A 72,089-nucleotide genomic window follows, 5' to 3' on the forward strand; every position below is an offset into this window, starting at 1 on the left:
GATTCGATATCACTGTATATTCATATTGGTCATGTATACCTCAATGGTCATTCTAGCAGTCACCGTATTCTCAGGTAAGTGACCTATATCATTCATAGCATACAAACATACCCTGTCCCCTGCATACACACACGCAAGCACGCATACACTACACACATGGAGGCACGTCATTAAATGACCTTAGCTGTTAATAGGACGTTAAAACAAAATTAAACCAAACCATACGGCTTACACTGTAACATGTATAAGGTATTATGCTTATGAAAGGCATTGTTTACTGCTTCTGTCCGGTATTTGGATTGTCGAATTGAAGTTTTAATATCTTCAATAAGATTCATCAGTTTGGAAATATGTAAAATCAAAGTTTTACTCTATAAACGAACAATATACGTATTAAACGTGTAGCAACATTGCAGGGCCGACTGGTCCATTTGCCAAGCTATGGCTGAGTGAGCGATTTGTATAAGTTACCTTGACAACAATGTCACTCGAATGTTTTGCCTATCGACAGGAAATGTATACACACTGTATGTACCCGTTTTATCTGTGCACTGACTGAATAAAGTGCACATTTTTAATTGTAAGTTTGTATGTTACTCGGCCAGTCTCGAGTGCAAATGTAAATTTCGATCAATAACTAATTCTTATGACCATACATGTACGGTAATATACCACGATAAGTTGTAAGATATATAAATAATATACATGTGTACCGGCTAAAAATAGTTGTAACTCTGAGTAAATGCTATCCGATGTTAACCGACTAGCTAGGGATAAGTTCTCATTAGCTAACTGAGTAGAGCATCAAACTAGTTAACCAAAGGTTCCGGATGTGACCTCCATCGGCGGCGTGAAGCACTATTAAAATTACCTCTGTTACATTGTTTTGAGGTTAACCGAACAATGCATGAATTAATATTACATCGATACACTCGTTAAATAAATAAAAAGTGTTAAGGATATGATGAGGAACAGAACAAAATACATTATATACCGAAGTAAATTTAATGAAACATACCTGAAATTTAAAGTTTGATTGTTATTCCTTCTTTATTCTGGTTCATACTTCGAAGCATGTGAAAATATAGACATGTTTTGGTTTGCTGCTAAGTTACGTCTCGTTTCCAGAATTCAAGCTCCTGTAAATAGAAATTTTGCACCTCAGTGCCGCCAACAATTTCAAGTCAGCCGGGCATGGATAGTCTGCTCTTTTTTTAGGTCACCTGAGCTTTCCTCAAGTGACCTTTTCTGATCGCTTTCCGTCCGTCGTCGTCCGTCCGTGCCTAAACTTTTTACATTTTCGACTTCTTCTCAAGAACCGGTAGATTTTTTTTTTTTCAAACTTGGTGAGAATCATCCTTGCCTTAGTAGATGAGGCTACAGAATTGTAAAATTGGGATACCTACCCCAAAGCCAGGGGCCATGGCGGGGCCCCGAAAGGAAAGTTAACCAATATTTCAAAAATCTTCTTCTCCAGACTCAGTTGTACTACAGTCTATTTTCCTGCATGGGTGGAAAGATCATCAGGGGGTTTATTTAAATGGTTAATTTCAGTACCCCCGGGCCATACGTTCTCCTTTGGGGAGGGGGTAAACGTTTACTATAGTTTATGGAGGGAAATAACACTTTTGGTTATATTTTGTTCATTTTCAGTAGGAAATTCTTCCTTGGTGAGAATCATCCTTGGAGGAAGATGATATAAAATTAAATAAAAACTGGGATTCCTGCCCCAACCCCAGGGGCCAGGGCGGGGCCCCGAATTGAAAATTAACCAATATTTAAAAAGTCTTCTTCTCCAGACTCAGAGGTTCTACAGTCATTTTTTTCTGCATGAACTGGAAGATCAGCAGGGGCTGTAAATAAATTGTAAATTTCAGTACCCCCGGGTCATCCTTTCTCCTTTTGGGAGGGGGTAAAGTTTACTATAGTTTATATTGAGAAATAACACTTTTTGGTATAGTTTGTTCATTTTCAGCCGGAAATTAATCTTACTTGGTGAGAATCATCCTTGGTAGAAGATTGTATCAAATAAATAAAATTGGGATTCCTGTCCCAACCTAAGGGGCCAGGGCGGGGCGCCGAAGGGTAAAATTAACAATATTTCAAAATCTTCTTCTTCAGACTCAGAAACACTACAGTCAATTTTTCTGTTTGAATGAGAAGTTCATCAGGTGCTTTATTTCAGTTGTAAATTTCAATACCCCTGGGCCATCCGTTCTCTTTTGGGGAGGGGGTAAAGTTTATTAAAGTTCATATAGGTAAATACCACTTATTCTTACTTGATGAGAATCATTTTTGGAGGAAGATGGTGTGAAATTTAAAAAAAATGTGATTCCTGCCCCAACCCCAGGGGCTGGATGGGGCCCAAATGGGGAATATGGTTAAAAGTTTAAATATCTTCATCAGACTAAGATTTTTACGAATACTCTTTATGAATCGAAAGGTACTTAGGTACATTACCTAAATTGTAAATTTCATTATCCCCCAGGTCATCTGCTCTCCCTTGGGGAAAGTGGTAACGTTTACTATAGTTTATATTATGTTTATAACACTTTTGGTATATTTTGTCTACTTTCGGCAAGACATTAATCAAACTTGGCTGGAATAATTGTGATGAGATGGCAATTAGATGGCATGAACAAATAATATCTGACCTTGCCCCAGGGGTTGGAGTGGTGGGGCAAAAAAGGGGGAAATGGCTGATATTTAAAATATCTCTGCACTCAGATGTACAAGATTATTTTTTTTTTATGGGTGGAAATGCCTTTAGGTGCATTATATAATCCCTTTGGTCATCTGTTCTCTTTGCAATTGGTTTATATAGATAAAAACCACTTCTGACTAAATCTTGTCTATTTCAGCAAGACATAATTCAAACTTGGGGAAAATGATTATAATGAAATTGAAATCAAATAATATCAGAAAGTAAGATCCTGACCTATCCAATGGGTTGGCCAAAGAGGAAAATTGGCTAAATAATAATATATGCTATATTTATCTATAGCAAAATAATTCATTTTTTAGGTTTTGTTTTGTTTGATTAGTATTGTTTAACGTATTTGAATAGTTTTTAAAGTTCTTATCCTTTGGTAACATGATAGGTATTGTATTTCACATTGTTTACTTCTTGATTTCCACATTTTGTACATCTCAACAATGAAATAGAGCTACCAGTACCTATAATATATAAATCAGGTTAACGCTTAGGCCCTTGGGCCTCTTGTTCTTTTATCTGATCATCCAACCTTCCTTTTCTGATCATATCGTTGATTAGGCTAACCAATCTTTCATTCTTAATTTCTGTCCCTGTCGCCTCGTCTGCAGCGATTTCCTTTGCCGTTTCTTAATGTATCCAGGCAGGTTATCGTCATTTGAATTATGAACATGGTGTTAGTTCACGCAGATTCGTTCGATCTAAGATCCATATTTCCGAGAATTTCGCCTTCATAATCGAATATTCTGACAATTTTTGGGGAATTTTGGATGGCGGTCATACGACCCGCCGAATGAGTCAAGACTGAACAATCCCGTTGGGCAAAGTCTTTTGAATAGTGTGCCTCTATGGGAACGCATCTGGTCAGAATTACGATTAATTTTAAGTTCGTGTTAAACACAATGAACAAAATCGTACAATTGATCACAAATAATCAGTCGTATAAGAATAGGATGGAATAAGAGGAAACGGAGCCCATTCTAAATTTTCTCAAATGAAGGCACGTTAGGAATAATGAAGCTGCACACGCATTTCCCGATGTTTCGATATTAACTGAATGGAGAGATAATTGTAATTCTATTGACATTTAAGTTATATTATTATATTGACATATCTATTACTCGAATACGGACCAGTATTAACATTTTAAAACAAGGAATGATACTTGTGCATGGTCTTTCTTCGTATGTATAGGAAGTACCCGTAATAAACATGTAGGAACTCGTTTTATCACTGCTGTATTCAGTTAAACAGTTTGTCTTGTAGCCCTGCTCTATACTAGGCGAGTGGTGACTGTGACTTCTCATAAAAATCGCATGAAAAGCTCGAGTTAACGTTCAATTTCCATCCCAAAAACTCCAAAATAAACAATCAACATTAGCGGACAAAACGATGTCAATGACAGATAAATGACATCTTATTATCATAGCGTAAAAATGGCGTTCAAACACTAGAAAAATATATCTATTTGCCGATTTAAACAGACGATGAGTTGTTTAATACGAGGTCTGGTCTGTTTCGTTTGTTATCTGTTTGTAGGATTCTTGTACAGACGACTATAACAATGCATGTTGGTGAACCGCCATATTTTTAATAACAACACTGTAAACACGTAGATTCCATAGTAGGTTAGTGAACCACGGTACGCATGGTACCTAAAACGAACCACATACGACACATGGTCGAGTTTAGTAATTCAACATTCTGTATCACACGCGAATTTATACAAAGTGTAGTACAATATAATCTGAATATTGAGACTAGAGGTTTTTGGACGCCTACAAATCATAGGGGTATTAACAAGATTGTTAACTTACCATCATTACACGATATTATAGTAACTATCATGTTGGTTCCGCCATTGGAATGGCTCAAATGATCCATTGTCGAAGGGCCATAAAACACTTCAAAACAATCGCCGTTTGAATGGCCCTAAATGCTCTACATTGTCCCTAAACATGTCATGCAAATTCGGCCAGGTAGTCTGTGTAACAGTAATGAACAACGTTGATCACATTCTTGATCTCTGAACTCGGAACCACATATCAGCCGAGCTATACTGGTATCTCAGATCATGTTTTGGTGTGTTTCAGTTTCTGGTCTGTCCATCACCATAACAGGAACAAGTACTTTGGTAACGCCGACATCAGAACTTAGAATCATGTGTCAGCCAAGCTCAGTTGTTGGTATCAGTGATGTCAGTACTATTAGTGTTCGAAAAAACACTAGCAGTACTTATTATACATCAATAGTGACTGTAACCTATAATAAAGCCAGTTCATCATCAGTAATCAGCTGGGGTAACACAGCTTACCAGAACAGACAGGGTGTGTCAGCGACAGGAAATGTGGATAGTGTCGGTGGTGCTCGGCTTGTGTTAACGATCTCCACAAACAACACACGATGTGAGGATGGAGGAGCCTACAAGTGTAATATGGGAGTAATTCTGACAGCAGGTGGTGGTGTCGTGGTTTCTGCTGCTAAATATATTACTGCTACAGGTACGTATCTCACATTTTTATAACAGAAATATTCTAGAATGAAAGAAAAAAAGGTAAAGAAGAAAGGACTGGTATATTACTATGAAATACCCGCAGTTACTGGTAAATGGTGAAAAACCAGTTTTTACCTTGCTGTCCTTGTGTCAAGAGTTGATTTCATCTTTCCCATGTAGCAGTAAATGATCGCGAGTGCATGCATTTGTCACTAATTAATGTCTTATAAAAGGGCTTTTTAAAACCTTTCTATCAAACAGTATTTGGAAAGTTTTGGAGCATGTGGCTGATTTCCTTAAGATTTCTTCATCTTTCACCACACATCCAGTATATAGACTCGCTGCGACTGAAAAATTGTTTAATATGTAAAATATATATTTGTATATAAAAGTAGTAATAGACAGACAAACAAAGGATTGTTACAACTCGTTAAATAATATTCATTAAGACATTATTATTAATTCTTATATATATATATATATATGAGCCGACCTACACTAACTCCCTGTTTGTTACGCTATCTCCCAATGTTAAACATATCCAATACATCTGTTACAGTTCTGCCGACCTACATCAACACCCGGATGTTGACGCCTTCTTCTTATGTGAATACAGTCAATTTTAATATGTTACAGCTCTGCCGACCTACACTAAATCCCTGTTTGTTACTCCATCTCCCAATGTTAAACATAGCTAATATATATATATATATATGAGCCGACCTACACTAACTCCCTGTTTGTCACGCCATCTCCCAATGTTAAACATACCCAATATATCTGTTACAGTTCTGCCGACCTACATCAACACCCGGATGTTGACGCCTTCTTCTTATGTGAATACAGTCAATTTTAATATGTTACAGCTCTGCCGACCTACACTAAATCCCTGTTTGTTACTCCATCTCCCAATGTTAAACATAGCCAATATATCTGTTACAGTTCTGCCGACCTACACTTACTCCCTGTTTGTTACGCTATCTCCCAATGTTAAACATATGCAATACATCTGTTACAGTTCTGCCGACCTACACTTACTCCCTGTTTGTTACGCCATCTCCCAATGTTAAACATAACCAATATGTCTGTTACAATTCTGCCGACCTACACTAACTCCCTGTTTGTTTCGCCATCTCCCAATGTTAAACATAGCCAATATATCTGTTACAGTTCTGCCCACCAACACTAACTCCCTGTTTGTAACGCAAACTCCTAATGTTAAACATAGCCAATATATCTGTTACAGTTCTGCCCACCAACACTAACTCCCTGTTTGTTACGCCATCTTCCAATGTAAAACATAGCCAATATATCTGTTACAGTTCTGCCGACCTACACTAACTCCCTGTTTGTTTCGCCATCTCCCAATGTTAAACATAGCTAATATATCTGTTACAGTTCTGCCGACCTACACTTACTCCCTGTTTGTTACGCCATCTCCCAATGTAAAACATAGCCAATATATCTGTTACAGTTCTGCCGACCAACACTAACTCCCTGTTTGTAACGCAAACTCCTAATGTTAAACATAGCCAATATATCTGTTACAGTTCTGCCGACCTACACTAACGCCCTGTTTGTTACGCGATTTCCCAATTTTAAACATAGCCAATATATCTGTTACAGTTCTGCCGACCTACACTAACTCCCTGTTTGTTACGCGATTTCCCAATGTTAAACATAGCCAATATATCTGTTACAGTTCTGCCGACCTACACTAACTCCCTGTTTGTTACGCCATCTTCCAATATTAAACATAGCCAATATATCTGTTACAGTTCTGCCGACCAACACTAACTCCCTGTTTGTTACGCCATCTCCCAATGTTAAACATAGCCAATATATCTGTTACAGTTCTGCCGACCTACACTAACTCCCTGTTTGTTACGCCATCTCCCAATGTTAAACATAGCCAATATATCTGTTACAGTTCTGCCGACCTACACTAACTCTCTGTTTGTTACGCCATCTCCCAATGTTAAACATAGCCAATATATCTGTTACAGTTCTGCCGACCAACACTAACTCCCTGTTTGTTACGCTATCTCCCAATGTTAAACATAGCTAATATATCTGTTACAGTTCTGCCGACCTACACCAACGCCCTGTATGTTACGCCATCTCCCAATGTGAATGGTCAGTATTACTCTGTGGGTACCACACTAACGTTCAGCTGTTCCGGTACTGTAGGCAGTGACAAGAAGATCCACACGTGGTGTTACAAACAAGCAGGCAGCAATACCGGATTTACGGTACAGTTTACGTCATGTGTTACTCTTGTGCGGTACACAGTCCACTTACTACATATTGTTATGTCACGTTTGATTAGCTCTAATATTTACACCAAAATTCCCTGTCTACGGCACACACACACACATGCACGCTTACACAACACACATTGAGGAACGTCCTTAAATGACCTTAGCTATAAATAGGACGTTAAACAATATTAACCAAACCTAACTATAATATTGGAAAATCACTAAAACGTGGTACAGGACGACCGTGCTTACTTTCTTATTAGCTTTACCATAACCGGTAGCAAACACTCAACTAGCTGATGAAGATGTTTGGTATTAAGTTAGAATGAGTTTTGCTATTATGTCGATAAGACTTTGGTATTATTGTGTAGATTTCTGCTTTATAGGATTACCCTACTGCAGCGGACATTAATCAGAATGAAAATGGTTTGGTCCAGGACGGGTGTAACTACAGACGCAGCAGTACACTTACCTACAATGTAACGGCAGCAGATACAGAAACCTCATATATGTGTGAACCATTCACTGGCAGCTTGTGTGGTACAAGTGCAGCAGGCCTGAAAACCAACTTTACCATCAGAAACTGTAAGTATGAAAGCTTATCATCCTTGATTAAATTCAAAGGACAATTATACATAAACGAAAAACGGGCACAAGAACTAGCAACTTACGTATGTTTCACTCTTATCCTGGCGAAGGTTAGAAATAGGTTACTTAACTATAGTTATTTTAAAGGTATTCCAGATAATCTGTTTATCCGATAGGTCAGTAACTAAGGACAGAACATCAGGAAAAGATAAGAGAAAAGCGGACAGTCAACAAATCCTTGATTAGAACTCCGAATAAACTTATCGAAACTGGGCAAAATATGGACAACAAATGAAACAGCACAATCAGACGGGAATAAGACCAGGTTTTCTGGAAGAATAAGCGTGTTCCGATTTATCAACAACATCCGCCATGTTAGGCAAGATAATTTTAAGGTGATGTCACGTTTACATAGGTAGAAAGGGAAAATTGTCAACGCCATCAACGTTATTCAATCCCCAACGGTTGCCGTGGGGGAGATACTATTTCACCTGGAGTACCAGATTTGGGATGGCGGAGTGAAAGTGCAAGCAAGAGGAACGTCACTATTAAAGAACTATGTCACTGTGCTTTGGCCTTTACTTTGCAAATGTTTGTTCGGGGCATATTTTCTATACTTTTTCAACTGGAGTAACCATATTTGATTTACAAGAACATTTTGGGATTACAGAGTGCAAGAAGTAGGTAACTGTGACCTGATTGTGACCTATGCTTCCTGACATAAGTGTACTGCTTGTTAAATATAGAAAACAACCGGTGCGGGACTATATATTTTCTTACAATATATTGCCGTGTTATTTATGTAGCATTTTATTTGAAGCATCACATAATATGCCAACTCCAATTACAATATGTATCTCAGACACTAATCAACATAATTTCTCTTTAAATTAAAACATATATTATTTCGCAGCAATGTCATGTTTACCTGATTATATTTAAATTCTGTGTTGCATTTGCCTATATGTCGTTAGTAAACCAAATTGCAGTATATGAGGTTGTATACTACAATTTACAGTGATACGACGAATGTAAGAATACAGCTGGTACAAGATAAACAAACATGGCCTCCCGATACTTTCGGTTTCAATAGGCCTATAGTCGGAAAACATTATGGTTTCGTTAGCATTTAGCAATATAGGTAATCGCAAAAAAAAAAGCAACTTGACAAATATGACAATATAAATCTATTATAAGATGTGTAGGTACCACAAAATTATTGTAAGCGCCCATCTAGATATGAAATTACCAAGTTTGTCAACGTCATCACACAGTGGATCGGTTTCGAGATTTTTAGTTATGCATAACATCAGTGAATAACCACAACGCTAAAATTCAGCATTTCTAAAACCTTGTAAAAGTCGAGGGTATCGACAAGGCTTTAAAATGTGTATAAATACCTTTTTAAGTGTTGTGGTTTTTCAGTGATGTCATCCATTACTCAAAATCGCAAAACCGAGCCCCTGTGAACGTCGTCTGCTAGCGATGCTAATCTGACCGATTAGACATGGAATCTATTTTAAACGAAATGTCCTTGGAATCGTTATCACCTTCTGAAAGGACCACTTTAATTAAACGTTTCCGAGTATATATGCTTCTGTAAATAACGTAATATTCCAGTCGAAGGAAAAATAAGCATTTCCGAGGAAACAATCAAGTCCGTTCAGCGCCGCATCACTTCAAAATACATGTTATCTATCAATGCGCGGAAAACAGCTTTAATTTTAAATTTTTAAGCAGAAGTTAGGCAATTATTAACAATTTTTCAACATAAACACTCATATGAAATAAATAATAAAGTTAAGTTTGTGTTCAAACCATTTTATGTGCGTGTGGTTTTCAATGACACGAGGGACTATATTATTTCTTCTGGAAATATCGGCTGTTCTGGGATTTGAATTTACTGACGTCACTGATATGATAAGCGGGAAATTCAAACGTATTTTTGCTTCAGTTACTATACAAAACAAACTAACTATATACATATAAATGTAAATATAAGCATTGAACTGTTACCAGATGCAGTATACAGTCGATATGAATGCATACTGCATCTGCTAACAGTTAAATGCTTAAATATACCCATTTACACATATAGGTCTATGAAAAGTCTACCGTAGGGATTAAGGGATTTTATCCCAATATGGTCTGGAGCATCCTCTGGCCAATGGTACTTTTGTATAAACGGTGAGGTCGGCCCCCCTGGGGTAGAAAAGCGGGCCCAATAGGGAAAATAGAGGTAAAACCTTTCAAATTCTTTTTCCCCCGTAAGGATTGAGGATTATCGTAATTAAGTCTGGAGCATCCTTGGACCAAGGGGACTCAATTTTGTAAAAGCATTCGGTTTGGACCCTCTGGGGGCAGAGGAGCGGGGCCCAATGGGGAAATTATATTATATGTTATAAGATTTTTTGTCCATGCTTACTGAGCTTTTCTCAATTGACCTATTCTGATCAGTTTCCGTCCGTTGTCGTCCGTTATGCGTATTTGTTTTTTACATTATTGACTTCATCTCATGAACCAGTGAATGGATTTATTTTTCAAACTTGGTCAGAATCATCCTTGATAGATGAGGCTACGCAATTGTAAAATTGGGATTCCTGTCCCAACCTCAGGGGTAAGGGCAGGGCCCCAAAGGGAAAATTTACCAATATTACCAAATTCTTCTTCTCAAGACTCAGAAGTACTACAGTCCTCCCGGGCCATCTGTTTTTCCTTCGGGAAGGGACACATTTGGGTATATTTAGCCGATTTTCAATTGGAATTTAGTCTTACTTGGTCAGAAGCATCCTTGAAAGAAGTTGGTTCAAATTGTAAAATTGGAATTAATCCCTCAACTACAGGGGCCCGGGTGGGGCTCCAACGGGAAAATAAACCAAAATTTCAAAAATCTACTTTTCAAAACTCAGAGGTACTTCAGTCAATGTCTTTGCATGGTTGGAAAAATCATCAGGGGCTTTATTTAAATTGTAAAAAAAAACCGGGCCATTCGTTTTTAACAACAGTTTATATAGAGAACTAACACTTTTGGGTATATTTTGTTCATTTTCAGCAGGAAATTGTTCAAACTAAGTCAGAATCATCTTTAATTGAGAGGGTATTGCATTGTAAAATTGGGATTCCTGTCCCATCCCAAAGGGCTAGGGCGGGGACACAAAGGGAAAATTACCAATAATATATTAATACACAATAATTTAAATCATGAATATTTACAAACATTCGCAACTATTTAAGTGTTCAATGTAGTTGCTTCTTATACAGCAACACATACAAGTAGGCGTAACAAGTCGTACATGTTTCGTCAGTAAATTGAAGTAGTTATCATGATTTGCTTGCATAACACACAGTGTTGACTTTGAATATCTGAGATTTAAACAGATTTTTTATTATTCGGCAAGAAGTCTACTTCTTCAGACTCCGAGGTACTACAATCAAATTCTGTGCATGGATGACAATTCCATCAGGGGCATTTTCTATTTTTCAATTTCATTACCCCCGGACCATCCATTTTCGCTTGGGTAAGTGGTAACGTTTACTTTAGATTATACAAGGAAATAACACTTATGGGTACATTTTGTCCGTTTTGAGCAGTTCAATCTTGATTGGAATGATTATGGTGCCAGATGGCAAATAGATTGCATGAGAAAATAATACCCTGCTTCATCCCCAGGGGCTGGGTGGTGGGGTCTAAATGGGGGAAATGGTTTAAAAATAAAATCTTATTCATCAGACTCTGATGTTTTACAAAGAAATACTCTTCATGGAAAGAAAGGTCATTAGGTGCATTATCTAAATTGTAAATTTCAGTATCCGCCAGGTCATCTGCTCTGCTTTGGAGGGGGTAAAGTTAACTGGTTTATATAGGGAAGTAACACTTTTGACTATATCTTGTCCATTTTCGGCAAGAAATTATTCAAACATGATTAGAATAGTTATAATGAAATTGAAATCAAATAGAATCAGAAAGTAAAATCCTGACCTATCCAAGGGGTTGGCGAAAGAGGAATATTGGATAAATAACATTACCAAAATAATATATTAGAATAGTTTTTAAATTTCTTATCCTTTGGTGATATGACAAGTTTTATATTTTACTTCGTTTACATGTTGATTTCAATATCACATCTCAACAATGACATTGAATTTCCAGTACCTATAATATGACTCAGGTGACCGCTAAGGCCCTTTGACCTCTTGTTTATGGTGTTGGCGGCATCTCTGTCAATATTTACGATATAGGACAAAAGCAACACCAACTTATAAGCCTGAACATGAACATATGGGGCATTGCCTAAAAAGTAATCATACATGAATATTTATAATACCTGTTTGCATGATAGAGCTACATGTTTCTCTTATAAGAAAGAAGTCTCATGGCATCTCTCATATTACATGAACAGGAGTATTGTGATATATATACACTTTATTGGGGCGTTATTGGTCATGTATGGCCTCATAAGAAGTTAACTTGAATTTATTTACCAATTTCTTTTATAAACATCAGATTGGTTATTGAGGCTTTCTTTTTTGGTGCAGCCTTTTCCCAATGCGTATACTTAGTTGCCCAACCATAGCAACGAAATCGCGTTGCTACACAAAAATATGATGTGTTTGGATAGTTAGCATGCAGAAATGAAAAACTCCGCGTGTGACAAACAAATTTAAAATCCCCGTTGAGGCTGGAAATGACCCTAAACGCCCCTAGTCCTTTCCGACTATTCGGATATTTATTTTTGTTACCTGTTTGTTGTCTTCCGACCGAGTAACCGGCTAACCGTTGACAACCCTAGTTTTAACCACATTGTGTGCAGAGCCTGCTTTTGCAGTGGGACTCATATTTTTGTAAAGTGTGGAGTGTGGCCTCCCGAGGGGACAAAGGGGTGGTTGCTTATTATCCAGATGAGCGATACAGGCCCTCGGGGCCTCTTGTTAGAAATAAACGTAAATGTCCGTATGAAGACGTCCGTGTGTTTCAGTGTATGTTTCATAAATTTATGTTTCGTTATCCGGGAATTTTAATGAAGCTGATACTAAAAATATTTTGAATACTTTTATTTAGATGTGCCTGTAACAACGAAATATGTTCAAGATTCAGTTGAAAGCACAGGTATGTTGTCCTCTTTTTAACTGTAAATGGGTTTTTTCTGTGTTGGGGAGGATCGAGTAAAACGTTCAGTGTTTGGGAGCTTCTTCCTTCTTAGTGAAAAATATTTCATGAAATAGCGTGAATAATACAATTACTGATAAAGGCACCAACGTCTTCGAATTCGACAACAAATATAGTATGACTTATAAATATGTGGTTTTAACATACATATGTGCTGTTTTAACAAATCACTGAGTAAGATTAACTTAAAAAAAAATTACAACGCCATTCGTTCCGCCGAAATTATCCACCCCACATGGAAAAAGTTGCATTGTTATATTTAATGAGAAATTTCCCATGGTTACTTATTATCCAGATGAGCGATACAGGCCCTCTGGGCCTCCTGTAAGAAATAAAAGTAAACGTCCGTATGAAGACGTCCGTGTGTTTCAGTTTATGTTTTATAAATTTCTGTCTCGTTATCCGGGATGTTTTATGAAGCTGATACTTATAANCGTACTACAGTCTTCCCGGGCCATCTGTTTTCCCTTCGGGAGGGGATACATTTTGGTATATTTAGTCGATTTTCAATTGGAAATTACTCTTACTTGGTCAGAAGCATCCTTGTAAGAAGTTGGGAAAATAAACCAATATTTTAAAAATCTTCTTTTCAAAACTCAGAGGTACTTCAGTCAATTTCTTTGCATGGTTGGAAAAATCATCATGGGTTTATTTAAATTGTAAAAAAAAACGGGCCATTCGTTTTTCCTTCGGAAACTTGACAACAGTTTATATAGAGAACTAACACTTTTGGGTATATTTTGTTCATTTTCAGCAGGAAATTGTTCAAACTAAGTCAGAATCATCTATAATTGAGGAGGGTATTGCATTGTAAAATTGGGATTCCTGTCCAATCCCCAAGGTCTAGTGCGGGGACACAAAGGGAAAATTTACCAATAATATATTAATACACAATAATTTCAATCATGAATATTTACAAACATTCGCAACTATTTAAGTGTTCAATATAGTTGCTTCTTATACAGCAATACATACAAGTAGGCGTAACAAGTCACATGTTTCGTCAGTAAATTGAAGTAGTTATCAGGGTTTGCTTGCATAACACACAGTGTTGACTTTGAATATCTGAGATTTAAACAGTTTTTTTTTTATTTTTCGGCAAGAAAGTCTACTTCTTCAGACTCAGAGGTACTACAATCAACTTCTGTGCATGGATGACAATTCCATCAGGGGGTTTATCTATTTTTCAATTTCATTACCCCCGGACCATCCATTTTCGCTTGGGTAAGTGGTAACGTTTACTTTAGATTATACAAGGAAATAACACTTATGGGTATATTTTGTCCATTTTGAGCAGTTCAATCTTGATTGGAATGATTATGGTGCCAGATGGCAAATAGATTGTATGAGAAAATTATATCCTGCTTCATCCCCAGGGGCTAGGTGGTGGGGCCAAAATGGGGAAAATGGTTTTAAAATAAAAATCTTATTTATCAGACTCTGAGGTTTTACAAACAAATACTCTTCATGGAAAGAAAGGTCCTAAGGTGCATTATCTAATTTGTAAATTTCATTTTCCGCCATGTCATCTGCTCTCCTTTGGAGAGGGTAAAATTAACTGGTTTATATAGGGAAATAACACTTCTGACTATATCTTGTCCATTTTCGGCAAGAAATTATTCAAACATGATTAGAATAGTTATAATGAATTGAAATAAAATAGAATCAGAAAGTAAAATCCTGACATATCCTAGGGGTTGGCCAAAGGGGAAAATTTGCTAAATAACATTACCAAAATAATATATTAGAATAGTTTTTAAAGTTCTTATCCTTTGGTGATATGACAAGTTTTATTTTTTACTTCGTTTACATGTTGATTTCAATATCACAACTTAACAATGACATTGAATTTCCAGTACTTATAATATGACTCAGGTGACCGCTATGACCCTTTGACCTCTTGTTTATGGTGTTGGCGGCATCTCTGTCAATATTTACAATATAGAACAAAAGCAACACCAACTTATAAGCCTGAACATGAACATATTGGGCATTGCCTAAAAAGTAATCATACATGAATATTTATAATACCTGTTTGCATGATAGAGCTACACGTATCTCTTGTAAGTAAGAAGTTTCATGGTATCTCTCATATTACATGAACAGGAGTATTGTGATATATATACACTTTATTGGGGCGTTATTGGTCATAGATGATCTCATAAGAAGTTAACTTGATTTTTTTTACCAATTTCTTTTATAAACATCAGATTGGTTATTGGGGCTTTCTTTTTTGGTGCAGATTTATTCCAATGCGCATACTTAGTTGTCCAACCATAGCAACGAAATCGCGTTGCTATACAAAAATATGTGTTTGGATAGTTAGCATGCAGAAATGAAAACCTCCGCATGTGACAAACAAATTCAAAATCCCCAATGAGGCTGGAAATGACCATTAACGCCCCTAGTCCTTTCCGACTATTCGGATATTTATTTGTGTTACCTGTTCGTTGTCTTCCGACCGAGTAACCGGCTAACCGTTGACAACCCTAGTTTTAACCATATTGTGTGCAGAGTCTGCTTTTGCAGTGGGACTCATGTTTTTGTATAGTGTGGAGTGTGGTCTCTCGAGGGGACAAAGGGGTGGTTACTTATTATCCAGATGAGCGATACAGGCCCGCGGGGCCTCTTGCTAGAAATAAAAATTAAACGTCCGTATGAAGACGTCCGTGTGTTTCAGTGTATGTTTTATAAGTTTATGTGTCGTTATCCGGGAATTTTAATGAAGCTGATACTTATAATATTTTGAATACTTTTATTTAGATGTGCCTTTAACAACGAAACCTGTTCAAGATTCAGTGGAAAGCACAGGTATGTTGTCCTCTTTTAAATTGTATTTTTTTTCGTTTTTCGGTGTTGGGGAGGATCAAATAAAACGTTCAGTGTTTGGGAGCGTCTTCCTACTTAGTGAAAAATATATCATAATATAATTACTGATAAAGGCACCAACCCCTATAATGTGACTTATAAATATGTGGTTTTAATTATCTACGCAGGTGACGTCATACCTTGGATCGTTGTCGCTGTTGTATTTATCGTTATCACCATCGCCCTCATTTTTGCTGTTGTTTATCTCTGTCTACACGTAGGAAAATACAAAGGTAACGACGGCTTTCATTATTTATTTTGTAAACTAAAAATTATGGGTTATGCATAATAACAAATCTGATTTAATCTCAGATATTCAAAGTCAACCATGTGTGTTATGCAAGCAAACCTAGATAACTACATCAATTTATTGACCAAACATGTACGACTGGTTACGCCTACTTGTAAGTGTTGCTGCATAAGAAGCAACTACCCTGAACACTTTAATACTTCCGGAAGTTTGGATAGTATTCATTATTTATATTCTTGTATATTAATATATGAAAACCATTACAAATATATTTTATTTCGGTAGTGCATGAACACACTTCTTATCCACTGTCATTTTATTGTTATTTTGGTTTTGCTTATAATTGCCATTTGAAAGGGGTTCAGTTTGATAACTAAACACATCTTTTTAACCAACAGAACGTTTACGTGAACGTGTAGAGTACCAGGGGATTAACACGTAAATATGCTTTACCTTTTCATTGTATTATTCCGTAAGGAAACGTTACATACACTGCGACTTTGTCAAGTTATTTAGTTCAGATGTTTTCATAGTCACTCGTTGCATTTGCTGTTCTAGTAAATTAAGGCAACACCAATGCTCTAAAACGTTTGCTAAACGTTGTTGAAATTCATTTGTAATAACTAGCATTACATTTCGTAATTGATGTATATCTTAAATACATTTGAACATTTCAAGTTTAGATACATCTTTTCACCAAATAACTAACTAAATAACTGTTTGATTTTATTGTGTTATGTTTTAAACAGCGTATTCTCTAGAAGAGAGGAGTATGTGTACAGCCCCACTGACAATTACGAGATACCACAAATATAGACTTAACAGGATATTGACACTGGCCCAAGGCGAGGACGTGTACAGCACCACTGACAATTACGAGATACTACAAATATAGACTTAACAGGATATTGACACTGGCCCAAGGCGAGGATATGTACAGCACCACTCACAATTACGAGATACCAGAAATATAGACTTAACAGTATATAAACAATGGCACAAGGCGAGTCTGTGTACAGCACCCCTGACAATTACGAGATACCAGAAATATAGACTTAACAGTATATAAACAATGGCACAAGGCGAGTCTGTGTACAGCACCACTGGCAATTACGAGATACCACATATATAGTCTTAACAGGATATTGTCACTGGCCCAAGGCGAGATGTGTACAGCACCACTGTCAATTACGAGATACCACAAAGATAGATTTAACAGGATATTGACACTTGCCCATGGCGTGGATGTGTACAGCTACACTCACAGTTACGATATACCACAAATATAGACTAAACAGGATATTGACACTGGCCTAAGGCGAGGCTGTGTACAGTACCACTGACAATTACGACATATCACAAATATAGTATTAACAGGATATAAACACTGGCCTAAGGCGAGGATGTGTACAGCCCCACTGACAATTACGAGGTACAACAAATATAGACTTGACAGGATATTGACACTGGCCTAAGGCGAGGATGTGTACAGCACAACCGACAATTACGAGATACCGCAAATATAGTATTAACAGGATATAAACAATGGCACAATGCGAGTCTGTGTACAGCACCACTGACAATTACGAGATACAACAAATATAGACTAGATATTGACACTGGCCCCACAAATATCGACTCAACAGGATATGAACACTGGCAAAAGGCGAAGATGATCACACCAGTAAATTACTAGATATTGCACTGTACTTCAAGGAAAGGATAACACTACTTTGAATAGGACAGTATAGTCCATCGCGATGACGTTCACGCTAGCTCGCGGTCCACGTAAGGAAAGTTCACGCTAAAAAGACTTGTTAGAGGTATAACACTGGACAAAGGAGAAGAGTTTTATACTACTGGCGGAAACACGGTAGCCTAACACAAAGCATACCCGGTCTCCAGCACACATACACACATGTACGCCTACAAAACACACATGGTGGCACGTCCTTAAATGACTTTTCTGTTATTAGGACGTTAAACAATAGAAAACCAAAACACATATGCCCTTCAAATGTGCTTACTATATATTTACATCGTGTGTACTAATATTCGCTGTCAGGATAAATTCGCCCTTATAGTGGATGGCGAAATAGGCGAAGTTAAACTAAGACGAATGTTTCCCGATGCACAGTAATGCATTAGCACGTTATACTTTGACGTCACAAATAACCTTTGTTTTAGATCAGACGTATAGTGACAATAAACAACGTCAGTAATTTTACTTGATATATGTATGTGAAAAAAAACGGTGACCCGAAGACAATAGCAGCAGACTGTGTAATGCTTGTGGATAGACCGGTGTCTACTTTATAAGGAAATTTGCATTTGTAAATGTGTTTTTTTACGAAACCTTATATTTTTCTTTCATAATAAAGGTCCTGAGAAATATATTATAGTAATGTTTTGTGTTTAATATTTACTCCACATTAAAGTTCCCCCAGACTGGTCGAGCGGGTGCAGAAGGAGAGCAATCTTCAGTGACTACAAACACTTTTTGTACTAGGGGTTATTTCCTACAAGTGTAAAATTACACCATTATATGTATCAGGTCACTCAATTGAGCAGTTATCTTTTCCTTTCCTAACTTTATTTGTTAATTTCCATTCCTTGTTCTTTTTAGCCAAGGATCATCAGATGGGGGGGCTAGTCAAATTATCCTTCGTCCTTGATCCGTCTTCCGTCCATCCGTCGTTCTGTGAGTCCTTAAGCAGTTCTTGTTAGCATAATATCTCAGAAAACCCGAAACATCTTTCTCAAATCTCACATGAAGGTTCCACATGGTCCCTCATTATGCATATTGAATTTTGGGACTAATCGAAAATCTAAGATGTCCTATTCTGACTTTATTTCACTTTCACTTCGTTACTTAGAGATTATGATTGATAGGTAAAGTGTATATGTCATTAATAGGAGCAAGGCAACGTTTAATGATATTACTTCATATGAATCAATGAATCATAGTAATTGAAATTTTTAATCATATCCATCATATATATTTAAATAGTCACAGTATTCACAGGTAGGTGATCTTTGTCATTCATGGGTCAATAACTTATTGTCATAAAGAAGGTTGTATTCGGCTCATATTACCGGTAACATGTAAAAGGTATTATGATGTAGGCTTTATTTCCTGTTTCGTTCCGGTATTCTCATCTCAAATTGCTAACTGTAAGTTTTAACATTTTCAATAGGATTCATCAATTTAGAAATATTAACTATCAAAGTTTAAATTCAAACACAATCAATGTACGAATTAAACGTGATCCCTTTGTCACGCTTTGGGGCCGAGTGAGCCATTTGTAAGATTTACCTGTACAACGATGTCACTCTACCCGGGATATTTTGCCTATCAATAAAGAGTGTATACACACTGTATAGACCCATTTTATCCGTACATTGATTGCATATAAAGCACAACTTTTAGATTGTAAGTTTTTATTTTACCAAGCCAGTATCGAGAACAAATGTAAATTTCTATCAATAATAATAATAAATGATGCGAGGTTTTTCTATACCGCTTTATCACAATCTAGGTAATAGGTCGTCTCAAAGCGGTTTACAAATCATCACCCGTGGTTACAGGGCCTTTGCAACCAGCCGGTGCTCACAGCTACCATTCAATAAGTCAAGCTCTGCACAACCACCTATTCATTTACAGACGAGTAGACTGGAACATGCTGGGACGAAGTTCAACTGACCTTAACTTATATTCAAGATCACAGGGGTCAAATATGTTCAAAACATTTTAACATCTTCTTCAGAATAACAAAATGGTCCCGGAATTTGATGTTTTGCCAGGAACATCCTAAGATAAAAGGCTATCAAGTTTGTTCAAATGAATAATCTTGAGTTATATTTAAGGTCACAGGGGTCACTTATTTTCAAAACCTTTAAACAACGTCTTCCGAATAACAAAACGGACCAGGATGTTGATATTTGGCAAGTAACATGCTGGAATAAAGGGTTACCAAAATTGTTCAAAGGAATGAACTCGACTTAAATTCAAGGACACAGGGGTATAAACAACCTTTTCTTAATAACCAGAAGTTCCATGATGTTGATATTTGGCCAGCATCATTCTTGGATGAAAGGTTATCAAGTTTGTTCTAATGTATGACCTTGACTTATATTCAAGGACGCAGGGGTAAAGATGTTTAAAACCTATTAACAAATTATTATGATTAACAAAACGGCTATTCATTTTGTTATTTGGCTGGTAATATGCTGGGATGATGGGCTACACAATTTGCTCAAATGAATGTCTATGACTTATAATCCGTGTCACTTTGGTACAATGTTTTAAACCTATAAACAAATTCTTCTGATTAACCAAAAGGCTAAGTATTTTGATATTTGGCTGTTGATATGCTGGGATGGATGGCTACAAAGTAGCGGCTGGCTTACCCGTTTTCATTATAATATGACTGAGTGGAATACTATGATATTTAAGTGAGGTAGCACTCAAAAGTCGGTGTCAGATCCTCACGTAAACAATGAGGCAAATACACAATGATACCGCCTATAGCAATATACACATATCCACCTATACATTAACCTCCGGGAGGCTCGTCCTTAAATGACCTTAGCTGTTTTATAACACACTAAATTATATATATCAAAATAGTCGTCCATTCACATCATCTGCGATATTCTAAAATCATATTACTGTTCTCCTATGCTATTCTCAAATCCTAATAAATTGATGTATTTAAAAACAGCTTCACATCCTGATAACCGTTTCTACCACGCTACTCACAATGCATCCTTTTAATCGTTTCTCTACATTAACCTCAAAACCTTATCACTTTTCTTCTGTAGTAACCTCAAAACCTTATCACTTTTCTTCTGTAGTAACCGCAAAACCTTATCACAGTTCTTCTGTATTAATCTTAAATCTTTCTCACTGTTCTTCTGCATTAACCTCATATCCTTGAAACTTTTCTTCTGTATTATCCTCAAATCCTTATTACCGTTCTTCTACATTAACCTCAAATCCTTATCATTTGTCTTCTGTAGTAACCGCAAAGTTAATGACTGTTCTTCTGTATCAATCTTAAATCTTTATCACTGTTTTTCTTCATTAACCTATTCACTGTTCTTCTGCATTAACCTCAAATCCTCATCAATGTTCTTCTGTATTGACCTTAAATCCTCTACATTAATCTCAAATCATAAATACCATTTTTTGCACCAGCCTCAAAACTAGTGCGAATTATTCTGACGTTTTATCGACTTTTTTCATATCGGTCTGTCGTCGATTAACGTTAGGACTCCGGCCATCTATAATATGCGGGAAATATGCATCCCGCGCCCGGAGCGCACTTCAAACTGATATTTTAGAAACAAATCGTCACTTTCACACACATGTCGCGCATGGATCGAAAGATATATGTGACTGTCGCTATGTACTTACTTAGGAAGCCACATGTTCTGAGACTGGTTTCCGATACACCTTAAGGACGGAACGTACATATGCAATGGTGAACATTTATCGCCCGACTAAAAACATTAAATGGTACCATGATCGAAAGTTACAACGAATAAATGATATTCTCTCATTTCCGTTTGTGTAAGAGAGAGCTATCCAGGGTAATAAAGGGGTGCAGGAAATGTTTATCTTGTACCCCATGTCACGTGACTGGACGTCACAATGGCTCAACAGTGACGTGACGTCACGAACATGGAAAACACCGTTGCCACAATGCGGAAAAGGCAACGTGCTGAAATTGAGACCTTTTATGAAAAATCGATATTTTCTAAATGGTAGCCAGTCCAGACGCATTTTCATGGTATCTGCGCTTATTCTCGTAGTTAGAATGAGAGAAAAATACTCTTTCATGCCGAAGGGTGAAGGATAGGGAAATTCAGGATTCGGGTTTTACCTTTGAAAACCCCCTCTGGTGATATTTTCTTACACTTCTGGACATAAAAGTGTCTTATAATTCTATATTATCCAAAAACAAAAAATGTCGAAAACCGTATGAATTCGGTCAGCCTTATACAGAGATATTGACAAATATTATCTTAAGTTCCGGTGACACTCTTCGGCTTTGACGTCACAATTTTAGCAATATAAGGATTGGCCGAGCGCGCGAACATCCAAACAGCGTCATTTTGCGATTTAGTTTTCAGATTTTGTTCTGAAGCTGACATTTTGTAAACGGCATCCAGTCATATCGAATGGCCAGGGTTTTTAGACTGCAGTTTGAACTGAGACCAAAGTGACGACTTCGACCAGGGTAACATAGACTTGGTAGCATTTCATGACAAGTTTCCTAGTACTAATGGGAACGTTTCTGTATAAATGAATTAAAGGGAAGTAAACGACAATGTACTCTATGTTGTTGATCAACAATGTTTATTCTTTAATCTTAGCTGGACAAATCCGTTTTAAATTACTTACTTTACCCTACAATGGGAAGTTATTCCATCATGTCATAGTTGTTGAATGTCGCCTTTTCGTGACAAGTGTCTGTGCCCGATTATTGATATCTCAAAGTAAAATATTGTGATACTGCTACGGTATTATTTAAACATTTGTGTCTGTCCTATTTCAAAATAGCAATAACATGTCTGGCATATTTTTAATTTCCCCCCTTTTACTTACCGTATAATCACAAATTGACGACATTGTATCTTGCTTATATAAAGTCGACGAATAAACAAAAAACGCCGACAAACAGTTGCACAGTAAAATTTATGTAGAACTTAAATACAGTGCTTTATAGATTTATCTTTAGAATGTAATTAAATTATTATATTAAGTATCACATTAAGGTTTAATAATGAAAGTCATCTCTACTCCCCTAGTATGCTGCTTCGGTGTGTTTGTACACAGGTAAATAACAGCCTGTAATATAATTCCGTTATAATAGTAAACACCTGTGTAACTCGCTTGTCTGTGTGAAATGTGTGAGGAATCAACAAAAGTGTCTGTCTCGTTAAACTTTTATTCCAGAAGCCCGCGAATTTGCCACATTTAGGAGAGTTTCTAAATACAGTTACACACTTATCTCCCTTCGACCATACATTACATCATTGTCTCTCTCTCTCTCATCACATTCCATACATACAACACCCCGCCCGACAAAACAAAATTGTACCATAACAATGTTAACATAGGTGCGCGAGAAAATGAAATGTTAAACGAATAAAATTACATTACAATATTATATTATACCTATGCGAAATAGATAAAGAAAACCTTGAAGCAGTAATGGATGAATTGACTATCTTTGATATTCTGTAATATTTATACAGTTTAGAACTAATGTACAGTAGTAACTTCACGTTCACTAACACTGATGTGGTACCAACATACAAGTGAAAACAAAAATGTTACATACTAATTGAATCATATAATTGTAGTAAAAATTTCCACTAAATGCTATTCATGAAAAATCTTATACTCACACACTCGCTTTCCATTGATATCATTATTGACCATTCATTTAAATTACACACAAAATAGCAAGGAGTAAAAATAATCTACAGTATTTGAATTATTGTTACCAGATGAAATTCTTATTTCACATGTCAGTTCTTCAAATACTAGCACGAGAATACGTAATAAAGATGAAGCAATTTGTACGATACAATATAGAAGTCACTTCCTGTGCTCAGCCACAAATAAAGTGATGATGTAATTATGACAGGTCTAATCAACAGTCATAATAAGCATAATCATACAGTATGTAAATGGTAGTATACTTGCTTAAAGTTGTATATCCTTAATCAGAACTGTGAAATATTACGAATATAAAAGTTGAATTCATTTCAACAAATTTTATTTCATTTAGAAAAAGGATTGAACAATTAGTTATTAGTTATCTCCTAAAGGTAACAGTGGGTGTATAAATATATATATATGAATAATAAAGTATGTTGCTATTTTGTAATTTCAAAGTTGATTATTTTAAGTATGAAACATAAAATGTTTAAATATGAAATATGCGTTAGGAAGTAAGGATAAAAATTTAAAAGTTGTTATAATATGTGAAATAGTGTATTCACTATGTTTTCCAAACTTATGTATATTTTTTTTTAGAGCCTCGAATCCAGGATCCATGACAGGATTCCCTCCACTCATGGGATACAGACCAAAAATGTCCATATTTATAAAAGTTGATGAGTAATTAAGTAGGTTATCACCAGCACAAGTTTATATTAGATAAAAATATGGATCATGATTCATACCAGAGTCTTTAAAAATGGTAATTTCTACTCCTGCTTAAGAGTAGGACGACTGGTTCGCCCGTTGTCAGTAAAATGCTATCGGGTGGGGTGTCCTGCTGGGTGCCTCAGCAGTATGTTTCAGTGAGGTAGCACTATAAAGTCTGCATCAGTTCCGCGTTATCACTAGGAGACAAACACGAACATATCGCAGCCTCCCAAAACACACACGCATACACTACGCGCATGCATCTTGCACACAGGGGAGGGAGGCCGTCCTTAAATGACCATAGCTGTTGATAGGACGTTAAACAATACTAAACTAAACTAAACCAAAGCTTCTTGTTTAGTTGTAGTATACTAAAGTGCTTACATTTTGCGATTTATTGAACATATGTATATTCGCTTATCGCAAAAGGATAACGTTCTATCATCAATGCTGAAATTCCTACATTTTTGCAAAATTAACATTCACACAACAAGTTTATGAGACATGTTCTTGAAATCAGTTTGTCTGTTTTATTAGCTCACCTGACACGAAGTGCCAAGTGAGCTTATGCCGTGGTGCGGCGTCCGTCGTCCGTCCGTCGTCCGTCTGGCGTCCGGCGTCAATATTTTACTTTAAAGGACTTCGTCTTAATAACCGAAAGGCCTAGGGTGATGCTATTTGGCCAGAAGCAAACTGGGATGAAGGGCTACCAAGTTTGTTCAAATAAATAATCTTCATCTATTTTCAAGGTAACAGGGGTCAAATATGTTAAAAACTTTAAACAACTCCTTCTGAATAACAAAATATCCAGGGTGATGATATTTGGCCAGTAGCATGCTTGAATGAAGAGCTACCAAGTTTGTTCAAATAAATGACCTTCACCCATTTTCAAGGTCAAAGGGTTTAATTGTCAAATATGTTTAAAACATTTAAACAACTTCTCCTGAATAACCAAGAAGACTAGGATAATGATATTTGGCCAGTAACATGCTGGGATAAAGGGCTACCAACTTTGTTCAAATAAATGACCTTCACCCATTTTCAAGGCCATATTGGTCAAATATGTTTAAAACCCTTATACGACTTCTCCTGAATACCCAAGAGGCCTAGAACAAGGATATTTGACCAGTATCATGCTCAGATGAAGGGCTACCAGGTATGTTCAAACAAACGACCTTCACCTATTTTCAAGGTCACAGGGGTCAAATATGTTTAAAACCTTTAAATAACTTCTTCTGAATATCCAAAAGGCCTTGGATGATGATATTTGGCAATTAACATGCTGGGATGAAGGGCTACCAAGTTTGTTTAAATGAATGACCTTTGCTGATATTTAAGGTCACAGGGATCAACTATGTTTAAATCTTTAAATGACTTGTTCTGAATATTCAAAAGGTTCAGGGTAATGATATTTAGCCAGAAACATGCCGGAACGGAAGGCTATAAACTTTCAAGGTCGCAGGCGTTATATGTTTAAATCATTTAATAGATTCAAATGGATCGAACACAGATATTTTGCCTGTAGCTGTATATTAGTCCACTTTTAAGATTACAAGTGTGAGATTAATACCAGGTGAGCAATTCACAAGAAAACTTAAAACCTGATCATTTTAGTTGAACACACCAGTTTTTGTTTGTTAAAATAGAGTTCTGTTGATCATTTTCACGACATCATCAGTTATCACAAAATCCAAATCCAACTGAATGTAATTATGTACCTTTTTACAGTTGCAGTGGTACTGTAGGGACTGACAGGAAAACCCACCAGTGGTGCTACAGACGGGCCTCAGATGATACATTTAAGGTGAAAATACCGATAAAAATTGATAAGACAAATACAGATATTATGAACATAAAAAAATGAATGTGGTTATGTAATCTTTTACTAGATTTGTGCTTTTTAGCTCAGCTATCCCGAAGGGCTGAGAGGATTTTGATCAAATTTGTTCTAGAGTATCCTTTTCCAAAGCATTCACAGATTTGCAGAGGGTTGGGGTACAATAGGGAAAATAGAGGTAATTGTTAAAAACCCTTGTCCTCCTTAACTGAAACATTTTCAATTTTGTATAAACTTAGGAAGTGGTCCCCTTGGGACAGAGTGGTTGCACTCATTAGGGAAATAATGTAAATCTTCAAAAACATCCTTCTGTACCAATTGAGGTATTTTTACCTTATTCATTCTAGAGCATCTTCCGATAAAGGGAACTCATATTGGTATAATTGGAGGGTGTGCGGGGACCAATAATGTAAATGAAAGGAAATATTTCTCCGTCTGTACCAATGGAGAGATCAAAATCAAATTTGGTCTGAAGCTAACTTGGCCAAAAAGTTATCGGTTTTGTATAAATGGATGAGATGGGCCCCCTGGGTGTAAAAGAGCGGGACCAAAAAATGGAAACACAGAAAAAGTCTTAAAAATATTTCTTCTTCTGTAGAATTTGAGGGATTTGAAAGAAAATGGTCATGCGCATTTCATTTCATAGTCTGATAACCCGGTGTTAAGTTTACTTGCTATACATAGTGACATTGCAGCGCAAATATAAATGTATTCCTTAAAATATTGTGAATAGAAATAGAAATTGTCAACGGAGGAAAGCGTTAAGTTAAAATATAAATTACTTATAAGATTATCATTGGGAATAAAAGGAGAAGTAATAATGTTTCTTTTTTCCAATTTCCACACGAAGAATTAATTCTCATTTATCGTTTTAATCACATTGAAGACAGTTATAGCCTAGCAAAATGTCCTAAAACGAAAGATTAAGTAAAATTAATTGATGACTATGTTTTTTCTTAGCATTTAATTTGTTTATGGTTTAAGGACTAAGTGTATGTTCAGTGAAATTATTATAATCTGTGTGTGTATGAATTGTTGTATTTTTTGTTGTATTTAATAGATATGTATGTTTTCATGCAAACAAGTTTGTCTCACGAGTAAATGTATTTAAATTTAGCATTAATATACAAATACCCGTTGGGGTGACCTCATATCATAGTAGGTATGCCATTGTCAATAGTGGTATTTCATTATTTATCTTTACTATTTAATTATTAATCAACAAACATGATGCTTATCACATCATTTAAAGTAATGCATTGGTATTTCTAGGAAATGCTAATGAAAATGTGTTTTATTAGAATTAGAATTTAAGTGTATTTTCTAATTTGTATGCATTGATGCAAATTATATTGATATTGTATTTGAAAATGTTGAAAACAAAACATTTAACCGGCAGATTAATGACGCTCTAGAGCCTATGCCAATAAGGAACGTTTCTTGATCAAGTGACAAAGCGTACTGGACAAGAGTTAAGTTAAACATCGTAATGTATCATTATTCAAGTCTTTTTTATACGACTCTAAGTGTGTATGCAACGTTCTATAGCACAGCTATGAAAAGTGGGGTAATTTTAAAACCACATGATAGACAACTTATTCGCAGTATACACCATATTAACAGTATTTATGTTATTATGTCGGGGGAAAAAATGTCATATTTGCTAAAATGGCATAAACATGTTTAAAATACCTTCTTATGAAATATACCGATTCAAATTTTGCTGAAATTCACTCGCTAAGAGTAAAAAATATAATTATATTAAAGAAACTCGTCACCTAACAGTTTAAAACTCTCAATTGACCCAGATCAGTGATGCAATTTTATCGCACGTGCGTCATCAACAGGGCCAAATGTAAACATCGCGACGAAAGAAAAAGATGCATGCAAAAGTCATGACAGGCACGAGGTATCAATACTGTTATATATAACAACAACATATAGGTAGGAATACTACACTTGCATCATACATGACCTTTGAAAACGATTATTTACGTACATAGTATTGCGGTTTTGTCCGCTAGTTGAGTCCGACATGGCACATGACGGCATGCTATTGTTGTTATCTTCACTGCCTCACTTTCGAAACAACCACGTGACATATATAAATAGATCTGCGCTAAATTTACGCAGGGCTTCCCCGAGATTTCAGTGGTCAAAACTGGACATTGCAAGCAGAACTCGACCATCATATTGCCGTGGTATAACTTTTGGAAAGCCAGAGAACGCATTTAGACCCATTTATTTTGTAACTTTTTCCTCGACCAGTCCCTTTAAGGGTAGTATCAGTCAACAAAGGGCACACAATACCTGACCAGACCTGGAATGTCATTGGAAACTCATTTCAAAGATAAACAAATTTGAAAAGGTGAGAGTTTAATATATTGTTAACGAGGACTTTTCATGGTTTTAAGTGTGGGAATAAGTGGCCAGTTCAAGTACTCGTTCGATGGCATTGTTTTCCAGCAGATTGTAGGTATCCCATATTTCCCTGATTTCTTGTGAGGAAACTAATCTGAACAAAATGACATTTTCAAAATCCTCCTTACTCGTGCCAAGTTTTGGAAAACAAAGGAAGTACGAATAGGATGCTTGAAACTACGGGAAAACAATTAACTTGCAGAATGGAAATTTGAGTTGGGCATCGGAGTCTTTAAAGGTAGTAGGTAAAATGTTTTGTCTAGAATTGTAAAAAATGTAACCTTAATTTAAATTTGCAATGCAACAACAAATAACCTTACATTGTCTAGTAAACTATTATTTGAAAAATTGGACGAATATTGATTCAGGAAACGGTAAACAACATTGCTTTGTTTTTGCTAGTCAACTGATCCGGTTAAACATGACTCGGAAACATTTCAACTTGATAAATATATATAATGTAGTCTGGAATTGTAATTGTCTAAAGTAAAATCTTGCGAATAATATTCATGTGTTTTCCTTTCTTATTTAAACATACATGTAGAAGTAAAGTGCTAAGTAAGATTCACTTCTGACATTTGAAACAAACACCATTATCTGCCGAAATCATCTTATGATAAATGTAGAGGTAATTGTGGTCGTTTCAAATGTTGACAATGATCGATGTCTTTAGATATTCTTTTTGTCTATATACCATTGCAAGTTAAAAACCATAAACATGTATATTGTTTTTATGATTTGACAAGAAGCGAACTTAATTGAATATGTGATGAAAAACATGATATGAAAATTGTGAGTTTATTCGAGATAATAAAAGTATAATCTGTCAAATAATTAAAAAACAGAAAGACACACAATTAGAACAACAGTGCATTTGTCACAGCACACCCTATATATTGTCAGTGACAAGCCTAAAATTTCATCAAAGTAATCTGGAATGACGGTCTGTTGAACAGACATTTGGGTAACAAAAACAACTCATAAGCATCCACCAATGATAAGTATATGATAAGGGCAAATATCATAAACATTCTTTAATGCATAATATTTTTGTTCATGATACAATGTAAAATAACATGTCCCATAAATGCTATCATGACACTAGACTTTCTTCAAGATGATTTAACACACGTGTAAAAAATTAAATCTACCGTCTGTAGTTCATACACAAACAGCATAGTATATGTTATCAATTAAATGCAGCAATGTTTTAAGGCGACATGTTCCCTGTATAAGAATGTTACTGCCTTTAATGATATTGACGATGTTTCGTAAGGCTATGCTGCTATGGCACAAAAGGAAAACGGTCAATTGAGTCATCAAACGTATTCATATAATCAGTTATGCATGAAACATGCAAAAGGATAAAAATCGTGGTTACGGAGATAATTTTGCTCCCTTTCATCGTCAATATATGTCTGTAAAAGTTTTAAGAATATACTTTGGAAATAAATACAGCGCCTATTGTCTTCATATATTCACATTTAAACTCGGCAATGTTTTCGACGCCAACGACGAAGACGAGTATAATACGTCCAACATGAATATCAAGCCTTACGTTTCCCGGTGAAGTCTGTTTCCTTTATTTTCTGTTGATGTGATGAACGTTTTTCGCAGCAAAGTCACACAAGCCATCCGTTAATGTGTTGTTTAACTGGAGTAGCGTCTCGTCTGTTAATATTTAAAGAAAGAATAATAAATAAGTATTTAGTCAGCAGAAATATTTACAGTTTATATTAAAACATGTTCATTCGCCTAATCTGCATAAAGTGAAAAATGAAGAAATATAAGTTTACCTTTACATGACACGTCTCGTTGTGTTGTGTTCTAGAATCGAAATTCGAACCCGAAAGGTTATTAAACGTTAAGTAACAATAGGTATTAGGATAAAGCTCGTGTTGATGGAATCAAAGGCCATTGTCTGAATAACATGCGTCTAGATAGTTTCTTGATTTAACCGTTAAATGTCTTCAATGGATATTGTATAAAACTGTTAACTTCAAAACGCTGGTTGTTCCATGAAACAATAACAGCATTAGTATGTTATTGACTAATCTTTCGTCTTTATCTATCCATGCGCTATATGGCCAACGTATTGAGTGATCATTTTAACAAGAATAAAACTTAAAAAAAAAAGTTTTGTGTGCATCATTTATTTTATAAGTGAATTAAAAGTATAAAAAGTAGCATTATACCTTCGTATTTCATATATTCTTCACTTCATTGCAGATGTCAACCTCTCGATCTTAACCTGTAAACGAGAAAACATATAAACATAATAGCTGAAAGAGATGTTTATTTAAGAAATAATAAACGTATGTGCGTGCATTATGGTTTAATATGTAACAAGAGTGAGAAATAATTCACGAAAGCCGCTAGCTGAGTTGATTATTTCCCCAATATATTTGGTTCCTGAGGTAAATGTTTATATTCCATCATAATATACAAACATATATTGATTAAATGTATATCTCTTCTACCGAGTAAAATGTAATGAAAGTCTCTTGTATATACCTGAATGTCCATACGCATTTGACAAGCAAGTCGACCAAGAAATTCTTATTGTTTAAATAAGGCTGTTATTTTGCGCACTCGAACTTTTATCACTTGATGACTTCATTTCACAACAAGCTGCTCATCTCTATCATTTCTGACCTTGTGGACAGTTGGTCTATTTGAAGGCTTTAACCTTGATATTTGAGAAGATATTTCCTTTGTTAATCTATGCAATTTGGTCAATGACAAACAAGGCAAGCTGACGTCATGCTTTATGTCAGATGTTTATTTCATTCGATTGCTATCGAGTTATTTTCGAGGTAAGTTCAGCTGAACTTTCAAACCGTGAGTTTAACAGGTTTTAAGAAGATCTAGAGGTTAAAATGTATTTTGTTTTGTTTGTTGAATAGCAACTCTTCAAATACATACAAAACAAAAAATGCTGGTACCCTCATTCGACAAATGAAACCAGTCCATCAACTCGCTTTTTACCGGTACATTTGGGGGGCAGGTTTTTGGGAGAGCGTTGGTCCGTTGAAAAATAATAATCACACGAGCATGGTTAATCGTCCATGGTTATTGACCAATGGAAAATGTCTTTACACAAACATGGTATAGCTCATATTATGCATAGGAAACAAGTCTACAGAAATCTATAATGGACAAAGTGTTTGACTTCATATGTTAGCGTATGGACAGACAACGTATTTCTACCAAATGAGACTATCACATATACTATAACATGAGCACTAATAAATATATATAATCACTTTAAGATTGTATATTAACGACAAACAAAAGGTATGACTGCAAAGGGTCACAAGTACACAATTTTACAAGTATTTTCCATTGGTACAATTTAATGACTATTGCACATCTTTATAATTATCTTACAACCGAAATAAAGAGTAAATTATACAAATCCAATTTTGAAAAGTGAGGTTATTAAAGTGTTCCTAAACGTCGAAGTGATGGCCACACCAAAGTTAAAAACAATGTCGTTAATTACCTTCGTATAAAGGGGATAACGATGACCGCAATGACATTGATCACTATGGATACCACGGCAACGACGATCCAGGGTACCACGTTACCTGTGTACATAGCATAGTGGTATACAAAAAGGCATGGTTTAAAATGTTATCGTTAATTCACAAATGTCTAAGTGACATTAACGGCTCTTTTGATAGAATGGTTTATCATAAGGATAAACAGTTAAAGCTAACATCTTCGTCTGTTAACCCCTTAACTCAGCTGAGATCAAAGTCATTGAACAATGACTATTTTTTCAGAAACTCTAAGACATATCTTATATTGCGACAGGGCAATGCATGTTTTGCAGATAATACATGTATAAATTCTAAAAATGTTGTTATATGATTTTACTTTTTCTTAGATCAAGTAACGTTGACAATGGCATTCATAGCTGATATGAATGTCATTTGTGCTTGGATGGATTATAAAGTGGCAGTACCATAGCGAATCAAGTATTTGATTTTGAGCTAACCTTTGTGGGTAATTGGGCAGTGTAGACTAAATTGATAAATTAGCCAAAGCAAAGCGCGGTGTGTTTTCATATTTGTTTTTGTTTTGCAGTCAGGTTAGATACTCCTTTATAAAAATCGAGGCACGCAGTAATTTGATAAGTGTAAGTAACTGTATTCGTCTTATTTTTATAACAATGCAAATGAAACTTGTTTTTTCCTTTTTTTAAATATCTGTTTACCATTTACAATATATTGATAAGATATTTAGTGAAATATTATATACTCACATTTACATTGTATAGGGGCGGCGTTAGTGTCTGAAACGGTCGTCATAGGAGGTGCATCTGATGACATAAACGTATCATTCATTTTAAATTCAAAAATGCACTAAGTGTTCTAGGAATGAATAAATAACATGATACAATTATATAATTATTAATTTTTAAATTTTTATGAAATGCACTAATCTGGTAATCCAAGGCCTAGGCAGTGCACGAGTCAAAATATTGATAGGTTAGGAGGTACTTACTGAGATCAATGTAAATGCTTCTTCTCTTTATGATGCATGAAACTATTTTTGACGGCGAAGCTGCTTTTGGTCAACGTACCGTTTGTAAGGGTGAAGCTTGCTTTTAGGCCATCCCGACTCTGTCCACATCCTCGGCCCGTGTCAGGCTCACACATAAAGGAAGTACTCCTGTCTTCTGATCTCACGGTGTACGTCAGAGAACTTGTTCGAATGTAGTTACACCCCTCCCCAACTAAATCCACCTCGTGTTGTCGAATGTCTGATTCGTATGGGTATGCCTAAAAATTAAAAACGAAATAGTGCAACACGACCTTTCCAATTGTTTGCTAGGGTTGGGGTTTATATAGATATAAGTATTTTTTAATTTGAAATTAGCACAACATTCCATAGACATGTTTCGAATTCCTCATTTACCAAAATGATGACCAAGGTTTAAATATGAGGAGAGATGTAAGAAAAAATAAAAATAAAATATTTGTATGAATCTTACAAGGATGTAAAACCAATAACGAATGAAAATATTTTTTTTCAAATGAATTAACAAAATGGTATTTAGCTTTAAATGTATACTTTAAACATCCGATATAAGTCTTTTATGCAACAATAATATATGAATGGTTGTATGAATGGTTGTTTGATCATTTTAACCGTCCATTGACACGCATTAAAGTGGTATCGACAAACAATCCGGTGTTGTAAAGTCATACGGTAATCTTAATGGTCAATCAATACATTACGACGACGTAGAGATATATTGTAATCTCAGCGGCTCAACAAAAGCAGTAGCAAGTTCAAAGGCAGACATGGACGATTTACTTTGTGAGAAAATGGTTGAAATAAAACAATATATATGGCCATGTATTTGGTTTCTCCATTGACAAAGCAGACACAAGTGCAATCTCACGTCTATCCAAGATTTCAACACTAACAGCCATTACGATTGTGCAACAATATGTTTTGTCCTCCCAACCTGTTAATTTGGTTATAGTCAGTAGTGTCCAATACATTTAACGGGCCCGTACTACTGCCATAAACCGTAAGAGTTCATCGGCAACTTTTTATCGGCATGGCTATAACATTGACGAATCATTTCTAAACAGGAAAATCATTTGGCTCTGTTATCCAAACAGAAAATATTAAAGATTAAAAATACATAATTATATACAAATTTAGCGGAGCTAGACCGGAATTCGAACCTTGACGTCAGAGGTGTCATCATTCTAACCGACTGAACAACCCGGTCAACGGAAGCTATATCCGAAACGAAATTACGTGGAGGTTACTGTTTACACGAAAAGAAACAGAGCAGTGGTACAGGGACCCTCAAAGAATGATTTGATCAGCATTCTTATATCAAAGCACTGTATGAGAACAAGTAGTGAGAAAAAAAAACTTCATGAACATACTTAAGAAAACAGAAATAAATAAAAAAAAAAAATTTAAAATATTTTCCTTACTTACTATAAAATCAGTGTCCATTGCCCGTCTGTAGCACCACAGATGGGATACCCTGTCGCTGCCTACGGTACCGGAGCAGATAAATTTAACGTTGTTTGGATACCACCCTCCCGATGTTATCAACGAAAGGGCATTTGTATATGTCGGGGCAACTGTAACGAAAAGAAACAGATTAATTACTCAGGTTATATCACTCTAATCATAACACTATATATTAGAGTTTCGACAATGTTCAAAGTCGGATATTGAATATTTTCAAAACATAGATACAGCAGTTTAAATTTGGTGTTTTGTGGTGGTGTTGATAGTTTGTGTGCATGTTTGGGAATGCAGTATGGTTTGTGAGAACAGAAAATAAACGAGACAACTGAAACTTTGTTTTGTTGTTGAATTGCAAGAAAACCAAAAACCAAATGTATGGTTATTGGTACAAAACAGAAATTGAGTAGAACCAATGATGTTTTAAAACCTTACATTAGATCTGAAAATTATCGAACAGGTGAAATCTGAAAAACATCTTGGTCAGATCACGTTGTATTTAAAGTAAACCGTGGTTTAGGTTTACTCAGACGTATACGTCAATATTTGCCACTTCCAGCCAGATTGAAATCTTTCATTCCTGTATTTTTCCCCCACTTCGTGTATTGTTGTACGGTGTGGTGCGGATGTTCTCTCAACCTAATACAGAAATTATCAAAAGCACAGAAACAAGCTGCAAGATTGCTTTTAGATGGTCCTTTTGACACTCCATCTGTGGAAATGTTTTCTGTATTAAGATGGATACCAAATTAGCGATTATTTGAAATTTAAAAGAGGTGTTATGGTGTATAAATGTGTCAATAATCTTGTACCTGAACACCTATCTACACAGTTCCTTTTTTCTAATGACACCCGTACAAGATCAGCTTCCCAAAACTTTATACAAGGACCAAAACACCGTACTTCTTTTTATTCAAAACAGTTGGTGGTGGAAGGGAGCCAAATTTGGAACAGCTTACCAGTTGAAACAAGACTTTCATTCTACCTTCCTAAATTTATACAAAACATGATTGGAAGCATTAGAAATACAGTTGAGTATTTTTTAAATTTTTATCAAAGAAACTTCTTTTTATAGCTTTTTGATGTTTTTAGTTACGCTATATTAGCGTGTATGCTGTCAATTTGTAGTTTTTGCTACATTAGCATATATGTAATTTATACCTTTGGTTTTTACTGAATACCATATTGGTTCAGCTTAGAATAGTATATCTTTACTTCTGTGATAATTTTAATGAAAAGTGTAAATGACCCTTCAATTGTATATATATTTAGTCAAATCATAGTAATTTAATAAGCTCAACTACTTTTATGCCTATGCTTACTGTGATAATAATTTGAATGCTCATTTGTTTTCTATTATATCATGATTTTAACTAACCCTTTTACTAACAGAGGACGCTGTGGAAGATAAGCTTGGCTAAACAGGTTTTTTATCCTCAATAAATAAAGTTTATTATTAGTATTATTAAATCCAGGGTCTATGAAATTCAATCATAGATATTGATGAGTTAATTGGCCATTTTTCCATATCTTTCAGAATTTCGTATTTTTTATGGTGGATTTGAAACTTAAATGGGTTTTTTATCAATGACAATGTTAGCCGCATTTGCACTTGATTCAAAATATCAAAACCCTACTGTAATTCAATTATCTGAGTTTCAGTTAATCTTGCATATCGTTTTGTATTTTTACATTAGTAACCAGGGATTTACAAGGAATATGATTGTATATCATGCACAATTTTCACATCGCATTCTACGATCCGTACTGTCATACAGTAGCCTTCGTGACCAATGATCAAAATAAAGCCACAAAAAATGTATTCTTTTAAGATTTTAATCATGTTTAAACAGGGTTTTAATCTAATGTATCAGGATTAATGTTTAATAAAATTTAAGAAATACATAAAATTATCCAATATAAACGCAAAAATGTGTAAAAAAAATCTATGTGTTTAGCAAATTGTAGCTATTTGAATATCCAAAATATTTTGCACTCTTTGGAATGCTTAAAGTTCATATTTTTAGATAAGTAACCAAAAGGATCGTTGTATTGCTATTTTAACTGTAGCAAATAAAATATTATTGTGCAATTTTTATAAGTGAAAAATTATACAATCATAATGATGGGTTAATGGTCAAGGTGACACGGGATATTTAAAAGTTGTATGTTTTGGTATCTCTTTAATATCCGTAAGGTAGCGAACACGAACAAAATATCCGCTCTGCTGGGGCATTCACATTTGCCTTCTTTTACTAATGGAAAGCAGTAGGTCTAATTTGTCCCGGTATTGTTTTTTTTACCTTAAAATGTTAACCACAACACATAAACATCTACAAACCCAGAAATTAACCATCAGACATTGGCTATTATGATTAGTAATGTGAACCTTGGTTGGATTAAATTATCAAATATACTTCTTAACCCATACATACCGTATACAGACACGTTTGTGTCCACTTCAGATTTACCACTACCCCCGCCTGTCAAAGTCGCTCGGATCCCACATCTGTAAACTCCTGCGTCCTCACATCTCGTATTGCCACGTGTGATTACAAATACAAGCTGAGCATCTGTCGGCGAGTTCACTGTTCCAGTCACTGAAACGCCCACCCTGTCCCGGAGGTCTGTATCGTCCCAGGTGATCACCGACGCTGAATTTCCAGCATAGTCAATGGATACAATTTTGGTATAAGGAACTGTACTGGAATTCCTGAACAGGTCAATGGAGTGTATAAGTGAGACACCAGACGAGCTTGGTTGACAGGTTATCCTTATTTCTGACATAGGTACTGAAAACCGTGCTGTCCCTAGTATAGAAATGGACTGACCGGAAACTGAAGGAGAAAATGATTAGATTATATATGTTATATGATCAAAAGCTTAAGATGATATAAAGTTTGATAATTCTAATATTTACTCCAGCCACCATGCGGTGTAAGAACATCTACCCATGCTGTTATCAGTGTAATACAAACATAACATCTTCTTCTGTAAGGATGGATCGAAAATTGACTATTTTACGATCGCAAATTTATTTCTATTTCTTTTTGCGGAATTGAACTACTGATGTTTGAATTTGTGTTGGCTTTTTAAGCTCTTCCGACCGTAAAATTTGTAAAATCAAACCCCCATGTCCAGCAAATTAGACTCTCCCGGCCTGTCCGTTATATTGTAGGCCTATACGAATAGTTGATCGAAAGAAAGTGCCACTGTTTACGGAAGTAAGAAGGGACGATACGCCTTTGGTGCGGAAGTCCTTTTTAATTTCAATCTAAAACTCGTCTGAGACAATTATATCATTCTTTTGAGATAAATAGTGATTTAAACAAGGTTTGGTATACATTTTTAGAAAGTACTGTCAGGGTAAATATTATCTCTAGGTCTGAAATAAAGAACGTAAAATTAAACTATGTTAAAATCTCTGATTAGTACTGTTACTGTTTCACATAGATGACTATTCATTTGATATTATTAAGTATACCTATCGACGAACCATTTCCTGGTGTGGTATCTTACCTTCATGGAACTAAATTAAAAAGATAACTTACCTGTGTAAACAGTGGAGACTAAAATAGCCATTGATGGATACATAATTGGTGACACTTTTCGATACAAATCCATACTAATAACTCTGACTATGTACGGGAGTGACACTGTGTAACAGGTACAGTCACAAAGCTTTTCGTTTTAATTGCTTTTTTGCACGAGACTGTTGAATGGAATATCTATTTTTAACGTAATGCCTTTTATAGACAAAGACAGTTAACACGTTTAGAGTAATCTACCCCGGTATCACCTTACTGTTTTATGTTCTACCCACTGTAAGCATTATTCGCCATACGACATTTCTGTCGTTTATCTTGGTAATATCACCGGTAACGCACACGTTCGGTGACGTCAACAGGTTAATGATTTCCACGTCTCGATAGTGTTAATCCTGTGATCGGTCGAAACTTACTGCAATACAAGTAGATTTTTGCGAGAAATGTATGTTCGCATTCACTTGCAATAATTAAGTAGATGGCGAATATTTCGAAAACCAATCGACAATACTTACACAAGGAGCAAATAACTGTCTTTGTTCATGAATCAATTGATTATAATGAGGTAATTATTAAACGAGTTTCTATAAAATAACAAGTTTCAGCAAGTTTGGTTAAAGTCCAGAGAAATAGGAACAAGTTTACGATCATATTATGGACCAAAGATACGTGCAATTACATGTCAAAACATGAACAGGAAAATAAAAGGAAAAGACAAATAGTTTCGTTACCGATCATAAATGTAAGCATCTAATTGCGGATTGTAAGTCATTGCCCTTCTGCTAAGAGGACATAAAAGAAATAAACATATACCACACACAAAGAAAAAAGAAAAAGAAATAAACATATACCACACACAAAGAAAAAAGAAATAAACATATGCCACACACAAAGAAAAAAGAAATAAACATATGCCACACACAAAGAAAAAAGAAATAAACATATGCCACACACAAAGAAAAAAGAAAAAGAAAAAAGCATCTGTTCTTCTTCCATTACAATACTTTATCCATTTGGCGCATTATCTCTAGGCATCCGTTTTTATAAGACTTACAATGTTGTCACCCTTCTTTTGTTTTTGTTTGTGTTCACGCATACCCTGCGCGGACGTGCGCGTAAAAAATGATCAATATGGCCATCAATGCTAACCTCGGAGACTCAACAGATTTTATCACCTTTTATCTTGAAAGACGAATGTATCACACACACAGATGATTGCAAATTTAGTAATAGATACCGTATGTCAAAAAGGAATCACAATGCATCTTACTGCTTTGTTGTTTTCTTCTGTGACACATAGGGGACCAACGGTTAGAAATCCAAATTGGTTTAAAGTACATGAAAGAAGGGGATAAAATAAAACAAATTTATATTAAAGAGATAGAGAAAAAACATGTCGAACAAAAAAGAAATGAGCGCATGTATGGGTAACTTTCATCTGCGTTTGTTTAAGTTAAGTAATACAATTATTATTATAAGATATAATATTATTGAATATTATTCATGATTATTTTCAATACTGTTATGTAAACCCACTTAACCTCAAACAAACGTTCTGTTCGTTTCACGTTAACGTTTATCAATACATTAATAGGACGACACCTTATATTAAAGGACGAGCTAAATTATTAGTTATTTTTAGGACATAAACAATAAATTATTTACAATTTCAAATTAGCTACTTATTGTTACCATCCTTCTCGGGAAGTGGTTTGACCGCAGTCCGTCTCAAATAAGCGTTTTTTTGTACAAGGTACCTTACCATATTTATACAGTATATTGAATGTATTTTAAAGATACCATCAAACCGTTTCGATAATTAATTCAGAATATTGACGTACACGTCAGTTATGAATCGCTTAAGATCTCCATAAACTCAATGCAGATAGATGATCATGTGTTGACAACGACATAATATACAGCGTCACAGTCAAACTAAAGTACCGCTTTATATCCCGTCAGCCGTCTACTTAAAGTACAAAAGTGTGCTGAAAACATATTATGATAATGCTACATACCTGCTCAACATAGTGGCTTAAGATAATGAAGGAATCCCCATTTTCCCAATACCCATTCAAGGTATTGAATAGGTTTTTTGGACAGAGTTAAGGTTTCCTTTGTTCCTATGGGGTGTCGTTACAAATCTGAAACACACAGAAAAAGTAATGTGATTCAAAATATACTATCAACGTACATATGTTTGTGGTAGTCTTATTCTAGCGTTGTTCGCACTTCAATTATTGCGCTAAATAATGAGCACGCAGTTGAAGTTCTAACAAATTATTCTCAATTGCATATTTTCAGATTGCTTATTCACTAATCTATCAAAAGTTGATAATGCGCTAAAATCATAGTGCGCTATATAAAGTACATAATGTACGTTTAGAGCATACTACACATTAGTATTGTTTACTTAAAGCTGACAGTGCAAGTCAAAAAGCTTTCAATTGAGATAAATAAAAAAAACAAAATATTTGTGTTTTCTGTTTTTGAGAGCTTCCCCATATCTTCCGACTATCGTTTCTAAGAAAATGCCGACATTTTAGGGTTTTTTTCCTTGCTTGGTAACGAGTATGGGTCTCACTGGGTAAAAAAGCGCATTACTTGTCAAACCGGTTATCATTCTACAACTGACCGTCTTGCGATTCAATGCACCGCGCATCCTGATCGGCAACCGATATCAAAAATCAAACACACTCACCTTAGTACTTTGAAACACTGCCAAGCTGGTTGTTACTTAATGCATATTCTTGAAAATTGTGTATCCAAAATTAAAGGTATATTACTGAACTTACTTTTATAAATACCATATATAACATTGGTCTTTCTCGTGCATAGCTTGCACTGTCAGCTTTAATATTGATGGCTGTAAAGAATATATAGTCACAGACTTCCTGTTATAAGGAACTCAGGTATACTTTTGAAATTTCTAAAATATATTAAAGAGTGATAAATAAATAATCACAACACATGGACAAACACACCTTCACAATAACGTACAACTGTTGTTGTAGGTACACTGTTTTGATATATGTTTTTGTGTATATCATCATATCTTTTTCACAATGGACATCACTACCTATTTACTACACCATATTTGAAATATTGTAGAAATACAAAATTACTCCTGACAACAAGCTAGATAAGGACATTGTATTTTTTTTAAATGTTATAGTTTATTTTACAATTCCTATGCAATCAAATAACAAAGTTAGAAAGCTAATTTCTCATCTAAAGTACAAATTAATGACAGTTTTAATATCATAAAAGGATCTTACCTTTGTTAAGAAATAGTTGTACCACTCATGTTTCTTATAACTCCAGGAAGACCCTTCTTGTACCTTCTAATACAATCGTATTTTTATAATAAATTTATTAAAAGAGCATATTTTCTCACAATACAAAACTTGTTATAAACTTTATGTTCGAATTTAACTTTCATAGTTGATGAGAATGATTTTGCCTTTTGACCATAAAGAAAATAGGTATGATAAAATTGCGTTATCCGATCTTAGGCATCCATATGTACAAGATTTAAGCTATCAAAAAACGAAATCCTCGCTTATGACATCTTTATCATAAAAAAGCACGTTTCGATGAAAATATGATACATGCCTAATAGTTATCACAATCCTTATCATTACTGCGGTATATACATAACTGTCGCATTGTATACTCATTTGATAAGACAATACACATCAATGATGAGTTCCGTCCTAATGTTGTATCGAGTAATACTGATATACATAACTTACCCGTTGGTGCATTTCACGTTTAAATTTCGCTAGTACAAAATAGAGCACACGAACGCATATGTGTCCAACTCGCATACGGTATTACAAAGTTTATCTCATTGTGCATACACTTTGAAAACACATTTTTTTTATCATTATACATTCACCATCAATCAATAGTAATATAAGCACAATTCTACATCATTATACAACAGTAAATATACACATCACATTTACGTAAGGTCAATTNATACTGATATACATAACTTACCCGTTGGTGCATTTCACGTTTAAATGTCGGCTGTACCTAATAGAGCACACGAACGCATATGTGTCCAAATCGCATACGGATTTACAAAGTTAGTTACATTGTGCATACACTTTGAAAACACAAAAATGTTATCATTATGCATTCACCATCAACTAATAGTAATAAAACCACAATACTACATCATTATACAACAACAGTTATACACATCATACTTACGTAAGAGTCAATGTCAATACATGACAATATTTCAATTCAACTTAAACGTATGGCAAACATTATGAAAAACAACTAAATCTGTTAAATTGTTGGTTGCAACTCAGCCCTTTCAGCTTTGTATCACAACTAAATTAAAACATATGCTGTTAAACGCTTAATTACAACTTAATCTTATAAATACGGTTTATTACAATGTAATCTGTTAAACACTGATAATAACAAATATACTGTTAAACGCCGTTAATTACATATTAATGTGCTAAGCTGTTAATTACAACTTAATCTGATAAATACGGTTTATTACAATGTAATCTGTTAAACACTGATTATAAAAGAAAATCTGTAAAACGCTGTTAGTTACATCTTAAAGTGCTAAACTGTTAATTACAACGTTATCTGATTAACTGTTAATTAAAACTCAATTCATAAAAGTATTAATTACAACTGAATACCAGAGTATGTTAAACAAGCATCTACCTCTTTCAGGTAAAACATTTTCTGTTAAATGTTTATATTCAAATGATTCTGTAAAATTGTTAAAATGAAATAAACGTAAATTTAATTCATAAAGTTTGATTACAGGAAACCAAGTTTATACGATACAGTGTTAAGCTTGTAGACTGGCGAGTAAAACCCGTAAAGACATAATATGAGATACCGGCTAAATTCGATAGACATGGGATTCCGTGCTTGGAGCAGTACATACAGTGTACCTAGAACTGTTATCAACGCGGATCATTTCTGTTATACAGACTGACTGGCCAGACAATACAGTGGAAATGGAGAAATATACATTCGATGGGTTTTTTATGCAAGAGAAATATAAATGATACATTTTAAATGACATTTTAAATTCAATTGTTTGTAAAACCTACCATTATTGTTCAAAGTTGTTAATCATATGATGTATACATATACCACTCATCCTATATTGAGTAATGACATAACCATGAAAGTGTATTCCTAAACCATGACGTTTCCCACGTAAATATACAGTACCACATAATATATGACTTATCACATAAGATTGATTTACGGTAGAGTTATAAAGAATGCATGCCATCTGATTGAACATTATGTATACACAGTGTTGATATATATCTAGTGTTAATATTCAGACTATATGATACACCACTTTAGGTAAAATTCCTGCTTTATACACAATGTATTCCATCAATATGTACAAAGGTCTGCCATTACATATTTTTCACCTACCTTTTTGAAAGTGGCATTACCTGGATTTTACATAATACGCTCATCCTTCCGGAACGCCTCATCTGAACTGTTCTTACCTTTTTCGTTGTTTTCTGTCTACTCGCGGATCGTGTTACTCTCTTTCTTAAGCGGATATATATCATTAGTGAATTATCTTTAATTAGTAGATTATCTGTTAGTATTGGATTGTATGTCACAATAACATTCAGTTTCATTAGTGGAGTTTATGCCATAAGTGGATTATATATATTGGTGGATTATCTATCACTAGTGGGCTGTAGTAGCTGGAGTAAGTGGAGTGTCTATCATTATTGGAGTATTTATCATAGGTAGATCATACATGTATATATTATGGATATTCCATCATTAGTGGATATCCATTATTTTGTAGATGTAGACGTAGATTTTCTGTCATATGATACACATTATATATATATAGGTTTTTTATTTTCTGATTAATATATCCTGTAGGTTACGATTTTGCCACTCATAGGTATCATTACAGTTTCTTAGCATATTGTCAGTTTATTATCTATCTCTAATATTAATAACCTTTTTTTCTGACGTATGCGCTTTCATACTTACAGTTTCTGACGGTATAGTTGGCTTTCAGGCCTGCTGCACTTGAGCCACACATGCTGCCAGTGAACGGTTCACACATAAATGTGGTTTCTGTGTCTGCTGCCGTTACATTGTAGGTCAGTGTACTGCTGCGTTTGTAATTACACCCGTCCTGGGCCAAACCGTTTTCATTCTGATTAATGTTGGCTGCATTAGGGAAGCCCTGAAAAGCATAAATCTAAATAATAATATTGTACTATCGTCGACATAATATATTTTTTAAAGTGTGTTCTGACTTAAAAAGAAAAATATAATAACAAACATTTTTTAACAGTAAGGACTACTGTAAACATTCGCAAAAAACATATTAACTATTAACTGTTTTTCGGTAAATTATGTCGAGTGTGGGAGCACTGTTGACACCTTGCATAAGCAGACAGGTAATTTGAATATAACGATGCTGTTATCACACCAGTAACTTTCAGTAATTATTCAATCTTATTTAAAGATAAATATACCACCTTTATTTATAAAATACACGATTCAATGTTGTACTTGAATAATGGTCGTTTAGTGTTTGCTTCCCTAGATAATACAATGATAATGCTAACCCGAGTACTAATAAAAGAAACCACTGCCATCACGTACCATGTCAATCAGGTAGGATAAATTAACTATAAACCCGAGTACTAGTCACAAAAACCACTGCCATCACGTAACCTGTCATTAAGGTAGGATAAATAAACTATAAACCCGAGTACTAGTCAAGGTAACCACTGTCGTAGCGTACCCTGTCAGTAAGGTAGGAGATATGAACTATACACCCGAGTACTAGTCAGGGTAACCACTGTCGTCGCGTACCCTGTCAGTAAGGTAGGAGATATAAACTATACAACCGAGTACTAGTCAAGGTAACCACTGTCGTCGCGTACCCTGTCAGTAAGGTAGGATATATGAACTATAAACCCGAGTACTAGTCAAGGTAACCACTGTCGTCGCGTTCCCTGTCAGTAAGGTAGGAGATATAAACTATACAACCGAGTACTAGTCAAAGTTACCACTGTCGTGGCGTTACCTGTCAGTAAGGTAGGAGATATAAATTATACACCCGAGTACTAGTCAAGGTAACCACTGTCGTCGCGTTACCTGTCAGTAAGGTAGGAGATATAAACTATACAACCGAGTACTAGTCAAAGTTACCACTGTCGTGGCGTACCCTGTCAGTAAGTTAGGAGAAACAATGCACAATATTGCAAGGCAATCGATATTCCCCCACCGGTGATGATTTCTATATTTAACGAACAGTACATTTATGTTACGAAGCATAGGTAACAGTGAGGTCATAGAAACCTACTTCTTGCACTCTGCAATCCCCAAGATGTCGTCGTACATCAAATGTGGATACTCCAAGTGATGTAGTATAGAATATGCCCTGGACAAACCCGTTCAAAAGCAAAGGTCAAAGGTCGAGTCATAGGCCACAGTGACCTAATTCCTGCACTCTGCACTGCGTCATCCCAAGATGTCATTGTACATTAAATCTAGTTAGTCCAGATGAAATACTACAGAAGATATGCCCCGAACTTATGTTTTCAAAAGTAGGTCAAATGTCGATTCATAGATCACAGTCACCTAATTCTTGGACTCTAAACTCCGCCATCCCGAGATGTCCTTGTAGACGTAATCTGGTTACTCCTTGCGAATTAGTATATAATATATGCCCTGGACAAACGTTTTCAAACGTTTAGGGCTAAGGTCAAGACATAGGCCACAGTGAACTAATTCTTGCACTCCGCACTCTGCCATCCCGAGAGGTCCGTGTAGACTAAATCTGGTAACTCCATGTGAATAAGTATAGAAGATATGGCCCGGACAAACATGTTCAAAAGTTAAGATCAAAGGTCAAAGAATCGGTCACAGTGAGGTCATAGTGACCGTTTTCTTACACTTTGCATTGCGCGTCCCAAGATGTCCTTGTACACCAAACCTGGTTACTCCAGGTGAAATAGTATAGAAGATATGTTGCGGACAAACTTCTCGGACGGACGGAAAGACGGATGGAAAGACGGATGGAAAGACGGAAGGACGGAGTGTAATCATATAGCCCCCCCCCCCGGAACCAGTCGGAGACTAATAAACTATAAACCCGAGTACTAGTCAAAACAATCACAGCCGTCGCATTTCCAGTCAATGGCGTTGGAGAAATAAACTGTTTCAACAATCCAAACGAGGAGGGTTTTTCGAAATTTATCATTATCACGACGATGACTTGAGAAGATCGGTAAAAATTAATTACTTGTTAATTTTCATCCTTTTAATAATAATTATTCTAAATTTGTTCATGTGTATTATTTTTCCAGAAAACAGCAATAAAACAATCATGCAACTCCAGACCATCCTTAGACCTGGTTCATAATGAAACCGATGTGACGTGTAACACGGCACCTTGATATTGATTTACTCGGAGGAATTACAGCCATCTTGGATCAACCGGAAAATCTGTGTCAACCACTGGCAATTACTTAAAATTGTTTCTAATAATTTTAATTATATATAGATCTAGGAAAAAGCAAGAAAGATCAAGAGTGTACAAGTTCTAATTGTAACGTAGCCGTTACAGAGGTTTCCACACTACCCTCACAGTCGTGAAGGATGCCTATTAAACTGCATTGTTCGTAATGACGTAATATACCTAGATATCAAATTTTATTAAATCGGTCAATATCTAAATTTCTATAAATTAGAGGCTTGGCGACCATCTTGGTTGGACATGATGCTTACCCAAGTTACTGTGCTATTCGTAACAACATAATACACATACATGCCGAATAGGTTTAAATTTAAATGTCTCGACCAATCAGAGGCCGCGGCGACCATCTTGGATGTGTAGTGGCTAAAACAAGTGTGTCTTGCACATATACGCATATCCACATATATCCATATAGAATTTCATTAGAATCCGGTTGCCATCTTAGATCCGCAACTGCAACAAAAATAGTTTCTGGCACGCGACGCAATACTCTCGAAAATGTTTTGGTGAAACGGAGTAAAACGAATAAGTCTCCAAACCTCCTCGTTTAGGGGACTTAGTTCCATGTAAAACAATGTGATTTATATCTACGTATCAAGTTACCACACTCAAAATTAACTCTACCGTAAATCCGGTATTGATGCCTGCTTGTTTGTAACACCACGTGTGGATCTTCTTGTCACTGCCTACGGTACCGGAACAGCCGAATGTCAGTGTGGTCCCCACAGAGTAATACTGACCATTTACATTGGGAGTTGGCGTAACATACAGGGCGTTGGTGTAGGTCGGCAGAACTGTAACAGATATATTGGCTATGTTTAAAATTGGGAGATGGCGTCACCTACAAGGCGTTGGTGTAGGTCGGTAGAACTGAAACATATCAAATGTGATGGTATTAACATTGAGATGCAATACATGCAGGGCGTGGGTAACAATTGGTTAAACTATAACAGATTGGAATTGTCGATTCACATTGGTTGAAGATTTTACACACAAAGCCTTTGTGAAGATGGGCTGCGCATCAATAAATTCAAATGACTATTTAAATTGAGAGAAGGTTTACATACAGGATGTTAGTATAGGTCGTTTGGCTGATGTCAGTATTTAAAATATGTTCTCTGCTCGTTTTAATGTCCTTGACTCGAAATAAAGGACGAAAGAAGCTTGGTAACCATGTATCCAGAACAATCTTAACTGTGATCGCTGATACTATACATGGATATGTCAGGAGTACATGTAGTGATCGATGATACTATACATGGATATATCAGGAGTACAAGTAGTGATCGATGATACTATACATGGATATGTCAGGAGTACATGTAGTGATCGATGATACTATACATGGATATGTCAGGAGTACATGTAGTGATCGATGATACTATACATGGATATGTCAGGAGTACATGTAGTGATCGATGATACTATACATGGATATGTCAGGAGTACATGTAGTGATCGATGATACTATACATGGATATGTCAGGAGTACATGTAGTGATCGATGATACTATACATGGATATGTCAGGAGTACATGTAGTGATCGATGATACTATACATGGATATGTCAGGAGTACATGTAGTGATCGATGATACTATACATGGATATGTCAGGAGTACATGTAGTGATCGATGATACTATACATGGATATGTCAGGAGTACATGTAGTGATCGATGATACTATACATGGATATGTCAGGAGTACATGTAGTGATCGATGATACTATACATGGATATGTCAGGAGTACATGTAGTGATCGATGATACTATACATGGATATGTCAGGAGTACATGTAGTGATCGATGATACTATACATGGATATGTCAGGAGTACATGTAGTGATCGATGATACTATACATGGATATGTCAGGAGTACATGTAGTGATCGATGATACTATACATGGATATGTCAGGAGTACATGTAGTGATCGATGATACTATACATGGATATGTCAGGAGTACATGTAGTGATCGATGATACTATACATGGATATGTCAGGAGTACATGTAGTGATCGATGATACTATACATGGATATGTCAGGAGTACATGTAGTGATCGATGATACTATACATGGATATGTCAGGAGTACATGTAGTGATCGATGATACTATACATGGATATGTCAGGAGTACATGTAGTGATCGATGATACTATACATGGATATGTCAGGAGTACATGTAGTGATCGATGATACTATACATGGATATGTCAGGAGTACATGTAGTGATCGATGATACTATACATGGATATGTCAGGAGTACATGTAGTGATCGATGATACTATACATGGATATGTCAGGAGTACATGTAGTGATCGATGATACTATACATGGATATGTCAGGAGTACATGTAGTGATCGATGATACTATACATGGATATGTCAGGAGTACATGTAGTGATCGATGATACTATACATGGATATGTCAGGAGTACATGTAGTGATCGATGATACTATACATGGATATGTCAGGAGTACATGTAGTGATCGATGATACTATACATGGATATGTCAGGAGTACATGTAGTGATCGATGATACTATACATGGATATGTCAGGAGTACATGTAGTGATCGATGATACTATACATGGATATGTCAGGAGTACATGTAGTGATCGATGATACTATACATGGATATGTCAGGAGTACATGTAGTGATCGATGATACTATACATGGATATGTCAGGAGTACATGTAGTGATCGATGATACTATACATGGATATGTCAGGAGTACATGTAGTGATCGATGATACTATACATGGATATGTCAGGAGTACATGTAGTGATCGATGATACTATACATGGATATGTCAGGAGTACATGTAGTGATCGATGATACTATACATGGATATGTCAGGAGTACATGTAGTGATCGATGATACTATACATGGATATGTCAGGAGTACATGTAGTGATCGATGATACTATACATGGATATGTCAGGAGTACATGTAGTGATCGATGATACTATACATGGATATGTCAGGAGTACATGTAGTGATCGATGATACTATACATGGATATGTCAGGAGTACATGTAGTGATCGATGATACTATACATGGATATGTCAGGAGTACATGTAGTGATCGATGATACTATACATGGATATGTCAGGAGTACATGTAGTGATCGATGATACTATACATGGATATGTCAGGAGTACATGTAGTGATCGATGATACTATACATGGATATGTCAGGAGTACATGTAGTGATCGATGATACTATACATGGATATGTCAGGAGTACATGTAGTGATCGATGATACTATACATGGATATGTCAGGAGTACATGTAGTGATCGATGATACTATACATGGATATGTCAGGAGTACATGTAGTGATCGATGATACTATACATGGATATGTCAGGAGTACATGTAGTGATCGATGATACTATACATGGATATGTCAGGAGTACATGTAGTGATCGATGATACTATACATGGATATGTCAGGAGTACATGTAGTGATCGATGATACTATACATGGATATGTCAGGAGTACATGTAGTGATCGATGATACTATACATGGATATGTCAGGAGTACATGTAGTGATCGATGATACTATACATGGATATGTCAGGAGTACATGTAGTGATCGATGATACTATACATGGATATGTCAGGAGTACATGTAGTGATCGATGATACTATACATGGATATGTCAGGAGTACATGTAGTGATCGATGATACTATACATGGATATGTCAGGAGTACATGTAGTGATCGATGATACTATACATGGATATGTCAGGAGTACATGTAGTGATCGATGATACTATACATGGATATGTCAGGAGTACATGTAGTGATCGATGATACTATACATGGATATGTCAGGAGTACATGTAGTGATCGATGATACTATACATGGATATGTCAGGAGTACATGTAGTGATCGATGATACTATACATGGATATGTCAGGAGTACATGTAGTGATCGATGATACTATACATGGATATGTCAGGAGTACATGTAGTGATCGATGATACTATACATGGATATGTCAGGAGTACATGTAGTGATCGATGATACTATACATGGATATGTCAGGAGTACATGTAGTGATCGATGATACTATACATGGATATGTCAGGAGTACATGTAGTGATCGATGATACTATACATGGATATGTCAGGAGTACATGTAGTGATCGATGATACTATACATGGATATGTCAGGAGTACATGTAGTGATCGATGATACTATACATGGATATGTCAGGAGTACATGTAGTGATCGATGATACTATACATGGATATGTCAGGAGTACATGTAGTGATCGATGATACTATACATGGATATGTCAGGAGTACATGTAGTGATCGATGATACTATACATGGATATGTCAGGAGTACATGTAGTGATCGATGATACTATACATGGATATGTCAGGAGTACATGTAGTGATCGATGATACTATACATGGATATGTCAGGAGTACATGTAGTGATCGATGATACTATACATGGATATGTCAGGAGTACATGTAGTGATCGATGATACTATACATGGATATGTCAGGAGTACATGTAGTGATCGATGATACTATACATGGATATGTCAGGAGTACATGTAGTGATCGATGATACTATACATGGATATGTCAGGAGTACATGTAGTGATCGATGATACTATACATGGATATGTCAGGAGTACATGTAGTGATCGATGATACTATACATGGATATGTCAGGAGTACATGTAGTGATCGATGATACTATACATGGATATGTCAGGAGTACATGTAGTGATCGATGATACTATACATGGATATGTCAGGAGTACATGTAGTGATCGATGATACTATACATGGATATGTCAGGAGTACATGTAGTGATCGATGATACTATACATGGATATGTCAGGAGTACATGTAGTGATCGATGATACTATACATGGATATGTCAGGAGTACATGTAGTGATCGATGATACTATACATGGATATGTCAGGAGTACATGTAGTGATCGATGATACTATACATGGATATGTCAGGAGTACATGTAGTGATCGATGATACTATACATGGATATTTCAGGAGTACATGTGGTGATCGATGATACTATACATGGATATGTCAGGAGTACATGTAGTGATCGATGATACTATACATGGATATGTCAGGAGTACATGTAGTGATCGATGATACTATACATGGATATTTCAGGAGTACATGTATTTGGATAAAATACCTTTATTACCCTTGTTTTAGGGGAAAATATATTTTTTCGTTTCTCCAATTAATCAATGTTTCACGAGAGCGAAGCCCGAATGACACACCATTAATCGGGAAGAAGCAAAGAATCGTGTTTACGTACCACAAGGCAATACATATTTTATAACGCCGAATTAAAAAAGAAAATCAATAGTGAAGATGGTCCCATTGACGCGCCTTTAAGTCGTCTGCTTCAGTCAATTCGGAACTCGGTTGTTGTAGTTGTTACCATTTTTATGAGGGTTTCGAATAAGGGAAACATAAGCGCGTGAGTGAGACATGCTGTTTTATTGCCCTGTCATGTGATCAACCTCCTCCAATCAGATATGCTGTTATAAAGGTGAGGTAAATGTAAAATAATGTCATTGTAATTTTCAATGCTGTGTTTGTACAAAGATAGCTGTATTTAAATATCACTTTCCAGACTCCAATGATCATATTCGTTATCCTCGATTGTAAAACTGCTGCCACGATTCTTTATTCCTAGGAGCAATGATGGGCCCACAACAGATTGTCTACACTGATATGAGTAGAGATGAAATACCTCAAGCAAGCTAACAGTAAATCACTAAAGGTTAAATGTTGACAGTAAGATTAGTTATATAAGAAAACGTTGTTTGGACGTTGAGAGACGGCTAGACTAGCTCGTACAGGACTCTCCGAATTAAAAGGCAGCAGGACAGACTACTATAATTAAAAAACGTTTACAAAGTTATCTCCCCTTGCCATGCATCAGTATATATGTGTGTGTATGATATTTGTTTACCACCTGTACTATATGCTTGCTAAGAGACTGTGGAATAGTATCTATGAATGAGGGATATTCACAATTGATGACGTCACGTCATTGTCCATATTATGACGTCACAATCGATTTCTGCCATGGCACATAAAAAACGCTCAAGGGTATATTACACTAGTGACATAGGTAAAAATATCAAAGAACATGTAAACAGCTAAAATGTGTATGTATGACTACAAACAGGTTGTGCGGGGACGTAAGTATATATATATGTTACTTTAGCATCGAAGTATGACAGTGACAAAAAAGAACCCGTTTGTTCGGTTCGTAACGGATAACTTTACCAAAATCTATTCAGTGTCTTACGTCGTGTAAATATCACCAGAAAATATGCATATGTATACATATGTCCCTGTAGTCGTTCATAATACAGTGTTAGCTGTTAGGGGATATTCCATTTGTTTTAATATATGCAATCTTTATAGGTACCATGCAGATACGTACCTGTAGCAGTAACATAATTATCAGCATTAGCCGTGGCACCACCACCACCTGTCAGAATTACTCCCATATTACACCTGTAAGCTCCCCCGTCCTCACATCGTGTGTTGTTCGCGGTGATTGTTAACACAAGCCTAGCACCACCGAGAGTGTCCACATTTCCTGTCGCCGACACACCCTGTCTGTTCTGGAAAGCTGTGTTAGACCAGCTGATTATTGATGATGAACTGTCTTTACTATAGCCTACAGACACTATTGATGTATAATCAGTACTGCTAGTGTTTTTTTGAACACCAATAGTACTGACATCACTGATACCAGCTGAGCTTGGCTGACATGTAATTCTGAGTTCTGATGTCGGCGTTACCAAGGTACTTGTTCCTGTTATTGTGATGGACTGACCAGAAACTGAAACACATCAAGATATAATCTGAGATACCGTTATAACTCGGTTGACACTCACTACTGAGATTTGACGGTGGTGTAATAATTTCCGTTATACTGATTAACTTGGCGGATACCATAGCAGAGATCGAGAAATATATATAATACGTCTGTACAAATAATTAAACAAATTAAGATGAAATACAAACTTTATACTAAAACGGTTATTGCCCGAGAAGTTCGCCCTCGGTTGACAGTACACCTTAAGTACTGACAAATGTTCATGTCAGCAAAGAACAATGGCAATATTTGTACAATATAACTACACAACATCAAGATTAAGCTAGACCTAATAATCGATACTTGTGTTACTCCATTTCAAACATTTCATTGCGCTGAACATTTTACATTGAACACAACATATTGTTTATGTCTAAAACATTTTAAACAAATTTCAGTAGTTCCTGCCAGACGTTATCCCTTGCCAACCGCTATCAACCTCAAATTACTAAGCATCATACAACACCGTTCCTTATTTCCAGTAATTTAATGATATATAGAACATGATCCACTCACACCGTACGGTACATGCAAGGGATGCTTTTAAAGAAATCTGAATCTTAAATTGTTGCGGCTGAATATTAAAACCTGAGACAGAAAAAATATATTGGGAATGTAAAAGAGCATACGTTAAATTAAGCCGATATCTTTTCATCTGACTCTGAATAATCTTGTATGACTTACCTGTATAGGGTCTAGTGAATAAAATGACCAACGTTAACGTTACCAACACCAAAAGCGGGGTTTCCTTCTCCATGTCTATACCGTAAGCTGTGGTTTTCATAAATGCCAAACGCTCTTCAAACAGTCAGTAATAAAGGCACGATCAAACGATCGTGTAATAGAGTACGGTGGCCGATGAAGACCACCAATTGACTTTAACCCCATTTTATGAAGGAATCGATGACCGACATTAGTGGTGTGGGTGGGGCAATAGCGACTTTCAGGTTACTGTTAAATGCAATAGTAGTTTGGAATTATATGGAGGGAAGAGCATACCCGTGTATCTTTTATAGCGAAAACAATGAGCTACACAGGCAAACTGTTATAGGGCAGTCCTTAATTGTCAATATAAATCCCATTTTATAGAGTTGTATTGTACAGTATCTATATACACATACATTGTACCTGGCAATTGTCTTACCAAATTAACGGTCCCGCTATAATTGAATAATGGTCTTAAGTTTTGACTTAAACAATCACAACTAACGTCATGAAAAGTGGTGTTATACGTGATGGGCTAAATAAAACCTTAAGTCTTAGGTCGTTTCGTGATCCCGAGTGCTAGTGCCAGTAGAGCCATTCTCATGACAAATGCGACATGACTGTCAAGTTCTTACGTTTACGAGTTATAAAACGAGTTCTCAATTCTGGTAACTGAGATCGGTACTACTATTAAGACTTATTCACTCGACTGTGATGTTAGTCTGTTACAATAAAAACTATTTCGATAAGCCAGCTCTCAATATCTTATTAGCATAACAGGAATAATAAGACCTAAATGTAGGTGCATCAAGGTAGCCTTGTAACTTGAATAATTTATTCTAGCCTTGTTTACATGAAAGACGTGTTTATCAATCATCAGTTATAGCCTTAAATTGTAACATCACAATGGGTTGTATTCGCACATTTTCCTTTTGTTAGCTCTATTCTACACTTGGAACACTTTACGCATTTAATAAAAAAAGTGTTTGACCTCTGATGTGTCCCAACTGAACGAAATGGCCACATACAAATTTAGTGCATTACAAATATTGACTTTAAGCTTATACTTACATTTATATGTCAATATAATATTACTGTACGCAAAGTTCTTCGGTTATATATGATGTAGTTAAATTGGTTGATATTGGCCATCGTACAGGAGGCTTAGCTTGTTGTATTTGCTCTTATCGGGTTTTATTGAGTCATATAATATAAGTTCAATATGAAATAGGCACTACCTATAAGCGAGCGCACACAATTCAGTAACCTTGATAATGATAGATATGTGGTGCCCCAGCTAGGGTCGTAAAGGCAACAAAACAAATATAGGTGCACCGAATATTCTGACATGAAAATAAAATCGATGGAAGGTTTAAAAACAAATGACCAATATGATCTAATATACATAGATAATATTTATTAAAAAAGTTACAAAACAATGTACATTTATTTTGGTTCATGACAAATATACATGTTTGCCTAGCCCAATGCCCCAAGCTAGTGAAAAATATCAATGTTTACCATGAAACAGAAGTTGGGCTCTTTTTTTCTCCAAAGTCAACCTGTAAACTTAAGTTCACTAAATTTTATGTTGTATTTCTCAGTCCTGTAGGACTCCTGGAAGGGCTAGTGTGAGTGCATTCCTGGGTTTAACAGACCTGGAGACAACTCTGGTAGGTGTCTATGGAGGTCCAGTTTTTCATTAAAGGACACTGATATCAAGCATTTCCACACTGGGGTGACAGGATCCTGGGAGCAATCACAGTTAGTACAAATGTTTTAATCTTTTTATGACCTGCAAAGAGCATAATCATTTATCAGTACAGACAGACAAACAATAAAGAACTGAGGATGTTACAGCTTCCCTCATTTACAAGCTTTACCGGGTCTGTAGGTGACATGCAAAGGCAGTAAAAGTAGCTCAAAGATGATTCTCAATCAGTGTGAAGTAATTATGGTATCCATTTTGTAACCCTAAACCAGCATACACTTTCTCAATAGTCCAATATTGGATAAGCAATGGCTGCAATATTCATTCCTTTTGAATAACCAAATGATAAAATAATTTAATCCTTTACTTCTTAATGTAAATTATACATTGTACCAGCATCTTCAGAGTCAGACGCTGCAATAAATACAAACAGCACCACTGCAATTACGACAATACAGAAATGAAAAATATACAACAGTGTTCTCACCAAGTGATACAAAAAATACATGGACCTGAGTTGTAGTGCAATTATGTTGTTGTAATGTAGCATGTAATTCCTTGAGAGAAAATCCTGTTGGGAGTGACCAACATGTATCATATGTATATATATATATGGCTGGTACATAATTTCCCGACATATATATTGCTACAATTTTTAGAAAAAAAATGAATAATGAAAAAAGATATTAATGTAAAATTTACTCTTTCCAGCAGAGGAATGAATGACACAGGGGTAATGAAATAACAATTTCAGATAAAGCGACTTGTCCACCTTGGCCCCTCCCTCAGGTCCTTGGCCAGGTAATTAATTTGCTTACCATCAAAATGCAGTCACATGAAAATCATTTCCACCAAGTTTGATTTTTTTCCCATTGAAAGTAAACGAAAATATACCCAAAAGTGTTATTGTCCCATTTAACTACAGTTAGGACAAAAACTAAATTACATACGCTTTGGGTATCCTGACCTACATTGAATTAATAGCCAGGCAAAGCTCACAGTCATTCGTTCAAATATACTTTAAATTTCTTCCTGTTCTGGTCATGATATCGTGACCACATTCTTGACAGAATAATAACCATTGAAATGCATAAAACGTTTTTATATTTGTTATTACCCTGTAAGTACATGTATATATATTGATCTATGATAATAAAAAAATAAAAGAAGGATAAAATTGTGTGCTTACTGACCTACCCTTTTTTCTTTGGCATGTTGACTGAAACACATTTTTGTTATTTTAGCCTAACATTAACCCCATCTTAAAAAGGAACGAATGATCCAGAGGTAGCAAAATATTCATAAATTTCAAATAGCGCTACATGACCTTTCCATCTATGAAGAGTATTTGATCATAGCATATCCGTGAATAAGAAGATTATTGAAAATTTAGTCAGTTTGACCTCAGACCCCTGGTAGATTAGATTCATATAATTCATAAACTTGGCTTGCATTTCAGCATGGAACATTCCTAAAAAAATCAACTGATATGGGGATTATGATGAACAAAAGGCAATCACAAGAGATCAACACCAAGACTTTGATAACTAAAAAATATATTTTCTAGTTAAATTTACAAATCATAAATGTAATACTCACTGCCTACAAAAATGTTGGAATGTCCAGTTGTTGTATGAATGCAATAATGAACAAATTAACAAGGATACTTATAAATGTATATACAATGTACCTTGTAATAGGAAATGTATGGAAGAGTTTTACAATTAGTTGTTTATGTTTATTCACGTTTGCAGTGTTAACAGCTAAATTTCAAGTTGTGCTATTATTTCGTACAGGATTTGATCTGGGTCTCCCACCACAGAGTGGCAAGTTTGATGACCACTACACTATAGAAATATATATAGCACAACTGACTTTTTCTTTAAAGATTGTTTTCAAAGTGTTTGCTTTTGCATTTATATTTCCATTCTCTCTCTGCTTTTCTTTTCACATTGGAAATTGATGTATTAACCAAGTTTATGCAAGGCCCAGAATTATACATTGCAATGTGTAAAAACATTTTTATGAGATTTTTAAACTAAGACATATAGCAGTAAAATAAGAAGATCCTTAGTCTTCTATTTATATTATAATTATGATTTTGCAATGAAATTGTCAAAAATCAATTTTTGCATTAAAAGTTTGCACACATATACTGATACATGCAATTAGAATCGGTATATATACTTATTCCTGTCACGTGCTCAACGTTCTCCCCTGTTGAATATCAACGTTTACTTGTAGTTGACCTTAGACTGTGATCTTCTGGATGAGCCTAGGACACTTAGAATCTCAGAAAGCCTGGTAAGCGGCAACTTACCCCTCACGTCGGCCGAACACAGACTTTCGACAGTGATGGAAGACGATAAACCTGTCAACCAACCAACCAACCAACCAACGATACAAAAAGCGCTCGCTGTAAGTGATCAGCTGGAGCCATCACCTCATATCATAACCAAAATAAAAAATAATATTTTTCATTAAAAGTCGGATCAAGGGGCACAATGTTCATTTTAAAAACTTAATGAAGCATTCTGGGTTCAATGAGTAACAGCCTGAAATCCCTGGTTAACTCGGTCCAAATATGCTGTAGATGACATCACCGTGATAATTGTGTATTGTTCGCGGAAAATGTGCATAGCTCCACCCACTTGTATTTTTATTGACGTCATGGATTCTTGTCACATTCTATGGTTAGGCTATGATATAACTCCAGTTTGTGGAAACAATGATTATTGAGTGACTCGCTCGTTTGTTAAGCGGTTCCTCACAGTTAACAAGATTTTCTCTCTCGTAGAACGTGAAATAATAGGCAAATATGCAACCAGTCTCTATCAGGACCATAACTTCTTGTCCTTACAAGCCTCTATCTGAAGCATAACTTCCTGTCCTTTCCAGTATCTATCTGGACCATAACCTCCTGCCTCTCCCAGTCTCTATCTGGACCATAACTTTCTGTCTCTCCCAGCCTCTTTCTTGACAATTACTTCCGGTCCCTCCCAACCTCTATCNAATCTATATTTACTCCAAGTAGCTTTACATTTTCTTCACAGTCAATTTTTACTCCTTCAATTTCAAAATTTGTTAAATCATTTTGATTTTTTCCAAAATAAATTGCCTGAAACTTATCTGGGTTGGCTTGCATTCCGTTAGATTTAAACCAATCGATCAGGACTTTAGCCTCTCTTTCAAGGACCTTCTTTAACACATCAACATTCTTGTTTTCATAACTTAAAGTGTTATCATCAGCATAATTGTACAATACAGAGTCCTTAATCTTATAAAATATGTCATTAATAAATATATTAAACCATTACGTCCTCCCCTTAGTCTCTATCTGGAGCATTACTTCGTGTCGCTTTAAGAATATATCTGGAACTTCCTGTCCCTCACAGCCTCTACCTGGTCCATCACTTCCTGTCCCACCCGCCTTTATCTGAACCTATAAGTGTATGCCCCCAAGCTACTATTTAATTTTTACTACTGCCCCTCCCAGTCTCTATCTCGACCATAACTTCCTGACCCTCCTTGTCTGATCCCTACATTGGTTCCATCATGCCTCTATCTAGACCTGTAACTCCTGTCCTATATGGTCCGATCCTTACTCCTACCCTCCCCGTTTCTATCAGGACCCATTACTTCCTGTCCCAGACTCTGATAATTACTACCTCCCTTCCTAGCCTCTCTCCGAACCTCTAGTTCCACCACATTTCGACACCTATTTGGATTCTTAATGTCTATACCTCCTATTTGCTTTTTACTTCCTGTCCCTCCAAACCTCTACCTAGACCATCATTTCGAGTCCCTGCCAGTCTGCATTCGGCCCATTACGTACTGGCCTTTTCGACCACTGCAATATTCCCTCATGAAATGACGCGATTCTGCAATGGTCACATAGTAGTTGCAATTTACAACCACGCAAATGAAATACAGTATAGTAGGCCTATTAATTCCCTAAACCAGCACAAGTTAACATTAAAGACAACATTTAAGGTCGAACAAAGCCGTAATTCATGCTCAAAATAAAGGACACTTTGGCAAAAATGCACACATGAGAGGTTTAAATAGAGACCCGTTCAAAAGCTCAAGAATAATAAGACCAGATGTATTCTTCCTTATTGACGACACCCGCCTTGTAAATCAAGGTCAGATATAATATGATGTTAAATGCGGCATGTAAGCACCGAAGGTGGTAGTAGCAAAACTGTTACTATCAAGAAAGGGAACGTTCATGTTGTAGGTAAAATTGGGAAATCGGCTGATGTAGATGTCTGTTATGTACTTGATGTCAAGTTTAGGTGGGAATAATCGATTGACGTGATCAATACATTTTGTTGCATTTCAGGTATTCTGTAATTGTTACAAAGTTTTACACGTGCAATTACCTGTGTGTGTGTGTTACAGTCAACTTTAAAGACAACACATCGTTTATATAATGGGAGTGAAATTGAATAACTTTGCAGTGTCTTCCTTACCTGGTATAAAACCAATCGTTGATAAAAAAAAATCAGACCCCTATCACAACAAGCCGGCCAAGAGAGGAACACAGCTCATCCTCAAGTATATACCAACAGCATATTTGAGAAATTCGCCTCAGAACTCAACAATTTGCATCATTCAAGAACTGAATCATCCTCCCGATTTAATCCTCAGTATAGCCTTCGTCATGTTCTTTGTCAATAAATATGTGTATGATCGCTCGCGATTCTTGGGAAAGAATGATATACGTAACTTAACACACGCACACACCTCTTACAATATACATGTAAGAGTGTAAAAAGTAGAAAGCATGAAGTTTACGTTTGATCAAAATACGTTAGTTCCAATAAATGAAATCAAATTCGTATTATGGCATCGTACCGTAGAATTGTAGTTATTGGCACGTTGTTTGTATCAGCCCTCACAGTTATTTCTACAACATTACCTCTTCTGTGTATCCCTGAATTCAGCTTTTTTCTGACCATCCATCTGCTGTTATTATTCTTTCATGGTAAGTGATCATTACAGCTTCTTTTACTTGTACATTGTTTAAAGTGGAGATATTCTCGATATCCTGTTCTTGTTCAGTAGCACTTTTGTTTTGGCGGTGTAAACAGTCAGGTCTGATTCTACAGCGGAAGTCACCATCCTCTGGTATTTTGTTTTACATGTTGGTATGGAAATAAGCCAGTATCGTCTGTATAGCCCGGCTCCTTCAGATTTCCTGTCAGTGTCTACTTAATACCCCGTCTGGAGTTTGTTTCAGTTAGCGTTATTAATAAGTCCACGACCAATATGAACAGTTGTGGCGACAGGGTAATGTCTTCATTTACATCTTTGCTCACATTGATGCTGTCTTCCATATTATTTCTGCATTTTGCTTTACATTTAAAATGCTTCGTTTGAATGTCCACCTTTTCGGCGCCAAGCATCACCAATGAGGCCTAGAAGGACGAAAAAGCCGCGTGGTCAGTGTAAATAAATGTTGACATACCTTATATTTCCAGATTGTATATGTGGAAGCACATACCGTATACGTGTATCTTTCGATAGTCACAAGTTCCTCTGAAATCCACTGGTGTCTCCAAAGTTTCTCGAATGATTCTTTGTGAATGCTGTGAAATGGTTTTGTGTGTTGGAATACAGTCACAGAAAGTCTGGAAGCTTGTCTGACATATATCAGTATCTGGATGAACGCCAACATGCTTAAACTTAATCAGGAAAAGACGGAACTAATCGTCTTTTCCCCAAAGTGTCAGCAAACAATGGCTCTCCAGCTCAAGGTTGGTGCCAGAACTATTGAGACTGTTCCAGCTGTTAAAAACCTAGGGGTATACTTTGACAGTTCTCTGAACATGGAGAAACAAGTGAACGCTATTGCCAAATCCTGTTACTACCAGATCAGGAACATCGGCTGTATTCGGCAGTTTCTAACTGCAGATGCATGCAAGATTTTGGTGCATTCACTTGTTACCTCTCGGTTGGATTATGGTAACGCCCTGCTCTGTGGTATATCTGACAAACTAACTAGTCGTCTGCAGAGGGTTCAGAACACTGCAGCACGGCTAGTTACTCGTACTCGAAAGAGAGAGCACATCACACCTGCGCTTTATTCGTTGCACTGGTTACCTGTACGATACAGGTCGCAGTACAAAATTCTGGTATACACATACAAGGCACTGAATGGAACAGCTCCTCAGTACCTACAGGAACTTGTTACCCTGTATCAGCCGTCAAGATCACTGCGGTCGGAGTCAGAATCTTTGTTGTGTGTCCCAAAATCTCGTACTGTGACCTACGGAAACAGATGCTTTGGGAGGGTTTCGGCTACGTTGTGGAATAGCTTACCATCTGCTATTAGGAAGTCGAATACCCTGGCCAAGTTCAAGAGGGACATAAAAACTCACCTCTTCACGTCTGCATTTTAGAATCTTTGCAAAGACGTCATGTAAATACCACCCTTTTATTTGTTCAATTATGTGCACATTGCTTGTTAAATGTATGAAAGTGATTGCAAGCCTTTGTTGTTTGTTTTCACAATTATAACCATTACTATTATCCATATGTTGTAAAGCGCCTTAGAGTAATTTTACAAATTATATAGGGCGCTATATAAATGTTGTATATTGTATTGTATTGTGTGAAAAGGTCGTCAAACTTTACAAATATGTGCTCTCTCTAGATCTTCGCTCGGTTTAAAGTGTCGTCTGATTACGCTTGTCACATGATAATGTTTACTGATACATTAGATCTATTTAGATTCTAGATTCACTTTTCTATACTTTCCGAGAATAAATGAGGCAATAAGCATGTTACAACCGTACATGACAGTGCAACAGCTAGTAAAACGGATAAATATAATGTTTTTTTTTAGTTTATAAATAACAGTATGTTTCCCATCCAATATATTTTATTAGGAGTAAGAATTGTACCTGCTGCCCCCATTGCATGATCGTAAAAGGCGACTGAATTTGGGATCTTATCTTTTCTCTTCTTTCTAAAAAACTTTCTTCTTTCTAATGTCTCCCTTGGCAATGCCTCACTTCTGGCCTTAAGTTAAGCGTTCGCCTGAGGAAGGCTTTGGGTTCTGTCCCCTGGCCGAGACATACCAGAGTCTGTAAAAATGGTAGTTTCTACTCCTGCTTAACGCTCAGCAATTTAGGAGTGGGACGACTGGTTCGCCTGTTGTCAGTATAACGTGACCGGGTGGGATGTCCTGCTGGGTCTTCGGCAGTATGTTTCAGTGAGGTAGCACTATAAAATCGGCATCAGTTCCGCGCTATCACAAGGAGACAAACATGAACATATCGCAGCCTCCCAAAACTCACACGCATACACTACACGCATGCACCTTGCACACAGGGGAGGCTGTCCTTAAATGACTATATAGCTGTTGATAGGACGTTAAACAGTACTAAACCAAACCAAATGAGGGGAGTCTGCGAAAATTTTATATGTTTGTCTTGTTGAATTCATTGTTTAAACTGATCCGTGATTTTCCCCCAAACATAGTTAAAAGTAATAATATAACCTCCTTTTTGTAAATTCCCAGGCCATGCTCTGAGTTTGACACAAATAACGTAATACTAGTTTTGCTATATCTTCATGATTTATATGATTGTGATTTACCCAGGATCAGGTCTTCTTCTGCTTAATATCATATCAGGATAATTTTTTTCCATGTGGACGATGAACACATGTAAACCCGTTATCTCGGCCTTCAGCCTCTGTGAATATTGTTCAGACCAGGTCCGTAAATCAGGGATTGATCGAAACTGAAGTCCACAATTGTTAAATTATTTGGCATTTTACAGTACTATATATGGGTTTATATGTCTCTATCTCTACCAAATAATTGACTTTTGAGTTGTCCTTGGGAAGCCATGCTGAAGCAGTATAAGTAATTTTAACCGAACAAAAATTCAGTATAGGGATACGTTCGTACGTTGATAAAAGTCCATGATTTTAATAACATTCATTTTAAAAGCTATGCACATTGTACATTTTATTTTAGATTTTGTCAATTAATGTGAATTTATAATCATGATTGTTTTACTGCGTGTGTTTTTATGTAACTTGCCTAAATTATAAATCACATAAACCGTGTAATTTTCTATGAAAAGTTTAACTAAAACTAAAAGAGAGACTTAACTTTTCTGTACAAGTCCCTTATCCGTCCACATCTGGAATACGCTACGCAAGTGTGGTCACCGTATCTAAATAAGGACAAAATAGCTATCGAAAATGTACAACGAAGAGCCACTAAAAGAGTACTAGAAATACAGAATATGCCGTACCATGAACGCTTAAGAACACTAGGTCTACCATCTCTGGAATACAGGCGTGAGAGGGCAGATGTGGTCGAGCGTTACAAAATATTGAACGGGATTGACCGGTTAGACTACGGGCGAATGTTTCGTCCAACATCACTTAGTATCACTAGAGGTGACTCTATAAAAAAATATTCAAGTAACCTTTCAGGCTAAACACTAGTAAGAATGTCTTTAGTAACTGAGTGAAGGTCTGGAATAGTCTACCCGAAGAAACTGTGTCGTCAAAAACACTAAACGAGTTCAAGTCAAACTTTAACACACTGTGGAGGAATCAACCCAGGAAGTTCTGTCCTTCCTTTTATCATTAATGAACCACATGGGATCTCTAACATTAAAAGAAAAGAAACGGTAACAAACATAATTGCCACTAAAATGTTAGTTACTCCCCATAGTAAATTTGAGTGTATATACATAAATATTCTAAACATACATACATTATTGTTATAATAAACAATTATTCATAATAAAATATAGTGTAAAAGCTTGATATAGTGTAAATAGTTTTAATCCCTGCGCAACCAAAGTCCGTTGATGGCAGGCAATTAAAAATTGGTATAATCTTCAATCCAGCAGTTTCGTCAAGTGATGCAAAAGGTAAATATCACTTTTACATGTGGCGAAAAAATGACGTGTGCAAGTCTACAACAACTTTCGGAAGGTATCGTATACGCGCCATTACTCGGGATGTATCTGACGACTTCCATTTCCTTGGCGTTGATGAGATGTGAGCTTCCGTAACATGTGCAGGCACTGGAACCTAACGCGGTTTGCAGGGAAAGTAGTGGAAGGGCTGACCGTGACCAGGGCAATGTCGTCCGGTCTGACAGGAGTGGAGGCTGGCAAGAGAGCAGCGGCACGGGCGGCCGTGGACAATCACATCAAGGTTGCATTTTAACGTTGCTGTAGAGCGCTATGCTCATAATTTTACATAAAGATAAGGAGTCGAAAGGTTTTGATTCGAACCAGCACAGAATTCGTAACTTTTTTTTCAGAAATCGAAGATGTGTTAGAACCTCTCTTTCTCTATCTTTCTGAGAATAGCGATGTCGTGCAGTAATCGGGGTGGGGGTGGGTGGGGAGGGTAAGTGGGAAGCCAAGCCAAGTGTTTTAACTATGATTGTTGGTAGGAAAGGAAAATAGATTGGATATTTTATTTGTTTAGATATGTATAATATATGAGTTTGGGTAAAATGTGTAGTAGGACGAGGAAAAGTGAAAAAGATAGTGCTGTCGCTGTGGGGCTCTAACCCACAACCCTTGGCTCCAGCCTGATGCTCTACCGCAGAGCTAAAAGGAAATTCCCTACAGCTGACGCTTTTAAGGCAACCTAATTAATCCACTTCTTTTACACTATTCCCCCCTTTTTTCAAACACCAACCCCGGTTCTTTGACTCCCAACCAGGGTCAGCAGCACCTGAATTTGGAGTAGGACAAGGAATATGATAAAGATAGTGCCGTCGCTGTGGCTCAAACCCACGACCCTTGGCTCTCCAGCCTGATGCTCTATCGCTGAGCTAAAGGGAAAGTTACGTACCCCGCAATCAACCCTTTCCAGTTTCTTTTTCCAAGTCTTTGCCCACGAAGACTACTATTTACAACCTAGTTTCGGATATCCCCTTGCCAAGCATTCATGCACCCAGAAACAAGCTTAAGTGTTTCATGGATATCACGATGACATGCACCGATTTTGATATACTCCAGTGCAGAAAAATGCACGACAGAGCCAGTTATTCAGATGTTATTGAATACCACATGGTGGACAATAATTGAAGATCAAGGAATTTGAAAAATAATTGAGTCAATCATTGCATGACTTTTCATTTAAATGTTGTTCATGCAATCATTTACACTTATAATTGCCTTTGGATCAGCGGTTGACAATTCTACCAGATGCACAACTTCACTTAAAAACAAGAGTGAGGATATTAAATTATAAAATGCTTGCAGTGTGTCGGGTTTTAATTGTACATAGTTTAATATCGCCTTCTAGCTTCGAGCTAGAGTGAATTTCCCTTTAGCTTGGTGGTAGAGCGTCCTACTAGGAACCTGGAGATCGAGGGTTTGATCCCAGGAGCACGTACACTATTCTCTTTCCTGTTACAAATGGTGCCGTGACCAGGATTGTGGTGTTCGAGGGCGAACACATTTAAAAAGGGGGGAGTAGTGTGGCAGGTCTGAATTGTACATAGATTAAGGCTAATCCATTTAGAGGTACATCTTTTGTAGGCTAAGGATATGTCTTAAACTACCAGACATCACAACAAAAGTATTTGTCTTTACAGACAGGCCAGGCTGTTGGCATAGGAAGTGGCTCAACCATTGTGTTTGCAGTGGAGAGAATAGGTAAGAGTAAGACATGCAGGATTTAATTTGGTTTGTTTGTGGTTTAAGTCCTTCTTACAGATATGGTCATTTAAGGACAAGCCAGGTTTTGACGGTGGAGGAAAAATCTTGTCCAGGTCCAGAATAATCTTGTTCCAGACCATTATAATCTAGTCCCAACATGAGTTGATAAAAAAAAAAAATCCGCAAAAAAATAAAGTCATCAGCAAAATAGGTGCAAAACAATCAAAAGGAAAAGGGAAATAAAATAACGAGATCTATTTTCAAATTATAACCCATAGCTGAAAAGGAAAGAGGTGTATTTATAGATACCATGGAGTCTTGTCGTTTATAAGGCATCGGAGTCTAGAGAGAGGGGCAGCTGGGGTGAAGTGGTTAAAGCGACTGATTGCTATGATCACTAGCCCTCCATATGCCCACCACTGAATCACGGGTTCAAGGCCTACGTCGGGCAGTTGCCAGGTACCAGGGGAATCGCAGGTGAAGCATGTAAGTGGATCTCCCCAAACTGAACTTGTGTGTTGATACTTCTCTTTATTGTTTTGTAGCGGAACGTGTAAAATCAGAAAAGCTACAACTACAATGTGTCCCTACCTCATTTCAGGTAACAGACCATGTAAAAATCTGGTGTAAGTTGTTCACTTATGTAAAATGTGAACATTTTGGGATGAAGATATATTCAGAGAGGTTCCATGTCATCACTTTCTCTGAAAGAATAACTTTAAAACACTATTTATTCATTTGCAAACAAAAACTTACAAATTAAAAATTCTTTCCAGCGTGTCCTCGTGACAAGCATGTTATCCTAAGGATCAATAACTTAGTTTAAATTGTTCAGCCTATTTAAGTGTTTTAAAATTGCCTGAACCCAGAAAGATATAAACTGTCGTGCTTGTTTGGAAACAGATGTTGTTGCAGGAGTAATAGGAACGTTTAACACTTTCTGTGTCTGCTGTGTACCGGCCATCTATAAATATTTGTCATTCCCAAATGTTGGCACTTCATAAATATATATTTCAATAAACTTAAAACTTCATTTCCAGGCTAAACAGTTGATCCAGGATAACAATCTAACATTGAGCAGTCTGGAGACTTGTCCTAAGGTAGGCATGGCAACCCTGATATAGGTCACCACAGGTCACATGGTTCTAACACTGTAGTGTAGGGTAGGCATGGCAACCCTGATATAGGTCACATGGTTCTAACACTGAAGTGTATGGTAGGCATGGCAACCCTGATATAGATCACCACAGGTCACATGGTTCTAACACTGGAGTGTAGGGTAGGCATGCATGACAACCCTGATATAAGTAGCTACAGATCACATGATTCTAACACTGGAGTGTAGGGTAGGCATGGCAACCCTTATATAGGTCACCACAGGTCACATGGTTCTAACACTGGAGAGTAGTGTAGGCATGGTAACTGTGATAGATATATAGTAGGTCACAAGAGATCAAATTTTCTGAAATTAACCCTCTTTGTGTCAAAAATTACTTGGAAATTTTTCTTAAGCTGGCACTTAATTTTGCTGTACACATGTAAATTTTCATTCACAGCTTGAGATATCTATAGATTAGGAGTATGATAAGAACTTGTTTCTTTTTCTAGAACATTTTCTTCAGGAAGTATGGATTATAGAAAAGTTCATGTAGTACAAACCAGTTAAGTATTTATGTGTTAATGTGTGACATTTCGATGACTAGTATGGTATGTTATTGTTTCCTTTTGTGATAGGGTGACATAGCTAATGTTTGGTTTTGTGATAGGGTGACGTCGCTAATGTTTCGTTTTGTGATAGGGTGACATCGCTAATTTTTTCATTTTGTGATGGGGTGACATCGCTAATGTTTCGTTTTGTGATAGCTTGACATCGCTAATGATTGGTTTTGTGATAGGGTGACATCGCTAATGTTTGGTTTTGTGATGGGGTGACATCGCTAATGTTTGGTTTTGTGATATGGTGACATCGCTTATGTTTGGTTTTGTGATAGCTTGACATCGCTATAGACGGTGCAGATGAAGTAGACGATGACCTCAACTGTATAAAGGGTGGAGGGGGCTGCCTGACACAGGAGAAGATTGTCGCCTCGTGTGCCAAGGATTTTATCATCATAGCTGACTATAGGTATGTAATGGTTTATTAGGATTTCCCTGGGTCTATGGTAGGTCATCAAAGAATGTGGACTTAAACAAAATCTAAAAAGAAGGAAGGCTGTTGTCAGAGCACAGCTTCATGACTGCTACATGGTGATTAGTGATGGGCAGTCAGTTTAAAATCATAATCGATAATCAGTTTGTTATCGGAAGAAGTAAACTGATCGATGATCGATTGCATAATCGGTTTGTTATCGGAAGTAGTAAACCGATCGATGATCGATTGCTTAATCGGTTCATAATTTTATGGGACTGAATACACAAATAAAGTTAGAACACTACCATAACATCAACAGACATCTGTTAACTATACACCAGGTTTCGTTCTTTTATAATGAATGGATTGTAAGCAGTTTTTATGCAGTTTTATCAATCATATAGTAAAAATCATACGAATGTATGACTTTTAATACATTTTTTGAATTGAAAACATTTAACATATTGATTTTAATGAAGAATCTAATCTATTATATCTATAATGGAAAATGTAATCGATAATCAGAATCGGAAAAGGCAAACCAATCAATTTTCGATTATGATAGATCATCAGTCTATCTCTATTGGTGATGTCTGGGTAGCAGTCACCGAAACCCTTTGTTTTGATGACAGGTTGAAACTAGTCCGCACTAATACAGTTATGGAAATCTGGATTCAGGAGTAGCTTCTCTTCTGTTATATATATGTATGCTTTACGTGAAGATATATATGTATGCTTTACGTTAAGATATATATGTATGCCTTACGTTAAGATATATATGTGCTTTACGTTAAGATATATATGTATGCTTTACGTTAAGATATATATATGTATGCTTTACGTTAAGATATATATGTATGCTTTACGTTAAGATTTATATGTATGCTTTACGTTAATATATATATGTATGCTTTACGTTAAGATATATATGTATGCTTTACGTTTAAAGAGTCTCTGTATACCTGACTATCTAGGTATCTTTCTGAAACTTAAAAAAGAAAAATATAAACATTCCTCTACACCTATTTTTGGGATTGGTTCTTTACATCAGATTCTAATTGTTTTTCTGTGGATGTCACTGTAAGTGACCTAACGTGACTTGGAGACCTGTTTTCTGATGTCATTAACTTCCTGTTTGGAGGCAACATCATCGTCACGGTAACAATGCTGTAATACCTTGAAGGAGGAAACTGTAATGGTGGTTGTTGTAAACATATCAAAGTTATGTGTTCCTGGACCGTATCTGTTTGGACCTAGTTGAATAATTCATCGGTTATTGTCCCCATTACATACAATGCTGTGATAATGGTATTGTAGTTTTTTTTGTGGGCCAATATCTTCCTGCATATATTGACTTGTTTTGCTCTCAGAAATGATATACTTGATCCTTAAATGGGATTTTTATTTTGTTATTTTACATGACATGTTGCTTTTTTCAACTCATGCAATAAAAATCTGAATAGTAGAGGCTTTGTCAATTAAAATAGACTGTTTCCCATAAGCGTCCATCATCATCGTGCAGAGATTTCAACGACCTTTACGATCTAATAAAACTTGTTATTTAGGACCAAGGCAGTGTGAATGATTTCACAATTCATTTTTGACGTCACTCCTTCCGTGTTTTATTCTACAGGAAGAATTCTGGTTCCCTCGGCACTTACTGGACCAAAGGCATTCCTATAGAGGTAATCCCCATGGCGTATAGACCCGTTCAGATCAGGGTCGCAGCAGAGCTTGGTGGCAAGGCAGATCTCAGGATGGCTATTCGCAAGGCAGTGAGTATTTAGAGACAAGTTTGAAAAGGCTTGCAGCACAGATAATACATCAGATTTTTTTTTGCACAATTGGTTTCCTCATCATTAGGTGAAAAAGATCAGTGTCTAATTTGTGCTGTGTTACTGTGAAGTGAAAAGTGTGTATCAAACATATGTCACAGAAACAGAATGTCCAGACTAAGAAAGTAATTATTGTTTAATATGAGAAAGTCGCTTTCTCTCCGTTTTCCTAAACCTGTTTGATCTACATACTGTGAAAGTTGAAATTTTCGTATGGTAGAAATGATTGCTTTTTTCATGTCAAGTAACTTTTCGCAAAAAATATCTAAATGCGAATAATTGTCGATTGATTTTATAAATGATTGATATATAGAATATAAGGATTTCAAAACAATGACACTGCACAAATTTCAACACTGCGATCAATATTAAGAGCCTTGATGCAAACATTTCCACATGCTAAAATTTTAACTTTTACAGTATCAATGTAACAATACTGCCAATAGAAATCGTGTCAGATGGTGAAGCCTTGAACTGAGACAGGATGGCAATTCAATATCTGTAGCAAAACTTACAGTCACTCCGATGTTTAATTTGCTTTTCCTCCTGAAATGTTCTGGATCAATATTCAACCCAATTTTGACTGAGCTTTTGACTAAATATGATCTTTTTTTTTTTTAAATCTCTTGCTTATTGACTGTAGTATAAGTTACTGTCTAGATTCAGGAACAGTGAAATGATATTATAAAAGTATACTTTAATGTAATCAATGATTCAATAATATTCAATAATATTCAATATATTTTTTGAAAACAGACGTTAAATTTTCCAAAGACGGTCAAATCTAAATATCCTGATTGACCTAGTTTGTTAACTAATCCTGTTTCTCCACTTTGTAGGGCCCAGTCGTAACCGATAACGGTAACTTTATACTGGACTGGGTGGCACCAGAGAATACTCACAACTGGGAGGTCGTCAATCAGAAGATAAAGATGATTCCAGGTAATGTGTGTCAAATATATAAACTTTATTTTACAACAGTTATAGAACACATTTTATCAGCTTATAGTAATCACTCTTGCTGGCCCGGATGGAAGTGTGTTAGGGGTCTTAAGTTGGGAGGAAACCAAATTCCTGGAGAAAACCCATGTGGTCTGGCAGGTGATCCCAGGGTTTTACATCCTTGATTACAAATTGGGGGTCCTAGATATATTTGGGGCCCTCATGAATAATAATTTTCAGTATTCATTGCTTTAAGTCATACATACACATCATTAAAATTTGGAGACAGTAATTTTTAAAGTTGTCATTTCAGGGGGTCATGGGGGCACAGGTGATCTTTT

At 36.1% G+C, this 72,089-nt stretch overlaps 3 protein-coding genes across 5 annotated transcripts in view; 2 read left to right on the forward strand and 1 right to left on the reverse strand.

Annotated features, from left to right (window-relative positions):
• LOC110463757 overlaps positions 1–17,261 on the forward strand; it is a 30,462-nt gene extending 13,201 nt beyond the window's left edge. Inside the window, exons 1-8 of one of the 3 annotated variants that reach the window (XM_021518602.1) lie at positions 1–74; positions 4,807–5,214; positions 7,290–7,459; positions 7,855–8,053; positions 15,987–16,034; positions 16,220–16,324; positions 16,740–16,779; positions 17,091–17,261. The exon at positions 1–74 is cut by the window's left edge and continues 28 nt beyond it. In XM_021518602.1, coding sequence (XP_021374277.1) covers positions 32–74; positions 4,807–5,214; positions 7,290–7,459; positions 7,855–8,053; positions 15,987–16,034; positions 16,220–16,324; positions 16,740–16,779; positions 17,091–17,157 — 1,080 coding nt within the window. In that variant the 5' untranslated portion in view covers positions 1–31 and the 3' untranslated portion in view covers positions 17,158–17,261. Of the gene's footprint in view, positions 75–4,806; positions 5,215–7,289; positions 7,460–7,854; positions 8,054–13,115; positions 13,164–15,986; positions 16,035–16,219; positions 16,325–16,739; positions 16,780–17,090 lie in introns of all 3 variants that reach the window. The other 2 variants (XM_021518600.1, XM_021518599.1) reach the window with 2 other exon arrangements.
• Positions 17,262–29,851: 12,590 nt separating this feature from the next.
• On the reverse strand, positions 29,852–54,523 carry LOC110463742. The gene is made up of 11 exons (XM_021518578.1): positions 54,451–54,523; positions 53,326–53,730; positions 47,472–47,641; positions 44,342–44,540; positions 37,211–37,612; positions 34,740–34,888; positions 33,358–33,556; positions 33,037–33,093; positions 32,272–32,356; positions 30,962–31,017; positions 29,852–30,437 (listed from the first exon to the last, which is right to left on the reverse strand). Exons 1-10 carry the CDS (start codon positions 54,521–54,523, stop codon positions 30,999–31,001), a joined length of 1,758 nt encoding a protein of 585 aa, XP_021374253.1. The 3' UTR covers positions 29,852–30,437; positions 30,962–30,998.
• A 10,684-nt stretch (positions 54,524–65,207) lies between these two features.
• Positions 65,208–72,089, forward strand: part of LOC110463749 (ribose-5-phosphate isomerase-like) — a 10,624-nt gene continuing 3,742 nt past the window's right edge. The window contains exons 1-7 of the mRNA XM_021518585.1: positions 65,208–65,377; positions 66,777–66,837; positions 67,386–67,441; positions 67,881–67,940; positions 68,832–68,965; positions 70,605–70,746; positions 71,646–71,748. Of these exons, the coding sequence (XP_021374260.1) occupies positions 65,234–65,377; positions 66,777–66,837; positions 67,386–67,441; positions 67,881–67,940; positions 68,832–68,965; positions 70,605–70,746; positions 71,646–71,748 (700 nt within the window). The 5' untranslated portion in view covers positions 65,208–65,233. The remainder of the gene's footprint in view (positions 65,378–66,776; positions 66,838–67,385; positions 67,442–67,880; positions 67,941–68,831; positions 68,966–70,604; positions 70,747–71,645; positions 71,749–72,089) is intronic.

Source organism: Mizuhopecten yessoensis, unplaced genomic scaffold (assembly GCF_002113885.1).
Source record: "Mizuhopecten yessoensis strain PY_sf001 unplaced genomic scaffold, ASM211388v2 scaffold10923, whole genome shotgun sequence".
Lineage (NCBI taxonomy): Eukaryota > Metazoa > Mollusca > Bivalvia > Pectinida > Pectinidae > Mizuhopecten > Mizuhopecten yessoensis.

Excerpts from the sequence above, each read along its gene's own strand:
- LOC110463742 (XM_021518578.1), bottom strand. The coding sequence starts at position 54,523 with ATGGAGAAGGAAACCCCGCTTTTGGTGTTGGTAACGTTAACGTTGGTC. Across the intron at positions 53,731-54,450 it reads ATTCACTAGACCCTATACAG|TTTCTGGTCAGTCCATCACA; the intron begins GTAAGTCATACA and ends GATGTGTTTCAG. Across the intron at positions 37,613-44,341 it reads CAACTATACCGTCAGAAACT|TTTCCGGTCAGTCCATTTCT; the intron begins GTAAGTATGAAA and ends TTTCTCCTTCAG.